This window comes from Chelonia mydas, chromosome 13 (genome assembly GCF_015237465.2).
Source record: "Chelonia mydas isolate rCheMyd1 chromosome 13, rCheMyd1.pri.v2, whole genome shotgun sequence".
In the NCBI taxonomy this organism is placed as follows: domain Eukaryota; kingdom Metazoa; phylum Chordata; order Testudines; family Cheloniidae; genus Chelonia; species Chelonia mydas.
The window spans coordinates 39821202-39881657 of NC_051253.2; the positions used below are offsets into that span (position 1 = coordinate 39821202).

The window sequence follows — 60456 nt, forward strand, 5'->3', positions numbered from 1 at the left end:
CTCTGTCGCCCCCAAAACCTCCAGCCCACCAAAGGTCTCCAGCTCAGCCTCTGTACCCCGCAAGTCCCCCAGCCTCACCCTGCCTCTGTGCCCCCCAAAATCTCCAGCCACCCAAACCTCCCCAGCCCTGCCTGCACCCCCCAAAAAATAACCCCAACCCCTGCCTCTGTGTCTCCCCAAATCTCCTGAACACACACCCCCAAAACGCCCCCAGCCCACTGTACCCCCAAATGCTGCCCCCATACTCTGTTGACTACAGAGCACCCTGGGTGAGCGGGCTGGAGGGAAAACGGGGTGTCGGGGAAAAGGGTGGATGGGCGTGGGGGCGGGTGGATGGAGGGGAGATGAGCCTGGGGGGTCGGGAGGGGTGGGGGATGGAGGATATGGGGGAGGGGGGTCAGGCACGGGAGGACGGGGGGAGGGGGTGGCACGGAGGGTGTCGGGCGGGGGCGGGGTCCGGTACCTGCCTCCCCTGGGCTGGGGGCTTCGCTGCAGGAGCAGCCGGGTCCCTGCGCCGCGTCCGCCGCGTCTCCCCCCGCCCGCTTCTATCCCGCCTCTATCTCGCCCCCGCCCCCCAGCCCCCTCCCCCTCCATCCCGCCCCCCCAGGCCCCTCCGCGCCTCCCTTCCCCCAGCCCTCGCTCCCCCCCCCCCAGGCCAGCGCTGCTTCCCCCGGTTCCCTCCTTCCCTCCCCTCCCCTTCCCCTTCCCCACCCTCCTACCCTCCTCCTTCCCCCCAGCTCCCTCCCTCTCCCCTCCCCTGCCCCCTTCCCTCCCTTCCCCTTCCCTACCCCCACCCCTCCTACCCTCCTCCTTCCCCCCAGCCCCCTCCCTCTCCCCTCCAACCCCCAGCCCCTCCCCTTCATCCCCCCCGCTCTCTCTCTCTCCACCCCTCGCTCTGGGTCCCCCTTCCCCTGGGTCTCTCGCTCTAGCCCAGCGCTGACACGTTCCCCCTCCCATGGTGGGAGAACGGGGCGGGGGGTGACACAACTCACCACAACTCACGGGGCAGGGCCCCTCCCCGCCAGCAGGGGGCGCAGGGAAACGGGGACACACACACACATACCCACACCCCCACTACCAGGCCAAAGCACATGTAATTTCCCCCTTTGCACAATTTAAATGCAAACAAACCCAGAGCCCAACTCGCCCCTTTGCCCCAAGGACTGGGGGTTTGCAGGGGGCCCAGGGCCGGGAGGAGGAGGGCTGCGGGTCAGGAGTGAGGGGCACCAGCAGGGCTGGGGCGGGGCAGGGCTGGGCTAGCAGGGGGCTGCGGGTAGGCAGTGAGGGGCACCGGCAGAGCTTGGGGGGGAGGGAGATCAGGGGGGTTATTTCTGTCCCCAGCCGGGGGCAATTTTCCTCTTACGCCAGGTTCCCGTTGCCATCTAGAAAAGAAAGTTAAAGTTTAGCGTCTCACGGGGCCCCCGGGCTGGGGAACCCAGGCATCCGGGCCACTGCTGAACCTGTCCCCAACTCACTGTCACTTCCCCCGGGCTGGGGAACCCTGGGGTCCAGGCCACTGCTGGGTCTGCCCCAACCCACTGTCACTGCCCCCTGGCTGGGGAACCCAGGCGTCCGGGCCAATGCTGAACCTCTCCCCAACTCACTGTCACTGCTCCTAGCTGGGGAACCCAAGAGTCTGGGCCACTGCTGGGTGTGACAAAGTGGGAATGTTCTTAAGGTTTTCTCTGAATCCTGTGTGGGTGCCTCAGTTTCCCCTAAAGTATCTCGGTGGTGGGATGAGCTGTGTGATTGCTGCAGAGTCCTAGTGAGCCAGCGTGATGCTGTCTGCACAGAGAATGGCCGACACCCCATCTCCTGGCCACTGATGGCCTGGAGCCTCCCCTGCAAGGAGCCAACTGAAGGGTTTGCAGAACACAGAGATCAGGTGGCCTCCTAGCCCGGAAAAGAGACAAAGGCCAGAGGAGGGGCTGGAGAAATGGAGTTTGGAGCTGGCTGGGGAAATGGAGGGGGGCCCAGACGGGGCTCTGGCCTCCTTGGCCCCAAGATGGACCTGACTTCGGGCTCCTGTTTCCTGTACCTTCAAGCTCTGTTTTGGCTCCTGTTCCTGTCGTCTAATAAACCTTCTGTTTTACTGGCTGGCTGAGAGTCACATCTGACTGCGGAGTTGGGGGGCAGGACCCTCTGGCTCCCCCAGGACCCCGCCTGTGCGGACTCGCTGGGGGAAGCGCACGGTGGGGCAGGGGAGGCTGAATGCCCTGAGGTCAGACCCAAGAAGGGGGAAGCTGGGGAAGCTTCTTGCCCTGGAGACAGGCTGCTCCGAGAGAGGAGGCTCCCCCAGAGTCCTGCCTGGCTTTGGATGGAGTAAATCCAGAGCATCGTCCGGTGACTCCGTGACAACTGGTGGCAGTGGTGGGATCTACTGCACCCCGTGGACAGAGCATCCAGCAGTAAGCAACTGGGGAGCAGTAAAACGAAGGGGGATTAACGAGGACCAGGTGTGCTGAAGGCTCAGAGAGGGGCGGTTTCAGGGGGCGAAGGAGCTACTCTTATCCCCTGGGAGAGTGTGACCAGCGAGAAGGACTGTTGCAGTAACGGGGTCCCCCTGGGGACTGCAGCAAGCAGTCCCAGGGGCAGAGGAGTCTGCAGCTCGACCCTGGCAAAGAGGTGGTGACCTGGAGAAGGGCTGACACGCTAGGGGTTCTCCCTGGAGACCGTGGGGAGCTGAGAGCCCACAGGCCTGTGAGTCCACAACAACTTGGGAAGAGCGGAGTGAGGGCCTGTCACCGTCTCCTTGAGAAGGACATTGTAACCCGGTGCAGAAAGAGAGGGTTGAGCCTTGGAAAGGTCACCAAAGCAGAGTTCATCGTGCAGCTGGAGGAGGATGACAGCTCTAAGGAACAGATTCCTGACCCCAATGGGGCTATAGCAGGATCTGGGAGCAGCTGGAGTGGGAGCCAGGCATCCCCAAGACTCCTGTCCCCGACCAGACGGGGGTCTTCACGATCGGGTTCCCCATCGGGGGATCGGAGACGGACGGGATTGGAGCTGAGTCCGAAGGAGCGAGAGGACTGTGAGAGACAGCGAGAGCCCGAGAAAGAGCTGCAGGAGACGCAGCAGCATGAACTGGCGGTGGGGGAGCGGAGAGGCCTAGGGGACCTCCCAGGGGTGAGTGGGGATAGACCCCGGGGGGCCAGCTCTGCAGGGAACCTCGAGACTAAATTGCTGCCCCTGGTTAAGGGGGCGGGGGGGGGATGTGGATGCCCACCTCACTGCCTTTGAGCAGGCTGGTGATTTGAACTAGGGGGACCCTGCGGAAAAGCCCCGGTGTCTAGCTTCATTGCTGGATCCCAAGGCCATAGACGCCATCAGCCCAATGGGTGGGGAGGTGGACAGGCTCCCACTCCTGACCCCGGCCTATGTGTCTGTGGGGACTCTCCTGGGGCCAGGCCCCTCAGACCCCAGTGGGAGCGGAAGGTGATGGTCAATGGGGAGACATTCCTGGGGTGGCCAGACCCTGGGACAGAGAGAACTGGTGTCAGGCCCCGGGTGGTGCAGCCCCCCAGATGCTGAGGGCCTGGGTGAGCTGGGTGAAGGTCCTAGGTAGGAAGCCCCTCGCCCTGCCTATGGCCCAGGTCCCTGTGCAGACCCAGGAGGGGTGGGGCTGGCTGGTCGTTGGGGTTCTCCAGGATATCGGCTGTGAGGTCCTGTTGGGGGACGACTGTGTCTCTTTGGGACAGGATCCAGGCCCGGCTCCTGTAATGGCCGAGGGTTTGAATTTGAATCCAGGGAACCAACAGGCGGAGAGGGAAATGGTCAGTGAAAATGCAGATGCCCCGGCTGGCCGGGGAGAGGAGCTGCGAGGCTCGGGATACCTGCCTGCCTGTAACCAGGCCCCTGGGGCTGATGCTCCCCGCCCCCCTGCACACCGCAGAGGGGGCTCCGGCTGGCTCTGATGCCGTAAGGAGAGCAGAGAGCTCGCTGCCTGCCCCCACTGGGACAGCAAGGGCAGCGCTGAGCACGGGGGGAGCTGAGACCCCAGCTGAGTGGGGGGACACAGGCAGGGCAGGTCGGCTGCCAACCAGGTTCGCTTTGTCCAGAGGCGCGGCTGGGAAGTGATCCCACAGCAGGGAGGGAGCGACCCGGGACAGGGCTCTGCGCGGCTGTGACCCCAGGCCCAGCCCACGAGAGGGAACAGGTCCCGCTCCCTTCCCCAGCAGCTGAATTCCAGACCGAGCCGCGGGAGGATCCCTCCTTGAGGAGCTGAGGGAGCGTGCTGGGCACAGGCTGCAAACTATCAGAAGCTTAATGCCATCACCGTGTCCGATGCCTACCCCATGCCCAGGCCTGGTGAGATTCTAGACGAGCTTTGGGGGGCTCATTACTTCTCTACTAGGGATCTCACCAAGGGCGACTGGCAGGTACCTTTGGACCCAGATGCCTGGTTGAAATCTGCCTTCTCCACCCCCTTGGGGCTCGAGTTCCTGGTCCTGCCTTTCGAGCTCAAGGGAGTGTCGGCCACCTCCCAGCGCTGGGTGGATCAGCTACAGAGGGGGATGGAGAACTTGGCCCTGGCGTCCATTGATGACATCTGGGTCTTTAGCCAGACCTGGGAGGAACACGTGTCCCAGGTGAAGAGGGTGCTGGGCTGCCCCAAGGAGGCAGGACTGACGGTAAAAGCTGGGAAGTGTAAGGTGGGGATGGCAGAGGTGTCGTACCTGGGCCACAAGGTGGAGCCTGTTCCCCAGACCAAGAAACAGGTCCAGGCCTTTATCGGGATGGCGGGGTACAACCGGGAGTTTGTACCCCACTCTAGCTCCCCAGCTGCCCCCATCATTGAGCTGTGTAAGAAGGGGAAGCCAGACGAGCTGGTCTGGACGAGCAGTGCCAGGGGGCTCTCTGTGCGCTGAAGGAGGCTCTAATCCAGGCCCCAGTAAATCTGGTAAACCCGGACTTTGCCAAGCCCTTCACAGTGTCACCGACGCCCCAGACACAGGGCTGGGTGCGGTGCTGATGCAGGCCGATGCTAAGGGGGAGAGACACCCCGTCGGGTACCTGAGCAGGAAGTTGCTGCCCCGGGAGCAGAACTATGCAGTCAGAGAGGAGAAATCCCTGGCCATGGGGCAGCCCTTAAAAAGCTGCGGCCGGATCTCTTTGGGCGGCGCTTTGCTGGGTATCCTGACCCCTCTGCCCCGACGCGGCTGCACCCAATGAAAGGGGCTGGTGCCGAGCTGCTGGGGACAGAGACACCTGGTCAGAGAGGGGCCCAGGTCAAGATGGGGGCTCTTAACCAAGAGAGCCCGAATCACAGCCCTCCAGACTGGAGCGCTGGGAGAAGACCTGATCCCAGTTTGAACTGCAGGGGTATTGGGGTGGCAAAAGGGCACGGGCCGCAGAAACCTTCCCACATGCGGCCTGCAAGTGCATCGAGCCCACCCGACCTAAGGGAGGGTGTGAAACTGGAAGGGCCTGGTGTAACTCCCACCAAGGAATGGGAGAGACGCTGGGGCATCCATGGGAACGTTAGTGGGTTTGAACTTCCCCAGGTCACCGGCTAAAGTGACCCCGCTCAGTTCGGTCTAGAAGGGGGGAGAGATGTGACGAAGCAGGACTGTTCTTAATGTTTCCTCTGAATAGTGTGGGGGTGCCTCAGTTTCCCTTAGGCAGTTCTTAATTATCTAGGTCAGGGATCTCAAAGTCAAATCACCACATGAGGACTAGTACATTGGCCCGAGGGCTGCATCGCTGACACCCGTCCCCCAGCCCCGCCCCTACCCCGCCTCTTCCCACCCCATTCCAACCCCTTCCCCAAAGTCCCCACCCCAACTCCGCCCCCTCCCTGCCCCTATTCCAACCCCTTCCCCAAATCTCCGCCTCTTCTCCGCCTCCTCCCCTGAGCGCGCGGGTCCCCGCTCCTCCCCCTCCCTCCTGGAAAGCGCAAAGCACCGCCAAACAGCTGTTTGGTGGCAGGAAGGGGCTGGAAGTAGGCAGAGGAGCAGGGATGCGGCGTGCTGGGGGGAGGCGGCGGGGGAGGGGAGCTTGGCACCCGCAGGAAATAACGTGGGGTGGGGGGCGTGGGGAGCTTGGAGGGCTGCAACAAATCAGCCCACGGGCCGCGTGTTTCAAACCCCTGATCTAGGTGTTGGGATAAGGGGGTGTGATTGCTGCAGAGCCCTAGTGGGCCAGCGTGATGCTGTCTGCACAGAGAATGGCCGACACCCCATCTCCTGGCCACTGATGGCCTGGAGCCTCCCCTGCAAGGAGCCAACTGAAGGGTTTGGAGAACACAGAGATCAGGTGGCCTCCTAGCCCGGAAAAGAGACAAAGGCCAGAGGAGGGGCTGGAGAAATGGAGTTTGGAGCTGGCTGGGGAAAGGGAGGGGGGCCCAGACGGGGCTCTGGCCTCCTTGGCCCCAAGATGGACCTGACTTCGGGCTCCTGTTTCCTGTACCTTCAAGCTCTGTTTTGGACCCTGTTCCTGTCGTCTAATAAACCTTCTGTTTTACTGGCTGGCTGAGAGTCCCCTCTGACTGCGGAGTCGGGGGGCAGGACCCTCTGCCCCCCAGGACCCTGCCTGGGCGGACTGGCTGTGGGAAGCGCCCGGAGGGGCAGGGGAGGCTGAATGCTCTGGGGTCAGACCCAGGAAGGGGGAAGCCGGGTGAGCCTCTTGCCCTGCAGACAGGCTGCTCCCAGAGAGGAGGCTCCTGCCTGGCTTCGTCGGGAGCAGTCCCAGAGCATCGCCCGGGGACCCCGTGACACTGGGCCTGTCCCCAGCCCACTGTCACTGTCACTGCCCCCGGCTGGGGAACCCAGGCGTCCGGGCCGCACTCACCCTGGGCTGGCTCCGGCCTGATCTCGGCCCAGTAGGTGCTGAAGGCGTCGTAGGCAAACACGGCGATGAGGATGAGGCCGAAGGTCTGGGGGAGAGAGGTGGGCGTGAGCCGGGGGGGGGCGGGGGGGGAGACCTCAGTGGAGTGAAGGAGCCGTGGGGAGCCTCTGTGGGGAGGGGCTAGCAGGGGCGTGGAGGGGCTGGGGATACGAAGGGGTCTATGGGCGTGGAGGTTGGGGGGGGTTCTGCTGGTGGGGGAAAGGAGCAGTGGGGGGACTGTCACTGGGGGAGGGGCAGTGCAGGGTGGAGGGGTGGGGGGGGTCGCTCAAGAAGGCACTGGTGGCCGGCCCCTCCCGGTTGTCGGCAATGGGGGGTTGTCGGGGGACGGGGGGGAGAGGCGGGAGGGGCAGGGGAGCGGTGGGGGGGGGATCAATCACGAAGGCGCTGACGGACGGCCCCTCCTGGCTGGCAGTGATGGGGGTTGTGGGGGGACGGGCTGTCAGGGGGCAAGAGGCGGGGGGGGAGGGGCAGGGGAGCGGTGGGGGGGTCACTCACAAAGGCGCTGATGGCCGGCCCCTCCTGGCTGGCGGCGATGGGGGGTTGTCGGGGGACGGGCTGTCAGGAGGCAAGGGGCCGGGGGGCTGTAGGGGGGCGAGGGGCGGGGGGGGCTGTCGGGGGGGAGCAGTGGGGGGGTCATCATGAAGGCGCTGACAGCCAGCCCCTCCTGGCTGGCGGCGATGGGGGTTGTGGGGGGACGGGCTGTCGGAGGGCGAGGGGCGAGGGGGCTGTCGGGGGGGAGCAGTGGGGGGTCACTCACGAAGGCGCTGACGGCCGGCCCCTCCTGGCTAGCGGCGATGGGGGTTGTGGGGGGACGGGCTGTCGGGGGGCGAGGGGCGGGGGGGCTGTCGGGGGGAGCAGTGGGGGGGTCACTCACGAAGGCGCTGACGGACGGCCCCTCCTGGCTGGCGGCGATGGGGGGTTGTGAGGGGACGGGCTGTCAGGGGGCAAGGGGCGGGGGGGCTGTCGGAGGGAGCAGTGGGGGGGTCACTCACGAAGGCGCTGACGGCTGGCCCCTCCTGGCTGGCGGCGATGGCAGCCGGCGACACCACCAGGAAGACCAGGGTGGCGCTGGCAGAGCGCAGGAAATCCTGGGGGGCAGTTGGGAGGGTCAGGCTGGAGGGTCCCCATCAGGGGAACCTGCCAGCACCCACAGGCAGGGCGAGCGGAGATGGGGCAGCGCGTGGGGGGGCTGTGGGGAGTCCCACGCTCCAGGCAGGGGCGGTGGATCAGGGGCCGGGGGGGCTGTGGGGGGGTCCCACACGCCAGGCAGGCCGGTGGATCGGGGCCGGGGGGGCTGTGGGGGAGTCCCACGCTCCAGACAGGGCCGGTGGATCCGGGGCAGGGGCCGGGGGGGCTGTGGGGGGGGTCCCATGCGCCAGGCAGGGCCGGTGGATCCGGGGCCGGGGGGGGCTGTGGGGGGGTCCCACGCGCCAGGCAGGGCCGGTGGATCCGGGGCAGGGGCCGGGAGGGGCTGTGGGGGGGTCCCACGCGCCAGGCAGGGCCAGTGGATCCGGGGCAGGGGCCGGGGGGGGCTGTGGGGGGGTCCCACGCGCCAGGCAGGGGTGGTGGATCCGGGGCAGGGGCCGGGGGGGTTATGGGGGGGTCCCACGCACCAGGCAGGGCCAGTGGATCCGGGGCAGGGGCTGGGGGGCCTGTGGGGGGGTCCCACGCACCAGGCAGGGCCAGTGGATCCGGGGCAGGGGCCGGGGGGGGCTGTGGGGGGGTCCCACGCGCCAGGCAGGGGCGGTGGCTCCGGGGCAGGGGCCGGGGGGGGCTGTGGGGGGTCCCACGCACCAGGCAGGGCCAGTGGATCCGGGGCAGGGGCTGGGGGGCCTGTGGGGGGGTCCCACGCACCAGGCAGGGCCAGTGGATCCGGGGCAGGGGCTGGGGGGCCTGTGGGGGGGTCCCACGCACCAGGCAGGGCCAGTGGATCCGGGGCAGGGGCCGGGGGGGGGCTGTGGGGGGGTCCCACGCACCAGGTTGGGCCAGTGGATCCCGGGCAGGGGCCGGGGGGGGGGCTGGGGGGGGGTCCCAAGCACCAGGCAGGGCCAGTGGATCCGGGGCAGGGGCCGGGGGGGGCTGTGGGGGGGTCCCACGCACCAGGCAGGGCCAGTGGATCCGGGGCAGGGGCCGGGGGGGGCTGTGGGGGGGTCCCACGCGCCAGGCAGGGGTGGTGGATCCGGGGCAGGGGCCGGGGGGGTTATGGGGGGGTCCCACGCACCAGGCAGGGCCAGTGGATCCGGGGCAGGGGCTGGGGGGCCTGTGGGGGGGTCCCACGCACCAGGCAGGGCCAGTGGATCCGGGGCAGGGGCCGGGGCGGGCTGTGGGGGGGTCCCACGCGCCAGGCAGGGGCGGTGGCTCCGGGGCAGGGGCCGGGGGGGGCTGTGGGGGGTCCCACGCACCAGGCAGGGCCAGTGGATCCGGGGCAGGGGCTGGGGGGCCTGTGGGGGGGTCCCACGCACCAGGCAGGGCCAGTGGATCCGGGGCAGGGGCCGGGGGGGGCTGTGGGGGGGTCCCACGCACCAGGCAGGGCCAGTGGATCCGGGGCAGGGGCTGGGGGGCCTGTGGGGGGGTCCCACGCACCAGGCAGGGCCAGTGGATCCGGGGCAGGGGCCGGGGGGCCTGTGGGGGGGTCCCACGCACCAGGCAGGGCCAGTGGATCCGTGGCGCCCTCTCCTGGCAGCGGGTGAGACGCAGGCCCAGGGCACCGGCCGTCAGCAGCGTCTCCAGCAGGGCGGGCGCCATGTAGGCCGAGGCCGAGGCTGTCAGCAGCAGGAAGATCAGAAAACACAGGGCCTGGGGGTGGATAGAGGGTGAGTCTGACCCCCACCAACCCACAGCACAGGGCTTCCCCTCCCCCTGCCTCTCCAGAGTTCCCAGCCCAGATGTCCCCCCCACACACACACGCTCCCCTGGGGCTTCTCGCCGCACCCCCCCACCGGCACCCCCACTCCTGTCCCCCACCATGTCCACTGCTCCCCTGTTCCCACCCTCAGCATTCCCCCCAACCCCCCTGAGTCTGGTTCCAGTTGAACCTCCCCCCGGGTGTCCGCCCCTCTCCCATTAAATTCAGGGGGTCGAGGGGTTGGGGGTAAGGGGTTTTGGCAGGTTTGAGGGGGGCTGAAAGGTGGGGGAGTTCTCAGAGCTGGGAGGTGGAGGTATGGAAGTTGGGGGGCAGGGGGTCTCAGGGCTGGGGGGGATGGCAGGGTCAGGGGGGACCAGGGGGTGGGGGGGGGTCTCAGAGCCAGGGGGTCTCAGAGGTGGGGGTGGCAGGTTCTGGGGGGGTCTTAGGGCCAGGGCATCTCAGAGTTAGGGGTGGTAGGTTCTGGGGATCTCAGAGCCAGGGGGTCTCAGAGGTGGGGGTATGGAAGTTGTGGGGCTGGAGGTCTCAGGGCTGGGGGGGATGGCAGGGTCGGGGGGGACCAGGGGGTGGGGAATCTCAGAGCCAGGGGGTGTCAGAGGTCAGGGTGGCAGGTTCTGGGGGTCTCAGGGCCAAGGAGTCTCTGAGGTGGGGTGGCAGGTTCTGGGGGTCTCAGGGCCAGGGAGTCTCAGGGTATGGAAGTTGGGGGGCTGGGGGTCTCAGAGCTGGGGGGGATGGCAGGGTCGGGGAGGGACCAGGGGGTGGGGATCTCAGAGCCAGGGGGTGTCAGAGATCGGGGTGGCAGGTTCTGGGGGTCTCAGGGCGAGGGGGTCTCAGGGCTGGGGGGTGGCAGCGTCTGTGGGGCAGGAGGTTGGGAGGGTCCGTCCCGGGGGTCCATTTACCAGCTCGGTGCCCAGCAGCACCCCCTTGGTGGAGCGCAGGAACTGCCAGTCCAGTGCCAGGTCCCGCAGCCCCCCAGGCTCCCCCGGCTCCCCCATCCCGGAGCCTGCGCTGCCTCTCACTGGGGCTGGGAAGGAGGGAACGGGGTGGGATGAAGACAGGGTGTGTTCCCAGCCTGGCCTGCCCCACCTCCCCGGCCTCCACTGCGGGGGGGGGGAAATCAGGGAGAGGAGAAGAAAGAAAGAAAGGAAGAAAGAAAGAAAGAAAGAAAGAGGCCAGCAGGTGTGACAAGGGAAGGGAGGAGTGAAACGCCAGGCGAATGAAAGGGGGAGTGTGGAAGGGTTGAAAAGGAGAAAGAAGACCCAGAAAGTGAAGGCTGAGCCCTGGGGACCGTCTGTGCCCAGCCATCCTCCAGCTCCCCCCATATCCTCCCCCCGACTGCAGGACGGGTCTGCCCAGCTGCCCTTTGGCACTGGACAAAGGCGGCTTGTCCCATGGGGCTGGGAGCAGCTGGTACGTGGGGAACAAGGGGGCTGATTGTTGGGGGCTCTGAATTGAGTCCATTCTCCAGCTCCGGGATATGCCAGCCCCGGCCTTTGCCAGCAGGGGGCGCCGTGGGGAGCAGGGTGGGGACACTGGCTGGGGTGGGAGCTCCTGGCTACTCCAGCCTCTACCAGCAGGGGGCACTGTGTTCGGGGACCTCAATAATCATCCCCCCCCCCCCCCCAATTTCACACCAATTACGATCAATGTAAAACTTTTATTGCCCATAAAAACCAAGGTCTTTAGCTTCTCAACACCGTCAAGAGATTAAACGGGGACCAATGTAACAGCAGGTTTTTTGGGGGGGGCCGAGACGACCCCCCAAAATGAAGGGGGGGCTGGCAGGAATTCTAATTGCCTCCACACAAAATTCAGCCGGAGGTAAACCCTAAATTACAGCCAGGTTCACCCCACCTCCGCTCACATTCACCCCAAACCAGCCCCCCAGTTCAGCTCTAAAACGCAGGCTGCCCAGCCTCCCGACTGAACTCTGGGGTCAACCCATAGACACCCCAAAAATGGGCGTTAGATTTGCCCCCCCAACTGCCCCATGGGTGCTCCCAAACTAGACCCAGACAGCCTCCAAAATCAGACTGAAATTCATCCCCAAACACCGCTCTCTTCTGAGCCCCCTAAAATGAGAGCCAGGGACCCACCGACACTGTACCCAGGCGCACCCCAAAACTCAGCCCTGAGGGTGCCTCTTCCCCATGGCTGCTGGGTCCATTCCCAGGGTCGCCCCCTCCTCCACTGGCCCCCCGGGCCTTCTCTGCCACCTGCCCCCAGGCCCCCTGGGGTTCCCCCACCTCAGTAGGGTCCACTGTGCCCCCAAGCCCCCTGGATTTTCCCAATGGGTTTCTCCCTTTTCCCCAGGGTCCCTCATCCCCCTGAGTGACCCCCACCCCATTACGGCCCCATGGGTCTCCGCATCCCTCTGCCCCCCAGGGCCCCGCAGCGTGTCCCACACCCCACCGGGGTCCCGCTGTGGCTCAGAACTGTGGCACGACACAGACGCAGGCCACGGCCACGGGGTACAGCTGGGGCTCCAGGAAGTAGGTGCCGGGCCGGCCGGGACAGGGGCGCCGGTAATAGACGGTGGTGCTGGCGTTGACCCGCACCGAGTTGCCCCGGCGGTCCCGGTGGTGCGGGGGGGTCAGTGACACGCAGTGCGGGCAGAGGCACTCGGCCTGGACCAGGCGCCGCGGGAAGCGGGTGCTGTCACAGTCCTCCCTGCGGAGAGAGAGGGAGAGAGGGCGCGCTGAGAGAGAGAGAGACTGGGACCGAGGGGGGAGAGACTGGGACCGAGGGGGGAGCGAGAGACTGGGACGGGGGGGGAGAGACTGGGACCGAGGTGGGGGAGAGAGACTGGGACCAACGGGGGGAGGAGACTGGGACCGAGGTGGGGGGACTGGGACCGAGGGGGGGAGAGACTAGGACCGAAGGGGGAGCGAGAGACTGGGACCGAGGGGGGAGCGAGAGACTGGGACCTAGGGGGGAGCGAGAGACTGGGACGGGGTGGGGAGAGACTGGGACCGACGGGGGGAGGAGACTGGGACCGAGGTGGGGAGAGACTGGGACCGAGGGGGGGAGAGACTAGGACCGAAGGGGGAGCGAGAGACTGGGACCGACGGCGGGGAGAGAGACTGGGACCGAGGGGGGGGAGACTGGGACCGACGGCGGGGAGAGAGACTGGGACTGAGTGGGGGGAGACTGGGACCGAAGGGTGGGAGAGAGACTGGGACCGAGAGGGGGGAGACTGGGACCGAGGGGGGGAGAGAGACTGGGACCGAGAGGGGGGAGACTGGGACCGAAGGGGGGAAGAGAGACTGGGACCGAGAGGGGGGAGACTGGGACCGAAGGGGGGAAGAGAGACGGGGACCGAAGGGTGGGAGAGAGATTGGGACCGAGGGGGGGAGAGACTGGGACCAAAGGGGGGAAGAGAGACTGGGACCGAAGGGTGGGAGAGAGACTGGGACCGAGGCGGTGGGGACTGGGACTGAGGGGGGGAGACTGGGACTGGGTCCGGGACCAAGCGAGATGGGGATGCAGAGAGATCCTAGGCCCAAGACAGGAAGCACGGGGGGTGGGGGTCAGAAGCAAGGTCAGTTGGTTCATGTCAGGGTGGGGGGCCAGGGTCAGGGCTGTGTATTAGGGTACAGAGCAGCAGGGGGCTGTGTATCGGGATGAGGGTTAAGGGTCAGGGCCGTGTATTGGGGTACAGAGGGTGGGGGCTGGGTATCAGGTGAGGGGTGGGGCAGGGCCGGGTATTGGGGTACAGAAGGGTGGGGGTTGGATATTGGGGTCACTCTTACCGGTATCTCCAGGGTGCGATGGAGCGGGTGTTGGGGGGCCCATGGGACCGCCCCTGGCACTGGGGCTCCTCCCCCTGGTGGGTGAGCTGGGACTTGAAGTGACAGCTCTGGGGCTCCTGGGAGCGCCCCTCGCTCAGCCACACCCCGGCCTTCTCCACCTCCCCCAGCTCACAGCACTCGGTGTCGCCCAGACATCGCTGGGCCCCGCCCAGGGACGCCACCCAGAGCACCACCAACAGCACGGCCTGCAGGGGGCGAGAGAGAGCGTCAGAGAGAGGGAGGGATGGAGGGATGGACGGAGGGATGGCAGGGGTATGTGGGGACGGAGGGATGGAGGGACAGGGATGGACGGAGGGATGGAGGGATGGAAGGGGTATGTGGGGACAGGGATGGAGGGATGGATGGAGGGATGGCAGGGGTACATGGGGACGGAGGGATGGAGGGACAGAGGGAGGGATGGAGGGATGGCAGGGGTACATGGGGCCGGAGGGATGGAGGGACAGAGGGAGGGATGGAGGGATGGAGGGATGGCAGGGGTACGTGGGGAGGGAGGGATGGAGGGACAGAGGGAGGGATGGAGGGATGGAGGGATGGCAGGGGTACATGGGGACGGAGGGATGGAGGGACAGAGGGAGGGATGGAGGGATGGCAGGGGTACATGGGGACGGAGGGATGGAGGGACAGAGGGAGGGATGGAGGGATGGCAGGGGTACATGGGGCCGGAGGGATGGAGGGACAGAGGGAGGGATGGAGGGATGGAGGGATGGCAGGGGTACGTGGGGACGGAGGGATGGAGGGACAGAGGGAGGGATGGAGGGATGGAGGGATGGCAGGGGTACATGGGGACGGAGGGATGGAGGGACAGAGGGAGGGATGGAGGGATGGCAGGGGTACATGGGGACGGAGGGATGGAGGGACAGAGGGAGGGATGGAGGGATGGATGGAGGGATGGCAGGGGTACATGGGGACGGAGGGATGGAGGGACAGAGGGAGGGATGGATGGAGGGATGGCAGGGGTACTTGGGGACGGAGGGATGGAGGGACAGAGGGAGGGATGGATGGAGGGATGGCAGGGGTACATAGGGACAGAGGGATGGAGGGAAGGGGTAAGTGGGGACGGGTGGCTGGCCCCTCCTAATGGGCACCCCCGGGAGCCAGCAAGCGAAGGTAACGGACCCAAGTCCGTGCGCGGCATTAGCCAGCGGAACTCCCTGCTACTTGTCAAGCCGTTGTCTTCCGCACACCCCAAGCCTGGCTTGTCCCTTCCATGGGCCGCAGAGCGTGAGGGTCTCCTGGGCGGGGCCCAGCCCCCCAGCCCAGGAAGGGCCCTTGGGGGCCATGCTCTGTCCTGGGCCACAGTGCCAGAGGGCCTGGCTGGAGGACAAGGCCTAGGTAGAAACCCAGCGTCCTGGCCCAGAACCACTCCCCGCTCAGACCCCTCGACCCCACTCCCCTGCCAGAGCTGGGGACGGAACCCAGGTGTCCGGGCTCTTACCAGCAGCGTCTCAGCCATGCCTGCTCTCCTCTGCCGCCTGCCACCTGCCCGTGCTGGGAGCCCCTCTTTTATAGCGGGCAAATTTCCATCGTATCAGCAATGCAAATTTTTTTTCCTGGATGTTCACTTCGGATCAGGGTAATTTCCAGCCCTCACAATCCCATGGCACCCCATGCGGGGCTTGGGAATGGGAGGCACAGGTGGGGCGGGGGGGCCGGGCTGGGCTGGCAGGGGCTGCGGGGTGGGAGCGAGGGGGCACCAGCAGAGCTGGGTGGGGGGCAGGGCTGGGCTGGCAGGGGGCTGCGGGTCGGGAGTGAGGGGCACCGGCAGAGCTGGGCAGGGGGCAGGGCTGGGCTAGCAGGGGGCTGCGGATCAGGAGTGAGGGGCACGGCCAGCGCCGTCACTAGGGGTTGCCCAGCCCAGAAAGCCTGGAATGAGCTGCACCTGTCTTCAATCACCAGCTGCTGGAGTCCTGGGCTGGCGTCAGCGTAGTTTGGCCAAGGGACTCAGGGCCCAGCTCTGCGGGGGAGGGGGAAGAGCCCGGCCCCTGATTCTCTCTGACTGGATTGCAGCAGAAATCAGTCAGGATGTTTAATGCTTGGGGGGGTCACAATAGTGAGACTCAGATGAAGAAACCTCAGCCACAGCTGGGAGAGAACCCAGGAGTCCTGGCAACCAGCCTGCCCGTACAGTGACATACCATAATAAGGACATTAATTCAGGTCTTTCCCTGGTATATTCCACCCCCAGAGACCCCCAGCCCCCTCCCCAAGTCTCCCAGCACTCCAAACCCCTCCCCGGGACCCCCAGCCCCCTCCCCAAGTCTCCCAGCCCCCCCCGGGACCTCTAGACCCCCCCAGCCCTCTCCCTGGGAGCCCCAGGCCACCCCTGGGACAGCTAGCCCCTCCTAAGGGCAGCCCACAGCTGGGGGGGGTGCTAGCCCCACGGGGGAGGGGGCGGGGTCCGGTCTCTGGGGAACACAGGGATTGTTTGGGAGCAGGTTTCTGTGGGCAGGCGGATTTGCATAGGATTCTGGGGAGTCACCCCGCGCGGGCGGCTCTGATCCCAAGCCACAACAAAGCAGTGCCCATAGCAACACAAACAGCCCAGCGCCCAGGGCGGGCTGGCAGGGCCTGCAGGTCGCGAGTGAGGGGCACCAGCGGGGCGGGGGGGCGGGGCTGGGCTACCAGGGGCTGCAGGACAGGAGTGAGGGGCACCAGCAGAGCTGTGGGGGGGGGGGGGCAGAGGTGGGCTAGCAGGGGCTGCGGGTCAGGAGTGAGGGGCTCCGGCAGGGCGGAGGGGGGCAGAGGTGGGCTAGCAGGGGCTGCGAGTCGGGGAGAGTGAGGGGCACCAGCAGGGCTATGGGCAGGGGGGCCAGGGCTCCAAGAAGTGGCTGGGAGTGAGGCAGTGTGATGAAGTGGGAATGTTCTTAATGTTTTCTCTGAATACGGTGTGTGTGCCTCAGTTTCCCTATGCAGTTCTGAAGTATCTCGGGGGTGGGATAAGGGGGTGTGATTGTTGCAGAGCCCTAGAGGGCCAGTGTGCTGCTGTCTGCACAGAGAATGGCCGACACCCCGTCTCCTGGCCACTGATGGCCTGGGCCCCCCCGCAAGGTGCCACTGAAGGGGTTGGAGAACACAGAGATCAGGTGGCCCAGACTAAAGGCCAGAGGAGGGGCTGGAGGGGGTTCAGTTTGGAGCTGGCTGGGGAGACAGAGGGAGGCCCAGAACCGGGGTCTGGGATCCCTACCCCCCAAGGTGTACCTGACTGAGGGGTCCTGTTGTCTGTACCGATAAGCTCGCTTTGGGCCTGTGTTCCTGTCGGCTAATAAACCCTCTGTGTTACTGGCTGGCTGAGAGTCACGGGGAATCACAGGAAGTGGGGGTGCAGGGCCCTGACTCCCCCACACTCCATGACAGGCAGTAAGGGGGCCTCCAGCTGTCAATCCCGCCCCACTCAGGCCCAGAGATAAAGGCATGGTTAATGTCCAAACCTGGGTGGGGAGCAGGGTCTAGTGGCTAGAGCAGGGTGGGGAGGGGGCTGGGAACCAGGACTCCTGGGTTTCATTCACATGCCCCTGTGTGCCTCAGTTTCCATGGGGCAGGCTGTGGGGGCTCCCTGTATAGGGGGCTGCTAATCATGAGGCCTGCCCCCCACCCAGGCATAGTTAATAGCCCTGGGCTGGGTTCACCCCCCTCCCCTCGGGTGTGGGGCTGAAGCCGCTCGCCCAACCCCTGGGGCTAACTCAGCAGCACTCCCCACAGGTTGCTTTGTGGCTTGGAGGGGAGACACCAGGGTGAATGAGGAGTAAAGATGAGGAGCCAGGACTCCTGGGTTCTCTCCCTGGCTCTGGGAAGGGAGTGGGGGCTAGTGGTTAGAGCAGGGGGACTGGGAGCCAGGACTCCTGGGTTCTATCCCCAGCTCTGGGAAGGGAGTGGGGGCTAGTGGTTAGAGCAGTGGGATTGGGAGCCAGGACTCCTGGGTTCTCTCCCTGGCTCTGGGAAGGGAGTGGGGGCTAGTGGTTAGAGCAGAGGGACTGGGAGCCAGGACTCCTGGGTTCTATCCCCAGCTCTGGGAAGGGAGTGGGGGCTAGTGGTTAGAGCAGGGGGACTGGGAGCCAGGACTCCTGGGTTCTATCCCCAGCTCTGGGAAGGGAGTGGGGGCTAGTGATTAGAGCAGTGGGACTGGGAGCCAGGACTCCTGGGTTCTCTCCCTGGCTCTGGGAAGGGAGTGGGGGCTAGTGGTTAGAGCAGGGGGACTGGGAGCCAGGACTCCTGGGTTCTATCCCCAGCTCTGGGAAGGGAGTGGGGGCTGCTGTCGGGTGACCAGACAGCAAGTGTGAAAAATCGGGACGGGGGTGGGGGGTAATAGGAGCCTGTATAAGAAAAAGCCCCAAATATCGGGACTGTCCCTATAAAATCGGGACATCTGGTAACCCTAGGCTGGTGGGTCCGAGCAGGCGGGCCTGGGAGCCAGGACGCCTGGGTTCTCTTTCCTGCCAGTCCCCATTAGGGTGACCAGATGTCCCAATTGTATAGGGACAGTCCCGATTTTGGGGTCTTTTTCTGATATAGGCGCCTATTACCCCCCTCGCCCGTCCCGATTTTTCACACTTGCTGTCTGGTCACCCTAGTCCCCATCTGGGCAGGGGGAGTCAGCTCCCGCGGAGGGCGCTGGGGGGCGGGGGTTGCCCCTCCCTAGTGGCCGGGCAGGCGGAGCCGCTGGGACCGGGAAGGAGGGAGGGCTGGGGATGGGGGGGATGGGTAGTAATTCAATCCCTGGCTCCCTCCCTCCTCCTCCCTCTGCCTCGGCGCCCGGCCAGCCCTGGGGGAGGGGACTCGGGTTTCCCAGCAGGGAAGAGAGAGAATGTGAAAGCGACAGAGGAGGAGAGAGAGGAGCGGGGCCAGCTTCCAGCGGGGCTGGAGGAGAAGGGGGAGGCAGCAGGAGGAAAGGAGGGAGGGAGGAGGGAAGGAAGGAAGGGGGAGGGAGGGAAGAAGGGAAGCAAGGAGGGAGGGAGGAGGGAAGGAAGGAAGGGGGAGGGAGGGAAGAAGGGAAGCAAGGAGGGAAGGAAGGAAGGGGGAGGGAGGGAAGAAGGGAAGCAAGGAGGGAGGGAGGAGGGAAGGAAGGAAGGGGGAGGGAGGGAAGAAGGGAAGCAAGGAGGGAAGGAAGGAAGGGGGAGGGAGGGAAGAAGGGAAGCAAGGAGGGAGGGAGGAGGGAAGGAAGGAAGGGGGAGGGAGGGAAGAAGGGAAGCAAGGAGGGAAGGAAGGAAGGGGGAGGGAGGGAAGAAGGGAAGCAAGGAGGGAGGGAGGAGGGAAGGAAGGAAGGGGGAGGGAGGGAAGAAGGGAAGCAAGGAGGGAGGGAGGAGGGAAGGGGCCGATCCCCCCGCCTGGGGCAGCAGCCCGTGGCCGAGCGAGCGAGCGGAGAGCTGCGGGAGAACGAGCGGGACTGGACGGGCTGCCCGGGCCGCGGCGGAAGGAGGATGAACCGGGGGAGGGAAAGTTTTCGGCCCGGCGGGGGAACAAGCGAGTGAGGGAGCAGCGCCCCGGGCTCTGGAGGGGGAAGGAGGCAACGACCGAGAAGAGCCGCTGAGCCTCTCACTGGGGCGTTTGTTTTCCTCTTTGTTTCGTTCTCTTCTTTTATCCTCCCTCCCTGCTTCATTCCCCCCTTCCCCTTTTCTTCTCTCCCTTCTTCCTCCCTGCTTCATTCCCCCCTTCCCCTTTTCTTCTCTCCCTCCTTCCTCCCTGCTTCATTCCCCTGTTCCCCTTTTCTTCTCTCCCTCCTTCCTCCCTGCTTCATTCCCCCTTCCCCTTTTCTTCTCTCCCTCCTTCCTCCCTGCTTCATTCCCCCTTCCCCTTTTCTTCTCTCCCTCCTTCCTCCCTGCTTCATTCCCCTGTTCCCCTTTTCTTCTCTCGCTCCTTCCTCCCTGCTTCATTCCCCCCTTCCCCTTTTCTTCTCTCCCTTCTTCCTCCCTGCTTCATTCCCCCTTCCCCTTTTCTTCTCTCCCTCCTTCCTCCCTGCTTCATTCCCCCCTTCCCCTTTTCTTCTCTCCCTCCTTCCTCCCTGCTTCATTCCCCCTTCCCCTTTTCTTCTCTCCCTCCTTCCTCCCTGCTTCATTCCCCCGTTCCCCTTTTCTTCTCTCCCTCCTTCCTCCCTGCTTCATTCCCCCCTTCCCCTTTTCTTCTCTCCCTCCTTCCTCCCTGCTTCATTCCCCCGTTCCCCTTTTCTTCTCTCCCTCCTTCCTCCCTGCTTCATTCCCCCCTTCCCCTTTTCTTCTCTCCCTCCTTCCTCCCTGCTTCATTCCCCCCTTCCCCTTTTCTCCTCTCCCTCCTTCCTCCCTGCTTCATTCCCCCTTCCCCTTTTCTTCTCTCCCTCCTTCCTCCCTGCTTCATTCCCCCTTCCCCTTTTCTTCTCTCCCTTCTTCCTCCCTGCTTCATTCCCCCTTCCCCTTTTCTTCTCTCCCTCCTTCCTCCCTGCTTCATTCCCCCTTCCCCTTTTCTTCTCTCCCTCCTTCCTCCCTGCTTCATTCCCCTGTTCCCCTTTTCTTCTCTCCCTCCTTCCTCCCTGCTTCATTCCCCCTTCCCCTTTTCTTCTCTCCATTCCTTGTTTTTCTCTCCCTCTTTCCCCCCCCTTCCCTCCCTCTCCCCAGCTCAGAGCCAGCTGCAGCCCCTCCCAGGCAAAGTACAGCCCAGGGGGCCAGCGGGCGCCCAGCCCAGAGCCCGGGTTTGGCTTCAGCTGCTGGGCAAAGCCCCTGATTATGGGGTTGGGGAAGAAGCAAACTCCCAAGAGAGCAGCTGGCTGCTGAGCTCAGAGATTTCTTGGGAACTCAAAGGGAGGAGTTTGGCTTTCTTTCTTTCTTTCTTTTTTTCTTTCTTTCTTTCTTTCTTTCTTTCTTCTACACATTCAGCAAAAGACGTTATCTATCTCATCCTCAAACCCCTTGCACACTATCTATCTATCTATCCCCATCCACCCCCTCTATCTATCTCTCTATCTCTTTCTGCAAAAAAAAACCCTAGTCTGGAAGGGGGCTATTTTGGGGCACACTATATTTTTCTGGATTTTGACCTTTGCCAATTGGCGTTTGGACGTTGTGCTCTTTTGGTTCCGGTGCGTTTGCCATCTGGCTGGCTTGGTGCCGGCATCATTCGTGGCATGGTGCAAAATCTGGGGTTGGAGGAGATGCCGAAGCAAATGACGGGGTTTGAATTTTGAGGTAGTGGAGGGATTATCTCAATTTTCTTGGAAGTTGCAAAAAAAATTAACTCTGTGTGTGAGAGAGAGATTGTTTTCCGCACTTTAAAGTTGCCACAGTTTTCCCTGTGGATTAAAAACATTCTGGATTTCTGCATTTGCCTAATTTCTGGAATTTTTGATACACTAATTAGCAGAATTTCTCAGCAATTTCCACCCCAAGATAATGATTTTTTTTCTAACTTTGGGTAGAAAGTTTGCAACATTTCTGGACTTGTGAATATGCACCACTTCTTCTGTGGAAGGAGATTCAGGATTTAAGGACGCGGTTTTGGTGAGGGTTCTGGATTTTTTTGAGAGTTAGATTTTTTTTTCTTTCATTGTGGGGAAAAAGACTTGTCTAGATTTGTAGGGAGTCTGTGATTTTTCTGGAGATTTGAACTTGTTAAAAAAAATCTGGATTTGCAAAACCAGTATATTTTGAGGGACATTTCATGGCATTTCTGGATATCCGAACTTGCAAAAAAGGGCGGAAATTTTGAGCTTTCCAAAAATCATCTTGATTTGGGAACGTTTGCAAAAGCAGGGGTGTTGATGCTTGCGAGAATTCTGGAGTTTGGAATGAGGCCACATTTCTGGCTCCTTTGGCTCAGGAAAATGGTCTAAATTTGGGGGAAAGGTCGCAAGATTTCTACACAGTTGCAAGATTGTTTTGCAAAAAATTGTCTGGATTTTTCGCTGGCAAGATTACGCAAAGGTTTGCAAGCTTTCCTGGATTGCCCAGGTCTGCAAAACCCCAATCTTGGATACTCTGAGCTTTGGGGAGGACCCTCTGGAAATGCCTGCCCTTTGCTTTCTGGTTGCAACTCAGTCCTGTTCTTGCAAAATAGGATTTTGTCCTAACTTGTTGAACCTCCTTGCGTGCCTCCCTCCACGCACCATGAAAGCAGCCAGGCCTCTCTGCATGTGTCTGTGCTCGCTGGATGTATTTTGCTGACCAAAGAAGCTGTTTGCAGAGCAGAAAAGACTCCTCGATCCTCTGGAAAATGACTGGGATTTTGCTCTTCCACGTCTGGACTTTTTGAAAAGAGTCGTGTTTGGATCCGAGGGGAAACCCAACGGATTTGCTGAGTTGGCTGGAAACTACTTAGGCTCAAAGTATTGGGCTTGTTTGTTTGGCCTCCAAAACTCATGGAAGAAAAACTGAGGGACCTATAAGGAACTGGGACACTTTGAAATGATACTTTGACAAAAGTTTACCAGAAAATTGTGATTCTCTCTCTATCTCTTTCTTTCTCTCTCTCTCCATCCCCATATGCCCCCCACCCCGCATTCCACAGCAGAAAGAACTAAACAAATCTATAAACTCCAACGTATAATCTAGGCCTTAATTTACAGTTTAGAGGAAAGCTGTGATTGTCTTTCTTTCATTTCACACTCTTTTCTTCATCATTCACACCTTTTCCCAAGTTCACTCCCTTTGCTTTCTCCTATCACCCCACCTTCCTTCGTTCTTTTCCCTTCTGTCTCTCCCAACACAAGACCCCTCCCTGGAAGCACCATGTCTGTAAGTAGATTGAAGCTTGGGGTTACAGCCTTCCCATTTTCACCCTGACCCGGAATGGGTTGGCTGGGAATTTGCGGGGGGTGGGGGGTTGTCCCTGCCACCCCGACTGGGGGAAATGAGCCCTGTACTGGGGGATACTGGTCTGCCACCAAGCAGCACTGGGAGTACTGGTCCCTCTGCACACAGGCCCAGCCAGCCCTGGGGGTCCCGAACTCTCTCCCGGCCAGCCCTCGGGGGTCCCCGGTCTCTCTCCTAGCCAGCCCTGGGGGTCCCCGGCCTCTCTCCCAGCCGTCCCTGGGGGTCCCTGGCCCCTCTCCCGGCTGTCCCTGGGGGTCCCCGGTCTCTCTCCCGGCCGTCCCTGTGGGTTCACTGCTCCCTCTGCCCCCAGGCCCAGCTGGCCCGAGCGCTGTTCGACAATGTGGCTGAGTGCCCAGAGGAGCTCTCCTTCCGCCGCGGGGACCTGATGCTGGTGCTGCAGCCCAAGGTGCCTGGCCTGGCCGGCTGGCACCTCTGCTCGCTGCACGGGCAGCAGGGCATCGTCCCGGCCAACCGCGTCCGCATCCTGCCCGAGCCGGGGCCCCCCGACCTCTCCCCGGCGCCCCACAAGGAGAGCGCACCATCCACCCTCTACAACCCACCCCGGGGCCAGAGGAGGAGCAGGGCAGGGCAGAAGGAGGAACAGCAGGAGGTGAGAACCCAGGCGTCCGGGATCTCCCACCGCCGCCTCCCTTCCCCCATCCAGCCAGGGAACCCAGGCTTTAGAGGTCCTCCAACACAATCACCCCTGGGGATCCCCCGTACCACTCCCCATCCCCATCACCCACAGCTCGGCCTGAGAACCCAGGTGTATGGGCCCTGACCCCTCTCTGGCCCCCCCAGGTGTACGTGGTGCCCCCACCCGCCCGGCCGTGCCCGACCACCTGTGATGATATCTACAAGGTGCCCCGTGCCATCCGGAGAGACAGGAACCCCAGTGAGGTGAGAATGGGGGCTGGTGGGGGGAGGGGAAGGGGGCGGGGAGATGGGGGGGACCAGTGTCTGAGCCTTGATTCACTTTCTTTTCCCCCCGACCCCTAGGTCTACGACGTCCCCTGCTCCCTCCCGCGGGACGCCGCCCTCTCTGATACTTATGACACCCCCACGCCCTTCCCCAAGCAGGCAGCGCCAGACACCGACCCCTACAACTTCCCCCCCCCAGCCGTGCCCCCCCTGGGCCAGGAGGAGGAGGAGGAGGAGGGATGGGAGGAAGAGCCGGCCCCCATCTACGCCACCCCATCCAACCTGCGCCGGGCGTCCGCCCTGCTCAACCTCTACGAGTCACCTGAGGAGCTGCTGGGGGGGGAGTACGACCTGCCAGGGCCCCCCCCGCCAGAGGCGGCCCTGGGGGGGCTGAGCCTGGGTGAGACGGGGGGCGTGGGCGGGCGCCCCCGGCTGCCCTCAGCCGAGAGCCTCTCGCGCCGCCCCCTGCCGGCTCTGCCCTCGCCTGGTGCCCCCCGGAAGGGCAGCATCCAGAACCGGCCCCTGCCTCCGCCCCCGCCCCGGCTGGGGGGACTGGCTGGGGGGCCGGATGAGGGGGCGGGGGATGGGCACAGCGACTACGAGGGGATCCGGCTGGCAGAGGAATACGACTACGTCCACCTCAAGGTGAGCCGGGGGTGCCCCCGCCCCCCGAGCCTGACTACCCGAGCCCTGACCTCTGAGCCCTAAAACCAACCCGAGCCTGACTACCCGAGCCCTGACCTCTGAGCCCTAAAACCAACCCGAGCCCTGACCTCTGAGCCCTAAAACCAAACCGAGCCCGGCTACCCGAGCCCTGACCTCTGACCCCTAACACCAACCCGAGCCCTGACCTCTGAGCCCTAAAACCAACCCGAGCCCGACTACCCGAGCCCTGACCTCTGAGCCCTAAAACCAACCGGAGCCCTGATCTCTGAGCCCTAAAACCAACCCGAGCCCGACTACCCGAGCCCTGACCTCTGAGCCCTAACACCAACCCGAGCCCGCTACCCGAGCCCTGACCTCTGAACCCTAACACCAACCCGAGCCCGCTACCCGAGGCCTGACCTCTGAGCCCTAAAACCAACCCGAGCCCGGCTACCCGAGCCCTGACCTCTGAGCCCTAAAACCAACCCAAGCCCGGCTACCCGAGCCCTGACCTCTGAGCCCTAAAATCAACCCGAGCCCTGACCTCTGAGCCCTAACGCCAACCCGAACCCGGCTACCTGAGCCCTGACCTCTGACCCCTAACACCAACCCGAGCCCTGACCTCTGAGCCCTAAAACCAACCCGAGCCCGACTACCCGAGCCCTGACCTCTGAGCCCTAACACCAACCCGAGCCCGCTACCCAGCCCTGACCTCTGAACCCTAACACCAACCCGAGCCCGCTACCCGAGGCCTGACCTCTGAGCCCTAAAACCAACCTGAGCCCGGCTACCCGAGGCCTGACCTCTGAGCCCTAAAACCAACCCGAGCCCGGCTACCCGAGCCCTGACCTCTGAGCCCTAAAACCAACCCGAGCCCGCTACCCGAGGCCTGACCTCTGAGCCCTAAAACCAACCCGAGCCCGGCTACCCGAGCCCTGACCTCTGACCCCTAACACCAACCCGAGCCCTGACCTCTGAGCCCTAAAACCAAACCGAGCCCGGCTACCCGAGCCCTGACCTCTGAGCCCTAACACCAACCCGAGCCCGCTACCCGAGGCCTGACCTCCGAGCCCTAAAACCAACCCGAGCCCGGCTACCCGAGCCCTGACCTCTGAGCCCTAAAACCAACCCGAACCCGGCTACCCGAGCCCTGACCTCTGACCCCTAACACCAACCCGAGCCCTGACCTCTGAGCCCTAAAACCAAACCGAGCCCGGCTACCCGAGCCCTGACCTCTGACCCCTAACACCAACCCGAGCCCTGACCTCTGAGCCCTAAAACCAACCCGAGCCCGACTACCCGAGCCCTGACCTCTGTGCCCTAAAACCAACCCGAGCCCTGACCTCTGACCCCTAACACCAACCCGAGCCCTGACCTCCGAGCCCTAAAACCAACCCGAACCCGGCTACCCGAGGCCTGACCTCTGAGCCCTAAAACCAACCCGAGCCCGCTACCCGAGCCCTGACCTCTGAGCCCTAAAACCAACCCGAGCCTGCTACCCGAGGCCTGACCTCCGAGCCCTAAAACCAACCCGAACCCGGCTACCCGAGCCCTGACCTCTGAGCCCTAAAACCAACCCAAACCCGGCTACCCGAGCCCTGACCTCTGACCCCTAACACCAACCCGAGCCCTGACCTCTGAGCCCTAAAACCAACCCGAGCCCGACTACCCGAGCGCTGACCTCTGAGCCCTAAAACCAACCCGAGCCCTGACCTCTGACCCCTAACACCAACCCGAGCCCTGACCTCCGAGCCCTAAAACCAACCCGAACCCGGCTACCCGAGCCCTGACCTCTGAGCCCTAAAACCAACCCGAGCCCGCTACCCGAGCCCTGACCTCTGAGCCCTAAAACCAACCCGAGCCCTGACCTCTGACCCCTAACACCAACCCGAGCCCTGACCTCCGAGCCCTAAAACCAACCCGAACCCGGCTACCCGAGCCCTGACCTCTGAGCCCTAAAACCAACCCGAGCCCGCTACCCGAGCCCTGACCTCTGAGCCCTAAAACCAACCCGAGCCCGCTACCCGAGCCCTGACCTCTGAGCCCTAACACCAGCCAAACCCGGCTATCCGATCCCTGACCTCTGACCCTGGTCCTGACTTCAACCCAATCCTGGCTACCTGATCACTGGCCCCAATGCCAGCCTGCACCTAGCTATCCGATCCCTGACCTGTGACCTCTGCTTCACCCCAGCTTTCTGTCCAATAACCTCTTACCCTAATGCCACCCTGACCCCGACCCCCAACCTCTGGCTCCAGGTCACTGACCTCTGACCTTGACCCCAAAGCCAACAAAGCCCCAGGGTCCCTCACCTCTGACCTCAACCTCAGAGCCTGCCCCAAATGCCAATCGGACACTGCATTCCCTGACCCCTCATGTCAACCCTGTCCCACAATCACTGACCTCTGACCCCAGCATCGACCCCTGACCCCAAATCTGACCTCTACCCCCTCCAGGGTACAGACAGGCTACAGCCCCCGGCTACGGACCACGACCCCCCAGAGGAGGTGACCGGCCCCAGACTCCAACCAGAGACCCCCATTTTGCTGGAGGAGGAGGAGGTAGGAGTGGTCCCTTCCCGGATGCCTGGGTCCCTTTCCCTGGTGGTGGATGGGGATCAAGCTGTCCCGGGTGCCTGGGTCCCATTTTCAGAAGGGTGGAGTCCTTCCTGGATGGTGGGGGCGTCAAGATTTCCTGGATTCCTTGGTCTCATCTCCTGGAACAGGGGGTCCCTCCCGGACTCCTGGGTCCTTCCCGCCCCCTTCTCCCCAGCCTGGGGCAGGAATGACCCCTTCTAGCACTGACACCCTCCCTCCCCTGCCCCCCAGGTGCCTCCCAGCCCTGAGGACGCCCAGCTGTTGCAGTTCTACGCGGGCCAATGCCGGATGCACTACGCCACCCTCCTGGCGGCCACGGAGGCACTGCTGGCCAGCGCCGGGGCCAACCAGCCGCCGGGCGTCTTCGTGCCACACGGGCGCTTTGTGCTCGTCACGGCGCACAAGCTGGTCTTCGTAGGCGACACGCTGGCGCGTCAGGCAGCCTCGGCCCCCCTGCGGGCCCGGGTGGGGGCAGCTGCCGGCGCCCTGTGCCAGGCCCTCAAGGGGGCCGTGCTGTCGGTCAAGGGGGCGGCGCTGAGCTACCCCTCACCCCCCGCTGCCCGCCTGCTCCGGGAGCGCCTGGCCGAGCTCTCCCGGCGGGCCCAGGGCTTCACCAGCCTGCTCAGCACCCTGGCGCCCTCCTGACCCCCGGGACCTTTGACCTCTGACACCAATGATCCTTGGGTGACCTCTGACCCCCTCCCCAGGTCCTCTGTGCCAATGAAACCCGTGACCTCTGACCCCCTGCCAATTAGCCCTGTATGACCTCTGACCCCCCTCCCCAGGGTCCTCTGTTCCTCTGCCACTCGGTCCTACCTGACCTCTGACCCCTGTCCATTGACCTCTGACATAGTCCCAAAGCCTCCTAGCAAATTATCCCCATGTGACCTCTGACCCCAAAAGCCCTACCCAAACCAATTGTGACCTCTGACCCCAGCCCAAGGCCCTCCCAGATCCAATGGCCTACTGCAACCTCTGACCCCTGGCTAGTTTCCCCTAAGCCATGACACTGTGACCCTTGCCCTTTGACCTTTAGCCTCCCACAACTGATCTTCCTCTTTCCCCTTTGCCCTCCGCCCCTCTTTGACCTGGGTGCCCCGTTACCTTCACCCTTGACTCTACCCAAGGGCACCCCCTCCTGGCCTGGCCCCCCAACCAAAAAGCCCCTTGAGCCTTGCCCTGTGACCTCTGCCCCAGTCTAACTCTCACCCTGCAAAGCCCTGACCCACTTCATAGAGGGGAATCTTCGTATCATTGATAGTTCAGGTCTGGACTCATGGAGGGGGATGGACCTCACCCCCCCAGCCCCAGGGACCCCGGAGTTGCTCGGGGGGTCAGAGCAATGCCAAAGACTTGACTGCGGTTGGGCAGCACAAGAGGAACATCCCCCCACCCGGAGATGGGACAGCAGCGAGGGGGGTCAGCCAACACCAGCGGGGAGCGGAGGATCATGGGAGAACGGCCAATGCCAAGAAGCAGAGGATTACAGGAGACTGGCCAAGGCAAGAGGAAGCAGAGGAGTCTGAGTAAAGCTCAGCAAAGGGGATGGTCCCCGTCCGCTGATGACTCCCCAGCTCCTGTACCCCCACTTCACAGCCCTGCCGGTGCCCCTCACTCCCAACCCGCAGCCCCTCTCCAGGGAGCCCATGGGGTGACCTGTTCTCTCAGGAAAGATTTTTTCTATGTTTGTAAATAATAAATCAATGAAAAAAGCCAGTTGTCTCTGTTCCTTGGGGGTGGGGGGGGGCACGCGTGCACAACCTTCCCCCCACCCAGCAGTCAGCCTGCCCCTCCGGGGCCAGATCAGAACCAGCAACCCCCTCCCCCCATATTCTATTCCCTAAGAAAGGTAGGGAGGGGACAGAGGGGCTGTTGGGGGGATTAGTTGGGAAGGGGCTATGCTGGGCAGGGGGGGGGGGGGGGGGGAAGAGTCTGTGAAGAGGAGGGGAGTTGGAGGCCAGGCTGTGGGCTCCTGTGGTTAGAGCAGGGGCGGGTCTGGGAGCCACAGGGGAGGGGAGTGAGGTCTAGTGGTTAGAGCAGGAGGGGCTGGGAACCAGGACACTTGGGTTCTCTCCCACCTCTGGGACGGGAGTGGGGGCTAGTGGTTGGGAAGCGGAGGGGACCCAGGACTCCTGGGTTCTCAGCCCAGCTCGGGGAGGCACCACCACCCCAGGCCTCATAAATAAGTGCACACTGCTAGGCCCATCCATAGGTGTGGGCGTGCCAGGCCCAGGAACACGCCTCGCCAGGTGACCATGTGAACTCCACTCCAGTGCCACACCTGGACTTATGGCAGGCCTCTGCCAGGCAACAACACACCAGCAGGCCCGTGACAAGCGATGAACATGCCAACGACATGGCCAAGTGCCCAGCACACACACCAGCAACACACCAACTCCATGCTTGGCACATGCACCCACCCCATGCCCAGACATGCAAGCACACATGGGCACCATGCCAGCACCACACATGAGGCCCAGGCTGACAGGCCAGCTGGCAAGGGGCACCCTCCAGTGGTGGGCAGTGGGATAACAGTCTCCTACTGAGGATGGCAGGGACCTGGGTTCAAATCCCAGACACCCACTCCCACTACCTCTGCCCTGCCATCCCTCACCAGCCTGGCCCCCACCTCATCTCCCCTGACATCAGAGGAAGGGGGCCAAGACATCTGGGCTCCCTGGGAGGGTGGTGAGGTCTAATGGTAGAGGGGGGCAGCTGGCCCCTTCTCCCTGCTGTCTGCCCCCACCCCACCAGCTGAGACACCCCAGGGGGATGCCCCCATCCCCCTGCAACTCCCTAACCTTTGCTGGGGCCTGCTATGGCCTCAGGGCCCCTCCCCCAACCTTGCCAGACCCCCCCATGGCAACACCCCATCATTCTCTGGGGTACCCCCTAACTCCCCTTTGACCCCAAATGCTCCCAGGGATTCCCCATCCTTACCAGGACCCCACTGAGTCTCCCCAGAACCTCCAGAGGCCCCCAACCATGCTGGGACCCTCCCTCTTCCATGGCACCTCTCACAGGACCCTACCACCCCCATCAGCTGAGACCCCAGAGAACCCCACCCCCTACAAACCCCAACTGAGAGACCACCCCCCAGCCACTGTCAAGGGCCCTTTTCACAGCACCTGCCCCCCATGACCCTGGTCATATGACACCTGCTCCCCAAACACCCCCTCCAACCCAAGTCACGTGATCAAGAGATGACACCCAACAGACTGGACTCAAGGGACTAGATTTAGGACCCTCCAAACCCTGCTCCCACCAAGGGACAGCAGAGCAAGCCAGCAGCTCAGGTCCCCTCCCCCGCGCGGGGGGGGGGGGGGGGGGGGGGCTGGTTATCCAGGGACCTCTTGCCCCGGGCTAAGACGCACCCCCTAACAACCCAGGAGTCCTGGTTCCCCACCCCCACCACAAGAGAACCCAGGAGTCCTGTCCCTTCACAAATCACCCTTAACCCCCTTTTCTTTCTTCCAAAAACATCTTTTATTTTTTTCCACCCTCAAAACATTTTTTTTTTTAAGTTTTTTTTCTCCCCCCTGCCCTTGCCCCCCCGCCCCCCAGCCTGGAAATTAAAATAAAGGGGGGAGGGGAAAGGCCCCCCCAATCCCTGCTCCGCCCCCCTCCCCCCAAATAGTTAATCTGGTCGCAAGAGCTCCGTGCGGCTCGACAATTCCTTCAGGCTAAAGCCACCTGCAAAGATAAAGACACTGAAATACGGCAGGTAACAGCCCCGGCCCGGACGGAGGGAAGGGGGCAGGGGCAGCGGAGGAGAGGAGAGAGCCGGGCAGGGGGCAGCGCCAGGGCCAGGGCCCACCCGCAGGGGGGGAGCGGCGGGATGGGGACGACGGGGGAAGGGAGGAGTGAAGCGCCGCCTGCCCAAGGCGGAGAAGTGAGGGGCCGGGCACAGAAAGCGGGAAGGAAGCAGGCCGCCCTTGGACGGATGGCGGGAAAAGGGGGAGCGAAGAAGGACAGAGAAGAGGAGTGCCCTGTGCTCAGCGAGCCAGCCCCCGCCCCCCGCCGCGCCCCACGGGGCTGCTGCAACACTGTCACATTCTTCTCTTTTTTTTTTTTTTTTTTTTTTTCTTTTTCTTTCCCAAAAAACACTTTTTAGTAAGGGGAATACCATGAGGTTGCTCTCGCCCGGCCCCTGCAGAGGAGAGAAGAAGGGAACGAGTTAATAAACCAGGGGGAAGAGAGAGGAGAAGAGAAATACAACTGAAGAACCCAGGAGTCCTGGCTCCCAGCTCCTCCTGCTCTAACCATTACACTCCCCCCACCCCACCCCCCACCCGTGGAGAGAACCCAGGAGTCCTGGCTGCTAGCCCCCACTGCTCTAACCACTAGCCCCCCCCAAACTCCCAAGCTGTGCAGAAAATCCAGGAGTCCTGGCTCCCAGCCCTCCCCCTCGCCCCTGCTCTAACCACTAGCTCTCACTCCCCACCCAGAGCTGGGGATAGAACCCAAGAGTCCTGGTTCCCCAGCCCCTGCTGCTCTGACCTCTAGACCCCACACCCCGCCCAGAACCAGGAGAGAACCCAGGCATCCTGCCCGCAGCAGCCTGGCCCCCCAGACCTGTATGAGCGTCCGCGGGGTCGGCTGCTGAATCCACTGTAGAACCGGGCCCGGGAGCTGGTGTAGCCAGAACCGCGCCCTCGGTACCGGGCCCGGGGAAAGCCCCGGTCTGTGGTGCTGATGCCGGGCCGGTTGGTCCGCTTGGGGATCACCTGTGGGTGAAGAGGGGGGTCAGAGAGGCCCAAGCAGGGGGAGGGAAGCAGGGTGCAGCAAGGCTCAAGGAGGAACTTGGGGGCAGGAGAGAGAAGTGGGGTTCAGACCCAGGCTAGAGAAGGGAAGGTGGGGCTGGGGTTCAGGGACAGAACCTTGGGGTTCGGGGTGACGGGTGAAGCTCCTGTGAGCCAGGAGAGAGCCTAGAGTTCAGGGCAGAATAGGGGCCCAATCTCGGGATTCGGGGGCCTGGGTTTTAGGGTGCGGGGCTCACCTTGATCTGTCGCCCCCTGAACAGGGATTCATCTAGCGCCATGGAGGTGCGCACAGACTCCTTGTCGGAGAACTCGATGTAGGCGAACCTGGGGGGGGATCCCACATTAGACACCTGAAAAACATAGCCCCCACAAAAACCAGCCCACAGGGCCGCAGCTTCTCCTCCAGCCCCTCCCTTATGATCCACACTCCTCCTCGGGCCACCCCACGAGCCCCCCGAAATCTCACTCACCCTTTGGGGTGCCCACTGTATTTATCACACAGGATGGTGACGCGGTTGACGGACCCGCAGCCGTGGAAATGAGCCTCCAACTCTTCAGCCGTCGCCCCGTAATCCACCTGAAAAAGAGGGGGGGCAATGGGCTGAGAAACAGGGTCCCTTGAATCCCCCCAGCCCCTCCATGGCTCCCCCACTTACATTACCCACGTATATGGATCGAGCGTCTGCCTCCATCTTTTCCTCTAGGGACATTATGACTGGGCCAGCTGTGAAGAGAGAACAGGGGGCTTAGTAAGGGGGGGCTGTACCCCAAATCTCTTCCAGGGCACACCCCCTTTCCCAGAATAGAGAGGGGAAGACCCCCCTTTCTGCATTGGATTTATACCAGCATCTGGCATAACTAGTATGGACACATGTATAAACAAAGATGTTTATACAGGCCCTACACAAACAACCCAAGGGGTAGCGTTTATGTAGGACCTACCTACAAGGTTCAGAACAGCATGAGTGAGGTCGGTGTTTACATAGGTCCTATGCAAACCAGATGGAAACACTTATGTAGGTACTACACAAATAAAAATCAGAAGAGCACAATTCCCATGTGTCTCTAGGCTTTGCCATCCCCGCCAGGGTCTGAGAGTGAATGGGGGGGGGGAGGGGCAGCAGTATTGTTTACTTAGATCCTTACATATACAAAAAAGTAGTGTTTACACAGGCCCTACACAAATAAAATGCAGAGCAAAGTGAATCCCAAATGCCTCCTAGCTTCATTCCTCCCCCCTGCCCTGTAATCAACAGGGTCCAAGAGGGAAAGTGATGGTTACCATGTACATAGGTCTTACACAAATAAGATGGTGGCACTTATGTAGGTCCTACACAAACAAAATTCAGAGGGGCATAATTTGCATGTGTCTCTAGGCTTTACAATCGCCAAGGGAGTCTGAGTTTGAATGTGGGGGGCGGGGAGGCTACTGTTTACATAGGTCCTACACAAATATAATTCAGAACAGGGAGACTCCCAAATGTGTCTGGAAATCACCACCATTCACATGGTCCAAGGGCGATATTGCAGGGATGGTTCAGGGCAGTGCAGTTCAAAGATGCCCCTTAACTTCGCCACATACAGGGGGCCTGAGGTTTATGGGGGGCCAGACAGGGGGTGCGAGGGGGTCTCACCATTGCCAGGCGGGGGGCTCATGTTCATCTGCTTCTCCACCTCGTTCTGCAACTCCTTCAACTTCTCTGCCTCCTCCTCCATCTCCCGCACGCGGGCTTTGATGGCCTCCAGCTCCTGGGGCGCAAGGGGGGCAGATTGGGGGCCTGAGTCACCGCCCTCACTCCCCCGTTGACATCTGCCACCCCATGTCACCCTCCCCCACCAACTCCCCCCACAGCTCTGCCCTGGCCCCCCAACACACCTCCATCCTACCCAGGACCCCCAGCAAAGAGCCCCAAATCAGCACCCCCCTCCCTACAGCCCCCTCTCCTGTTTAGTCCCCTGAAGACTAGCCCCACCCAAGACCAGATCTGCCCCCTCATGGACAGCCCCCCCTCCTCGTGCCCCTCCCCCCCCCGGGCCCCTGATCTCCCCCCCCCCGGGCCCCTGATCTCCCCCCCCCCGGGCCCCTGATCTCCCCCCCCTCCTCGTGCCCCTGATCTCCCCCTCCGGGCCCCAGATCTCCCCCCCCCTCCTCGTGCCCCTGATCTCCCCCTCCGGGCCCCAGATCTCCCCCCCCCTCCTCGTGCCCCTGATCTCCCCCTCCGGGCCCCAGATCTCCCCCCCCCCCTCGTGCCCCTGATCTCCCCCTCCGGGCCCCAGATCTCCCCCCCCCTCCTCGTGCCCCTGATCTCCCCCTCCGGGCCCCAGATCTCCCCCCCCCCTCCTCGTGCCCCTCCCCCCCGTTCCCCCGCCCCGCTCACCGGGTCCTCGATGGCGGGGTCTCCGGGGTCCCCCTCTCCCAGCCCGGCCTCCTCCTCCAGCTCCTCGGGGGGGCGGTGGGCGCCGGGGCCCCCCCCAGGCCCGGCCCGGGGGGCAGAGGCGGAGGGGGGGGGGCGGGTGCGGGGGCCCCCCCCCGTGCGCCGCCCCCGGCCCGGCCCCCCCCGTCCAGCAGCAGCTCCCCCTCCTCCTCCTCTTCCTCCTCCGCGCCCCCCGCCCGCCGCGCGCGGGGCCCCGCCCCAAGGTCCGGCCCCCCACCCAGCCCGTTCCCGTACTGCGCGGGGGGGCCCCCGCCCGCCTCCGGCCCCTCCCCCGCCCCGCGCGTGCCCCCGCTGCCCCGCGCCGACGAGGCCATGGCGGCTGCTACTCTGCCCCGCGCTGGGCCGGCCGCTGCGCCGCGCGCCGCTCCTCATTGGCCGCCCGAGCGGGGCCCGCCCCCCTCGCCCTCAAGCCATTGGCTGGCCCGGCGGAAGGGCCTGGAGGGCGCGTCTGATTGGCCGACGGCCCACCATCGCTCTATTCCATTGGTGAAGGCGCCCGCTCGTCTACGGAGCTCTCCCGTGTGATTGGCCGTCCGCCGGAAGGGCCGTGCCCAAACCTCTGATTGGCCCAGTGTCCGCCATCGCTCGAATCCTATTCGGGCAGAGTCCCGCCAGTCAAAAGATCGCTGCCTTCTGATTGGCTGCCGGGGGCGAGGGGCGGGGCGGACGCTCTTGACCGGCTGAGCATCATGATTCGTCACGTCCCTCCCCGTGGCTGCGGCACTGATGGGATAAACCGGCCCAGCCTCATTGGCGGGGGGCGTTCCGGCGCCCTGAGCAAGCCCCGCCCACGTCGGACCTTTTGACCCCAATTTGACCCCTGACCCTTCCCTGCTTCACCCCTCACAGGGGCCTGGCCCTGGGACCCCGACCCCGACCCCACAGGGCGCTAAACCAACATGGCCGCCGCCGGGCCTGAATCAGTCCCCGCCCCACGCACCCCCCACCGGTCCGGGGCTGCCGGGGCCGCGGGGCTTCTTCAGGCTCCGTGATGGCACCTGCTCCCGCCCCGCCCCCACCCCCGCGTGCCCCTCGCTCCCGACCCGCAGCCCCCTCCTGGCCCCGCCCCGCCCCCCACCCCCGCGTGCCCCTCGCTCCCGACCCGCAGCCCCCTCCTGGCCCCGCCCCCCACCCCCCCGTGCCCCTCGCTCCCGACCCGCAGCCCCCTCCTGGCCCCGCCCCGCCCCCCCCCGTGCCCCTCGCTCCCGCCCCGCAGCCCCCTCCTGGCCCCGCCCCGCCCCCCGGTGCCCCTCGCTCCCGACCCGCAGCCCCCTCCTGGCCCCGCCCCGCCCCCCACCCCCCGTGCCCCTCGCTCCCGACCCGCAGCCCCCTCCTGGCCCCGCCCCGCCCCCCGGTGCCCCTCGCTCCCGACCCGCAGCCCCCTCCTGGCCCCGCCCCGCCCCCCCACCCCCCGTGCCCCTCGCTCCCGCCCCGCAGCCCCCTCCTGGCCCCGCCCCGCCCCCCGGTGCCCCTCGCTCCCGACCCGCAGCCCCCTCCTGGCCCCGCCCCGCCCCCCACCCCCCGGTGCCCCTTGCTCCCGACCCGCATCCCCCTCCTGGCCCCGCCCCCCCGTGCCCCTCACTCCCGACCCGCAGCCCCCTCCTGGCCCAGCCCTGCCCCCCACCCCCGCGTGCCCCTCGCTCCCGACCCGCAGCCCCCTCCTGGCCCAGCCCTGCCCCCCACCAGCTCTGCCTCCCCTCAGTCCACCCCACACCCATTCCCTGGCTGACTTCCCGGGATCCATTAGCTGCATCTTGTCTCATGAATTATTGATCCCAGATTGGAACATTTTAGACCCTTCACCTCTCAGGTACATGGTGTCCCCAGCTGGGCCTAGACTCCCGGACGCCTGGGTTCCTGCCAGGTTAACTCCGTATGGTCTGGAAGGAGCAACTACCCCACCCCCACCTCCTGGCCAGGGGCGGGGGGGAAGGGGGAGCCCTGAGCATTGGAAGGAGGGGAGAGTGCTTGGAGGGGATGTGCCGTTTCTGAGCATTACAGTAATTGCCAAGTCAGATTTTGTGTGCACCTGGACCAGGAGGGATGGAGGGATAGTGAAAGAAGGAGAGAGTGGGAGGAAGGAGGGGCGTCTGCTGGGGGAAAGAAAGTGACAGAGAGAGAGAGCCACGGTGAAGCCCCCTCGGAGCGACAGAACGAGACAGCTCCCAGCCAGAGCAATAGAAAGATGGATCGCAAGGAGACAGAATGAACCAGCGGAGCGATCAAAGGAGGCAGTGACCAAGCGAGACAGAGCCCGGCCGGAGCGAGAGAACGAGAGAGTCCGGAGGAAAGGAAAGTGGCAGGCAGAGTTACGGCAGGATAGGAGGAGAGAGGAGACAGCGCAGAAGCGACAGAACGAATCAGAGCCTGGACAGAGAGAGACACTCAGAATCTAAGGAAGGGAAGAACCTGGAAGACAGAGTGACGGAGAGAGAGAACAAACCAGCGCCTGGCTGCAGTGATAAATTGGGACTCTCCAGAAAAAAGGAACAAGAAAGCAACAACAGAAAGATAGAAGGAGGCAGAGTCCAGACGGAGATGTAGTCTCGGAAACTCTGGAAGGGAGGAACGTGGAAGGTAGCGAGGAAGGAGTAGAATAAGCCAGCGCCCTGCCAGAGCAATAGAACAGGACACGGCCCAGACGGAGAGAGAGAAGGAGAATTTCGGGAAGGGAAGAACGTGAAGATAGCGACAAAGCAACAGAACGAGTCAGGGTCCAGACAGAGAAATAGACTTGGACTCTCTAGAAGAGAACAATGTGGAAGGCAGAGATGAAGTGGTAGACTGAGCTGGCGCCGTAATGGAGCGATAGAATGAGACGCAGCCCAAATGGAGTGATAGAAAAAGGGAGCACTTTGTTGAAGCAGTAGAATGGACAGAGAGCTAGGAGGACTCAAAACCCAGATAAAGCGATAGAGCGAGCCAGAGCCCAGAAAGAGCGATAGGAGGAGGCCTGGACGGGTGACAGAAGGACACAGAGCCTGGACGGAGGGACAGAATGAGGCCTGGATGGAGCGACAGACGGATACAGCTCCCGGATGGAGCAACAGAATGAGCTGTTTCCCAGACAGAGTGATAGAACGAGCCAGCACCTTGACAGACCAATAGACTGACACGGTGCCCGGGGGGAGCGATAGAAGAACACAGCGCCCGGGGGGAGCGATAGAAGAACACAGCGCCCGGGGGGAGCGATAGAAGAACACAGCGCCCGGGGGGAGCGATAGAAGAACACAGCGCCCGGGGGGAGCGATAGAAGAACACAGCGCCCGGGGGGAGCGATAGAAGAACACAGCGCCCGGGGGGAGCGATAGAACGAGCCGGTGCCCAGACGGAGCGAGCTGGCCTCCACCCCAGGCCCCATGGCACGCGCTCCCCCGCCCCCCAGCGACATCCCGCGCAACCTGAGCTACATCGCGGGGCTGTACGAGCGGGCGTACTACCGCACAGTCCGGCCCAGCCTGGGCGATGACTCCGACTCCGAGGCCGAGGGGCGGGCCCGGGGGGCCCGGCCGCGGGGACGGCAGAGCCGCACGGGTGGCAGGGGGGGGCGCCAGCGCCGCAGGGCCCGCTCCGCCCCGGCTGGGGGCCCCGGTGGGGGATCCCGCAGCTGCAGCCCCGGCTCCCGCAAGCGGGTGCGCTTCGCCGACGCCCTGGGTCTGGAGCTGGCCAGCGTGAGGCACTACTGGCCGGCCGAGCTGCCCCAGGTCCCTGAGCGCGTCCACACCCAGCTCCGGCGCGACGCCCTGCGCCACTTCGCCCCCCTGCGCCCCTTCCAGGTAACGATTGGGGGCAGGAGTGAGCTAAGGGCTGGGGAGGGCAGGGGCAGGCAGGGTGGGGGCAGGGAAGGGGATGAGAGCTGGGGGGCAGGTGCCTAGCTCTGCCCCCCCCAGCAGGGGGCCACCGGGGTCCAGGGTGGGGAACAGCGTGACATTAATTTTCTTTCTTTCTCTCCATCCCTCCACCTCCACCCCCACCTCCCGTTTTCTCCAGGACCCCCAGGACCCGCTGGCGGGGCGCCTGCCGCTGGCACCATGTTTCTGGGACCCGCTGGGGCTGCCGGACTTCGGGGCGCGGCTGGGGGCACAGGGCGTGTGTCTGGAGGGGGTGCGGGCCGGGGGGATGGGGGTGGCAGGGACCCTGCAGGTTCTCAACCTGGCCTACGAGAAGCGGGTCAGCGTCCGCTACAGCTGGGACGGCTGGGCCAGCTACCGGGAGGCCCCCGCTGCCTACGCCGGCCCCTCCGCCGGCCCCCCCTCCGACCGCTTTGCCTTCCGCCTGCCCCTGCCCCCTGGGGGCACACTGGAGTTCGCCCTGCGCTGCCATGTGGGGGGCCAGGAGCTGTGGGACAACAATGCGGGACAGAACTACATCCTACGGGGCGGGGGGCGGGCCGAGGGGCCCCCCAGTCCCCTGCAGGACGGAGACGGGGGCTGGATCCACTTCCTGTAGGGGGCCCCACATCCTCTGCGGGGACTGAAACGCGGGACCCCAAAGCCATGGGATGGGGGGGGCAGGAATAGGGGGTGAGATACAGGGGGCGTGGGGGAGGGGCCTGATGGGTGGAGGGGGGAGACAGGACTTCTAGGATGGGGGTGTCCAGGGGAGGGTGGGGCTAGGATGGGGGCGGAACTCAAACCAAAGACGCCCCCCACATCAGGCACTACCCTCTGGGACCTGCACCCCCACCCAGGACGTTGGGGGAGCCATTGCCTTATAGGGGACACTAAATCCCATCTGACCCCTGCCCCCAGCTCGAGGGGAGGGTTTGGCTGTATCGGGGGGGGGGGCAAGGACATTGGGAGGCCATTAACCGGTGGAACTCCCTGCTGGTGGACAGTACTGCACTCAACCTGCTGCAAGCCAGGACCGGTCAAAGCCACCCGACAATCTGGGAGGGGGGTCCATACCGCACTGGTTGGGCCCCTGGGGTGATCCAGGGGGGCCGAACCAGGCTGGCTGTTGTGGGCAGGTTCCCCCCACGACAGCAGCCCAGAGGGGGCAGGGAAGGTGCCACGTTCTCCATGGCACATTTGCCCGGACACCAGGGCTGCCCACATCTTGGCACCCAACCTCCCCCCCTCGGACCAGACCCCTGCCCCCCAAGCCCTGCTGGTGCCCCTCACTTTCCACCCCCTACCCCCCCCCCCCGCCCTGCCGGTGCCCCTCACGCCCGACCTTCAGCCCCCCGCACCCTGCCGGTGCCCCCCGCAGCCCCGGGGGCCCCCCTGGCTCTATCGTGGGCCGGTTTCCCCAGGGCAGCAGCCGATTTCTCTTCCAGCCCAGAGGAGCGTCTGTGTCTGACAGAACCCAGGAGTCCTGGCTCCCAGCCCCCGCGGCAGGGAGGGAACCCAGGCGTCCGGCTAGTGGCCGGGTTTCCGGGCTGGGCTCTGTGGCAGCCAATGGCCGGGCCGGTCCCGCCCCCCGGGCCGCGGCCTCCAATCCTCGCCCGGAGGGGCCCAGGCCGAGCCGAGCCGGGCAGGGATCGGGATGGTGCCGGCCAGGCCCTGGCAGCACCGCAGGGAGGGTGAGTTCGGCCGCCCTTCGCCTCCCATCGGCGCTGGCCTGGGTTAACCCCTCCCCGTTGTTGTATCCGGGCTTCTTGCCCCCTCCCGGGAGAGAACCCAGGCGTCCGGGCTCCAAGCTCCTTCCCCTCCCAGGAGAGAACCCAGGTGTCCTGGGCGCCCTTAAAGGGCCAGTGCAGGGGAAGCCCCGCCCCCTGAGTCTCCATTACCCAGGATGCAAGTGGAGCAAAGTCCCAAAACTTGGGAGGAAACTAAAATCGGAGGAGGAGGGAACGTGTGAGTGGGGGGAGGGGCTGGGGGCTCTTGGGGGTAGAGGGGAGGCTTGGGGGGAACCCCGGAGAGAAAGAGGGGGATTGTGGGGGGTCCCTGGGGGTTGGGGAATCCCAGGCGGAGAGGCTGAGACAAGGGTCGGTGTCGCAGAGAACCCAGGAGACCTGGCTCCTAGTCCCCCCCACCCGCTCTAACCCACTGGACCCCGCCCTCTCAGAGCCAGGGAGAGAACCCAGGCGTCCTGGCTCCCAGCCCCCCACCCCAACCCACTGGACCCCCCGCCCCGCCCCGCCCTCTCAGAGTCAGAGAGAGAACCCAGGTGTCCTGGCTTCCAGCCCCTCCCCGCCGTAACCCACCAGACCCCGCACCTCTCACAGCAGGGTTAGAACTAGGTGGGGCTAGAAGGGGGTCGGAGGGAGCTGGGAATTGGTGAGGAAACTGTCTGTGGGGAGGTCGCTGGGGATGGCTGGGGGAGGGGATGGGGAGTCTCTGTGGGGTTGGGGGAGCTGGGGAGTCTTGGGGAGAAGCTGGTGTGGGGGTCTCTTGAGGAACTGGGGAGAAGCTGGGGTTTGGAGGAGCTGGGGTCAATGGGGAGTCTCTGGGGGAGGGACTGGGGAGAAGTTGAGGGTTTGGGGAGGTATCTGGGGTTTGGGGGCCTCTGGGGAACAGCTGGAGAGTGGGGGTCTCTGGGGGAGGAGTTGGGGTTGTGGGTGTCTGGGAGGTGGGGAAAAGGTAGGGTTGGAGTTGGGGGGGGTCTGGGGGAGGAGTTGGGGTTCGGTCTTTAGCATATTAGGAAGCTGTATTCACTTATTTTACACAATTCCCACATGGTGGAATTTCTGGGCAGTTCCCTACTAATTGGTCACTGCTGACGAGGCTGATTGGCAGATAATCACCAGGGACTTGCTGGATCTTGGGTGACAAATCAGGATGCTCTTTTCTGGAGGTGGAGGCGGGGCACCTATAAGACCAAGGCCCTGCGGGGATGGCTGGTCACCCCCGGATTGAATCTAATTCCTCATTCTTCAGGTTTGTTGGGCATTGTTTGGCCCATGACCTGGTAATTGCTAATCACTCATCCGTTATTTCCGTAACGAGGGGCCCGTCAATTAATAGTGGAGTGGTAACAAATAGGGGCTAATTTCAGGACTGGTGAGTTCTCGGTCCAGCTCAGTGAGCAACGGAAAGACCCGATTGGCCCCAGTGATCTTGTTAATGTAGGTCGGGCCATTGTTACATTTCAATCATATTGACAGGATCAGTGCTTAGTTACTTTAATTAGATTGATTGGTTTACTTTAATGAGCTCTGTTCTTTGGGGGACAAGAACTGTTGCTGTACGTCTGCTGCAGGTTAGGAGCCAGGACTCCTGGGTTCTATCACTGGCCCTGGGAGAGGAGTGGGGGTCTAGTGGTTAGAGTAGCAGAGCTGGGAGCCAGGACTCCTGGGTTCTAGCCTTGCCTCTGGGAGAGAAGTGGGGTCTAGTGTGCCAAGCATAGTCAGGCCCACCCCTCCAATCAGTGACATTCCTCCCTTTGTCTGTAACGCGATGACCTTTGAATGCTTCATCCAACTGAGTCCAAAACGTCCGGAAATATGACAGGTGTTGGTGGAGAGAACCCCATCTGTTGGAGTGAAACCCGGAGACACAACAAATGCCCTCACACTGACAACCTGCTCGGCCAACATCGGGTACAAAGTCTGAGACCCCAGAGCGAGCCAATGGTTTTAGGGAAAGTGGTTTATGACCGTTAGTATTGCTAAAAATTAGAAAACCAGCAATGGCTCCTCTACTTAGAGCTCTAAAGGTATGTAGGTTGATAGTTTGTGTGCTCCGATACCACTGGGTTGTACCTTACGTACATTCACGGGCCTAGTTCCTCTGGCTGCGTTGCTCTTCCGCTCATCCACAATAAGGATTGGTTGATAAACCTCAAAGACTGTGGGATGGAACCGAACTAATGAGGATTCGTAGAGGTGACAGCCAGTTGACACACTAGATCATCCAGTTTGGATCACAAGCTGTTCAATTTACCCATTGTCCCTTTATTTAGCCTTAATAACATGCATTGGACTAAAGCGTATTTTCCAGCTTGGATCTGAAGAGCTCAAGATATGGAGATGCCACTTCCCTTGGCTGTTTGGGCCAATGGTTTTCTTCCAGAATTGGGGCTGTCTTTCCAATCGGAATTTGGCTGCCTGCCGCATTCAGCTGTTGGTTTGGATTCTGCTTTTTTCCGCTAGATTACAAAGCCCTTCGGCACTGGGTATTGGTACATAGACACCATCGGAGAAGGTGGAAGAATGGACAATGTTCTTCTAAAAAATTGGGTTCTCCAGTGCTCCGTCCTCTGGGCATTGGCTGAGCTGAGGAAGCCCTTATGTAGGAGTGATAAGATCTGATTTTGAATTTTATAGTTCACTGTCTATCCTGCCCAGGACCAACAAGCGACCAGCAGCAACCAAAGCAAAGCGTCAAACCACGTGGCGTCAACAGTGTCTGCAGACCAAGGATGCGCTGCGTGCCATTACCCAGGTGGTGGAAGCCAGCACCTGGTGTCACAGGGAGAGCGCCAGAGGCTAGTTCATGCCATGGAGATGGCTCTCCAACAGTGGCTGCAGGGGGACCGTTGTTGCCATGTCACTACCTGTGCCTTGGAGATGCTGGTCAAATGCGCCAGTCAGTTGGTAGCGCAGAGAGCGCGCCAGCAGCAAGCTCGCACCATGGAGATGCCTCTCCAATGCCAGTGGCAGCTGCAGGGGGACCCCTGGCGCCAGGTTGTTGCCCACACAATGGAAATGATGCTACAAAGCTAGCGGCATCTCCTGGAAGAGCAAGAGCATCATGCCGTTGCCTGCATCACGGAAACGAAGCTCCACCATGAGCAACATCTTCTGGAAGACGAAGCTGGCTGCGCCGTGGACACTTCGGCTGAAGGTGCTGATGGATTGTTGCTTAAATGGCCCTTCCATGGGAACTTGGCCCATTAGTCACTTACGACGGCAAGCAGCCAGATGTGATCAGGAAGAGGTTACCAATGCGGATCCATCTCAACTTGATCGCACGGCTCTCGGGTGCAGCGAAGGCCAGGGGCATTGGGAGCGATTTCTAGGAGCGGTCGGAGCTGGGGGCTCTCGGAAGCAGCACACGCAGTAAGAAATTTGCACTGAACTCAAGGGGCCAGCCGAGCTCAGGGCTCGTTAGCCTACTTCGAAGTGCCAGCAGCCATGCCAGTTCTCGGTAGGGTGGTTACAGTCCCTGCTCCCTAGAGGCTCCCTGGCAGCGTCGGAGTGGGTCGGCCGCAGCGTTACAGAAAGATGAAGAAGCAACCAGCGTGGGCCGGGATAACGCCCAGCACCTGGCTTCCATAAGCGAAGAAATGCATGACCCTCCAGTTTCCAAATTACCGGTCAAATATTTTGTGGTATTAGTGACTAATTAGTAATTATTGGTCAATTATTTAATTAGCAGGTCAATAATCAAGCAATCCTTTCCATGAGCTAATTATTTTTATAACAGTTTGACTGTTTCTTTAATTGTTAACCAGTCAGTTCATCACTGAGCAATCCTTTCTTGAAGCTAATCACCAAGTAATGCAATCGGGGTTCGCTTATTTCTTAGCCAGTAATTACGCATTAAAACAAATTGCATTATTAGTAATTATTGTGTGTCTTGTCCTAGCATCTCGGCAGCCTTGTCACAGACACACAAGCACGATTGCTGCCCCAGAAAACTTATTTTAAGGACCGATCAGCTATGTCCCTAGCTAACGACTGACTCGAAGACGTAATTGGCCCTAATTAGCTAAAGAAGGTAGGAGCTGGTCCTTGAGTCCCCTGAAATATGATGGAAATGAATTCCTGGGTATGTATTTCATTTCATTATTTGAATGTTTCTGAGTTCTTTGAGGCAAGAACTGTGCTGTGTGTTTCCTGCCTGGTGGGGGGTGGCTGCCAGGACTCCTGGGTTCTATCCCCAGCTCTGCGAGGGTAGCAGAGTCTAGTAACTTAGGGAAGGGAGGGAGCTGGGAGTCAGAACTCCTGGGTTCTATCCCCATCCCTTTCACCTGCATGTGTCTCTCTTCTCAGGTCTCAGGCTCCCCGGGGGGACGTAGGGCTGACAATTTGGGGTTCAGACCCCCTTACGGCAGGTAAGAGCCTTCGCTCCCCATTGGTCTGGTCGGGGGGGCAGCAATCACCCCCAAACCACCCCCTGGGGGGAGGAGATTGCCTGGCTTCCCATAGAGCTCTGGGGCACCCCACACCGCCCTCCTTGGTGTCTCCTGCTCATTGTGTCTCGCACTCTCTCTCCCCACAGCTGTCCCCGTGGGCCGGCCGGCCCCGGAGCCCCAGGCCAAGGACCCCCCGGTGGCAGGGCCAGCCATGCCCCCCAACAAGGAGTCACCAGGCCGCCCCGGCTCGCCAGCGGCCCTCATCTGCCTGCCGCCCATCTCGGAGGACCTGCAGCTGGTGTGGACCCAGGCGTCCCAGACCAGCGAGCTGGACGGCCACCAGCCGCTGCGCCAGGCCTTCAGCTACTTCCCCTACCCCAGCCTGGCCGACCTGGCGCTGCTTTGCCTGCGCCACGGCCTGCAATTGGAGAAGGTCAAGGCCTGGTTCATGGCCCAGCGGCTGCGCTGCGGCATCAGCTGGAGCGCCGAGGAGATCGAGGAGACGCGGGCGCGGCTGGCCTGCCGCCAGGACCGCCCGGCCTTCGGGGCCCTGCTGGCCCCCAGCAACCCCCTGACGCAAACTGGCAAGGCCCCGGGAGGCAGGGAGGCCCCTGCAGCCGCTCACCACAAAGCCAAGCCCCAGGAATCCCCGGGGAGCTGTTCGGCTGCAGCCCGGGGGCCCCCAGAGCTGGGGAGAGCTTCCGCGGCCCCCCAACCCAAAGCCAAAGAAACGCTGACACCACCCCCCAGCCTTTTCCCCACGCCGCCCCCTCCGTGCCGGGCCTGGGCAGATCCTCCGGCCAGCGCCAGCCACCTGGACACCGCCTGGGACCTCAGCAAGCCCTGCCGGCTGGGGGTGGCTGACGTCGCGCCGCCCTCCTCTGGAGCTGCCGCCAACGGGGCCGAGGCGTGGGCCCGGCCCGGCCACCCCCACGGCACCCTGGAGGCCCAGCGGCAGCGCAAGAGCCGGCGGAAGAGCAAGGAACAGCTAGCGGTGCTGAAGTCATTCTTCCTGCGGTGCCAGTGGGCACGGCGGGAGGATTACCAGTGGCTGGAGCGGATCACCGGCCTGCCGCGGGCAGAGATCATCCAGTGGTTCGGGGACACCCGCTACGCCCTCAAGCACGGGCACCTGCGGTGGTTCTGGGATAACACCGTGCCCCCCGCCGCTGCCCTGGAGCCCGGGCCCCGCACGGACACGGGCCCGCTGGAGCGGTACTGGGCCGCCCGGCAGCAGCTGCGCCAGGACGACCTGCCAGCCCTGTGCCGCGAGTCGGGCATGGGGGCCCAGCAGGTGCTGAACTGGTTCTATTCCCGCTCGCCCGAGCCGGCCGAGGTGGTGGTGTGCCTAGGCGAGGAGCCCGAGGACGAGGACGAGGAGGCCGGGCTCATGGTGCAGGACGACGGGGAGGAGGAGGACGACGAGCCGGAGGAAGAGGACCTGGGCGCCCAGGAATGAGGAGTTTCAGAGACTCCCGGGAGGGCGGAGGTTCAGGGGAACCGACCCGTGCACTGGGGCCCTGCTCTGTCTAGTTCCTCCCTCTGCTCTAGAACCCAGATCTGGGTCTTGCATCTAGTTCCCCCTCCCTCTCCAGTCCTGGGCCCCACGTTCCCCCCCGCCTCTCCCCAGCTCTAGAACCCGGGTCCCAGGTTCTTTTCCCTTTCTGTTCTGGAACTTGGTGTCATGCGGTTCTCCTTCATAGATCACTGTTGTAATTTGCTCTCCGTGCCTCAGGTTCCAGATCTGGGTTCCTTCCCCCCTCGTCTTGGTACTCTAGAACAAAGTACTGGTTCCTCCCTGTTCTAGAATCTAGAACCCCGTCCCCCCCGTGTTCTAGAATCCCAATCACACCCTGGTCCTCTTCCTCTTCTAGAACAGAGGGCCACCCCCAAGCTCTGCCACAGACCCTAGAACCTGGAGCTCTTGACCTAGAACCCAAGTGTCCGATTCCCTCTACCATGCTCTAGAACCCAGGTACCATTTCACTCCTAGTCCCCAACTCTAGAATCTATGTTGTCCGGTTACTGGTTTGTGCTCTAGAACCCAGTACCTTCCGACCAGTTGTCTGGATTCAGGTATGCTTCCTTCTCCAGACTTCCCCCACCTCTTCCCCCTCCTTCAGGGGCCTCTGTTTCTAGAGTCTGCCCTGGTTCGTCCCTCCCCCCCTTCTAGATCATGTTACGGCCCTGTCCCCCAGAGACACTTGTGTGGAGGGAGCCGGGTGGGGGCGGGAGCTGGTCTGTCGGGGGCTTCCTGGGTTTGGTTTTACAAACTGGGCAGGAGCGAGGGCACAGAAAACGGGGCAGCGGAGAGCGGGCGCGGGACTGACTTTCCCTGGCGGCTGTCGGTCCTTCCTGGAGTTGTTAATTTATAACGCCCTGCCGACGGGAGTTAAAGCGAGGTTTGAAGTTGAACCCCACGCCTGTGGCCTGTGTCTGATTGGCGGGGGGGGGGGGGTCTGGATGGGGGGCACGGGGAGCAGGGCTTTGGTTCATTCATTCACTCACGTTCTCAGTTCTTGTTCCCTCGTTGGTAGCTGGCGCACGTCAGGGGGAGGGGTCCCTGACACTCAGTGGGGGTGGGTCTCCCGTCTCCCCTTCCTCTCTCCTCTGGATTCCTGGTCACTCGTTTCCTCTTCTCCTCCCTCATTTCCTCTTCCCCACGCCCTCCTTCTCCTTCCACGCCTGGCTCCTGCCATCCCTGTTGCCCCCTTGCCCCACTCCCTGGCCTCACCCACTCCCACTAGGGCTCTGGGAGGTTGGGGTTCACCCCTCCAAAACCCACCCTCAAACCATCCAACCCTTCCCCCAGCAGAGCCCCCAGGGCAGGGGAAGAGCGGCTGGGGGGGCAGGGAATTGGGTTACATCCCTCCAGGGTAAGGGGCAGGGGGGTTACAGCTGAGCCTCAGTTCTTTCCCCCCAAACACACAACACCCCAGTTGGAAAAGCCCAACATTTATTGTCAACCTGCGGGGGAGTCTGGGCTCCAGTGGGGTGCCCCCAAATGTCTCTGATCCCAGCTGGGGGGTGGGGATAACGGCGGGCTGGACTCGAGTCGTGTGACCCCCCCCCACCACCACCAACAGCTCTGATCCCAGCTGCGGGGTGGGGATAACAGGCCTGGCCCTGGGGCTGGCTGGGTGGAGAGGCAGATGATGGGGAGTTGGAGGAATGGGGGACCCTTGGGCCGGGCCAGCGAGGGCAGTATAGGGGGGGCTGTTAGGGAGTGTGACAGGGTGGGGAGGCTCCCCTAGCTGTACCTCCCACCGCACCCCAGCACAGTCACTCCGGTCCCTAGGGGGTTGCAGGGGCAGAGTCCGTTGGGTGCTGGGGAGCCTGGGCAGTTTCTGTGCCCCACATGCTACAGTTGGGGGGCCCGGCTGGCACTGGGGGGCCTGTGGGGAGAGAATCCTAGTGAAGAGACAGAACAGCCCCTGGGGGGGGTCACTCCCCTCTGACTCCCCTCCCCTCTGAGTATCCCCCCAGACCCCTCTTTTGGGGACTCACCCCCTTCTGAGGCCCCCTCCCCCAGACCCCTCTGTCTAGGGTCGTCGCCACCCTCTGAGCTCCCCTCTGTCAGACCCCTCTGTGTGGGGGGTGACCCCGTAATCCAGTCTCACTCACCTGCCATGCTGGGAGGGGGTGAGTTGGGGGGTGAACCTTAGCTGGGGGAGAGAAGAAATTACCCAGAATGCTGCAGATAGACATCCTAAGTCTGAGCCCCCCATCCCCAGCCCACTCTGCTCCCGAGCACCTTCCAGCTTAACCCCCCAGCCTATTCAGCCCCCCAGCTTGACCCCTACCCCGCCTCCGAATCCAGTCTCCCCTGCCCCCCTCACCTGTGTGGGTCTTGGTCTCTCTGCGCTTTGGCTCCCCCGAGGGGTGCCCCTCTCTCTCAGATCTGTTGGGCAGATGGGAGGGGTTAGTGGGGCAGATTGGGGATGCCCTGTGGACCCTGCTATGGGCTGGGAAGGGGATCCCCTGACCTCTCATTCCCATCCCTCCCCAGGTGTCCCAGGACTGGGTGTGGGGCTGGCTGAGTTGGGGGGCCTGGCTGCCATTGTGGGCCCTGTGTCTCATCCCCCTGGCTCACCTGCTAAGATGCCCAGTGCCAGCGTGGGGGGGCCCTGGCCTTGCCCAGCCTCACCTTCCACTGGCCCCTGCCCAGGGGGGCACAAGGGGAAGGTGCCCAGCCCAGGGGTCTGGTTGGAGGAGGAGGAGGCCCTGGGGGGAGAAGAGAGGAAGTTAGTGGAGGGGGGAAGAAACAGAGAGACCCCCCTGCGGGAATCCTAGGTCCCAGACCCCCACAACCAGAGAATCCCAGCCCCATAGACTACCCCCCCCCACTGGGTAATCTGAGTCCCAGAGACCCCCCCCACCTGGGGCAATCTCAGGCTCACAGCCCGTGCCCCCCAGGGGGATGCAGGGGCACCCCCCACACACACACACTCACCAGTAGGACAGGCTTTGGGTGGAGGCTGGAGACGGGGTGGCTGCGGAGCAGAAGGCAGACAGTTTAGGGGGAGTGTCATGGATTTGGGGGGGCCCAGCCCTGAGAAGGGAGAGTGAAATTGGGCAGGGAAAGGTGGGGAGCGATCCAGTCCCATGGTGGGGAGGTGGGTGGGGGGCAGCCATGGCTCTGAGGCCTCATCCCTGTGAACACAGCTGGGCCAAGCTGAGGTCAGTTCTCAGCCTGCTGTGGGGCTGCCCCCTGGGGCCCCTGAGCTAGCTGGCCCCCCAGTCCTCTCACCGATGCTGGAGCCAGAGGGGGTCTGGGCAGCTCCTGCAGCCTGCTGGGAAAAGGAGAGATGGAGTGAGTCAGAGTGGGGTGCCCGGGCAGCCCCCCCCATGCTCCCCCACAGCCCCTGTGGTCCCAGGCACCCACACACCCCACATGGCCCCCAGCTCCCGCACGGCCCTCATGACCCCCATACCCTGTGTAGTCCCCAGGCCCCCCCACAGGCCTCCCACTCCCCAAGGGGCATGCGGGTGACTCACCGGCCAGCTGGGGGTGCTGGAGAGGCGGTAGGGGATGGACTCCAGTGAGGAGGAGCGGCTGTGGGGGGAGAGACCTCATTACATGGGCCACGGGGGGCACCCCCTGCATGGGCACATACACAGCAGGGCTCAGCTCCGCCAGCAAGGGACACAGGGACACACACACACCCCGCAGGGCTCGGCCCCACCAGCAGGGGGCACAGACACACACACATGCACGCTCACCTGACCACTTGGCTGCAGAGCTGGGTGCGGGGCCGCGGGGCACCTGCGGGGAGGGACGGGCATTAGCTCCAGCGCCAAGTGAAGACAGGGAGTCCAACACCCCACCCCCATTCACACACCCACCATCCCCCACTGCCCTCGCACACCCATTGCCCCACGGGTACCCCTTGCAGGCCCACCACCCCACAGGCACCCCTGGCCCTGGTATGCCTGCTGCCTGTGGGCACTCCTGGCCCTCATATGCCCACCACTCTGTGGGCACACCCAAGACCCTGTGGGCACCCCCCAACCTTGCATGCCCACCACCCAGTGGACACCCCTGACTCTCACACACCCACTGCCCTGCAAGCATCCCGCCCTCACACACCCACTGCCCCACGAGACCCCTCAGCGCTTGCACACCCACTGTGCCACAACACCCACCTCACGTTCCCAGCATCCCCGGCACTCACATGCCCGTCACCTATGCGCACCCCCCCTTTGCACACTCACTGCCCCCACCATGCCTTCACACACTTGTCACATTTGTCCTATTTCAAGGAGGCTCCCTGGTGCCCCCCCCGGGTTCTCCTTACCACTCTGTGAGGGGGAGGTGATGCCAACCGGCCGGGGGGTGCTGCCCCTGCCCAAGGGAAAGGGACACAACTCAGGGCTGAGGGGATGGGGCACCTCCAGTGCCCCCAACTCCCCATACCCCTGCCCAGCACCCCACTCCCAGTGCCCCCAACTCCCCATCCCCACCCAGCACTCCACCCCCACCTCCCTGCCCAGCACCACACCCCAGTGCCCCCCAACTTCCTACCCAGCACCCCACTTCCAGTGCCTCTAACTCACCACCCTCCTCCAGCACCCCACCAGTGCCCCCAACTCCCCATCCCCCACCCAGCACCCCACCCACCCCACCTCTGCCCAGCACCCCACTCCCAGTGCCCCCAACTCCCCATCCCCACCCAGCACTCCACCCCCACCTCCCTGCCCAGCACCACACCCCAGTGCCCCCCAACTTCCTACCCAGCACCCCACTTCCAGTGCCCCAACTCACCACCCTCCTCTAGCACCCCACCAGTGCCCCCAACTCCCCACCCAGCACCCCACCCACCCCACCCCTGCCCAGCACCCCACTCCCAGTGCCCCCAACTCCCCATCCCCACCTAGCACTCCACCCCCACCTCCCTGCCCAGCACCACACCCCAGTGCCTCCCAACTTCCTACCCAGCACCCCACTTCCAGTGCCTCTAACTCACCACCCTCCTCCAGCACCCCACCAGTGCCCCCAACTCCCCAGCCCCCACCCAGCACCCCAGCCCCCATTGCCCCAACTCCCACCCCCCCCGCTCAGCACCCCAACCCCAGTGCCCCCAACTCCCTGCCCAGCAGCCCATGACCAGTGCCCCCAACTCCCCATCCCACCCCCAGTGCCCTCAACTCTCCACACACAGCACCCCACTGCCAGTGCCCCCAACTCCCCACACCCTCCCACCTGGCACCCCCACTCCCACCACTCCCCATCCACTGCCCAAGGCTCCCATGTCAGACCCCACTCCTGCCCCACAGACCCCCCAGGTCGCATCCCCTGGGCCCAGGAGGGGTTTGCTGACCTGCTGCCCTGGCATCGGCTGGGCGAGGCCTGCAGAGAGAGGGGCAGAAGGGGGGTTAGTGTGTCCCAGGGGGCAGCAGAGAGACGGGGGCACAGGCTGCCCATGGGGTGAGTGGCACCGACGGACAGACAGCAGGCGGGACAATGCACAGACAGACGGACAGTAGTCAGGCGACACACTGACAGATGGACAGATGGCGGGCAGGATGACACACTGACGGACGGACAGACAGTGGGCAGATGACACACTGATGGACAGACAGCGGGTAGGATGACACGCTGACGGTCGGACAAACAGCGGGCGGGATGAAACGCTGACGGTCGGAGGGCAGGATGACACATGAAGGATGGAGAGACAGCGGGTGGGATGACACACTGACGGATGGACAGACAGCAGGCAGGGAGGACACACAGACAGACGGACAGACAGCATGCGGGATGACACATGAAGGATGGACAGACAGTGGGCGGGAAGACAGACAGCGTGTGGGACGACACATGAAGGATGGACAGACAGCGGGCGGGACGACACACTGACAGATGGACAGACAGCGCGTGGGATGACACACTGACGGATGGACGGACAGCGGGTGGGAATGACACACAGATGGATTGACGGACAGCGGGTAGGGATGACTCACTCATGGATGGACAGACAGCGGGCAGGATGACACACTGACGGACACACAGGGGTGAGATGACACACAGACGGACAGACAGACAGAGGACGGGGATGACTGATGGACAGACGGACAGCGGGCGGGATGACACACTGACAGACCGACAGACAGTGGGCAGGATGACACACTGACGACCGACAGACAGCGGATGGGGATGACTGACGGACAGACAGCGGACGGGTATGACTGACGGATGGACAGACAGCGGGCGAGATGACACACTGATGGACTGACAGCAGGCGGGGAGGACGCACAGAAAGACGGACAGACGGGTGGGATGACACACTGACGGGTGGACAAACAGCGGGTGGGATGAGACACAGGCAGACGGACAGACAGCAGGTGGGATGACACACCAATGGTCGGAAAGACTGCGGATGGGATGACACACTGATGGATGGACAGACAGCAGGTGAGATGACACACCAGCGGATAGAGAGACAGTGGGCGGGGAGGACACACTGATGGACACAAAGCAGATGGGATGACAAACGGACGGACGGACAGACACTGGGTGGGGACACACAGATGGATGGACACACAGACGGTCAGACACACAGACAGCCCTCGCCTTGAGGATGCTCAGATATTTCTTCAGCTCGCCGTTCTCCCGCCTCAGCGCCTCCAGCTCCCTGGGGAGGGTAAGGATACATGGGGTCAGAGGGGCTGGGCACTGCCCCTATCTGCCCACCCCTGGGTCCCCCCACATGCTGGGATGCATGCACAAGTGCCAGGCTCCATGCGTGCTGTGCCGAGCAGGCCAGGCGCCGTATGCCAGCCATGCCCCAGGGATGGCGGGTGCTGTGCCCAGGGGCGTGTCACACATGACGGGGACATGGGGGTGAGTCGTATGTCCCTGGTGACCCCCAGTGGCTGGGCTCTGACCTGTCGCGGGTGGAGAGTTTCTGGCATGCGTCCTGCAGGGACCCCTCAGCCTGGGATGCCCTGTCCTTGTAGAACGAGAGCAGTCGCTCGCTCTGCGCCTGCTGGAAACTCCACACCTGGGAGACAGATACAGGGAATGGGGCACAGGCTGGACCCTCTAGGGGGTACTGGCTCCCATCCAGCCCCAGGGCGGGGACTGGCTGGCTTGCGGGGTGGGCAGGGAATGGAATATGGGGCCTGTCCCCTCTGGCCCGAGAGCAGGGACTGGCTGGTTTTGGGGGAGGCAGGGAATGGGGCATGGGGCTTGTCTCCTCTAGTGGGCACCAGCTCCATCCAGATCCACAGGGGGGACTGGCTGGCTCAGGAGGTGAGATCCAGAAGCGAACAGTCTCTGGGACTATCAGAAGTGTTGCTGACAGCTCTAAAATCCCCTGCGATGATTAACTTTCCATCTCCATTCATCTCCATTCATCTCCCTCCTTATCTGGCTTCGTTAGGGTAAATAATTAGCGGGGGCGTGGGGGAGGAGTTCCAGCAAAGCCCTTGCACTGATTATTAACCAGTCCCCAGCTTGGTTATTAACCCAGGCATCTTTGCCTGACCTCGAATTCCCCCGGCTGCCTCACCCCTTCGAAGATGGGGGACCCTGCCCAGAGTCTGGGCCCCACTCAATCCTCTCTGATAACTCAGCAGAGCGCGCTCGCTGGCGGCTTCTCCTCCATCTTTGTTGTTCCCCTGGCTCAGCTCTGCCCCTTTCCTGTCACAGGCGCCCACCAGAGCTGCATGCGGCCTGCCTTGATCGGTCTCCACTCCACCTCCAGAGTCTTCGGTGTAGCCCCCTGAGCTCGCTTTCAGCTGCATGTCCACCCTGACCGCTGGGTCCGTTTTAGAGTCCCTGCTGGCCTGGCCTGCGCGCCTCCGTCCTGGCTGGAGAACTTGACATTTGTCTGGGTTGAAATGCCGTTGGGTGGAATGGGCCCAGCTCACCCAGTGATCCAGGTCACCATGGGCTCGTCACCACTTCCCACTCTACCAACCCTTGGTGCATTAGCAGACCTGACCCCAGTGATCTTATATTGACTTCCCATCAGTGAGGAGCATCCCAGTGTCCTAGAAACGTTGCCAAGGCAGGACCAAGTAAACCTAGACCAGCCCTGATGCAGGTTTGTCCAACCAGATCTTTAAAATCTCCAACAGGAATCCTCAGTCTCCCTTGCTGTGAGCTAAGCCCCTTAAGTCTTCTCCTACAGTCAGTGAACATAGAGAACAATTGATCCCCGTCCTCTTTATAGCAGCCCTCATCAGATTTGAAGACTGTTCTCACTCCCCTCTCAGTCTTCTTTTCTCATGCCTAAACATGCCCTGTTTTCTTAACTTTTCCTTGCAGGTTAGGTTTTCTCACCCTTTGATCATTTTTGGTGCTTTCCTCTAGACTCTCTCCAGTTTGTCCCCCTCTTTCCTAAAGTCGGGCGTCCAGAATTGGACACAGTACTCCAGCTGAGGCCTCACCAGTGCTGTGCAGAACGAGATAATGACCTCCCATATCTTATAGACAACGTACCTGTTAATATGCCCCAGAATATTTGACTTTTTCTCAACTGCATCACTGTGATTCACTTAAGCCCCCAGTGCCTTTGCAGCCGTGCTATTCCATACCTAGTCCTTCCCTATTTTGTAGCTGTGCATTAGATTTTTTCCTTCCTAAGTGAAGTCCTTTGAATTTTCTTTGCTGAATTTCATCTGGCTGAAGTCAGACCAATTCTCCAATCTATCAAGGTCATTTTGAATTGTAATCCTGTCCTCCAAAGCCCTTACAACCCCTCCCATCTTGGTGACAGACGCAAATTTTAGAAGCATGCTCTCCGCTCCATTATCCAAGTGATTAATGAGAATATGACCCTGTCATAAATATAAAGGGAAGGCTAACCACCTTTAAATCCCTCCTGGCCAGAGGAAAAATCCTTTCACCTGTAAAAGGTTAAGAAGCTAGGATAACCTCACTGGCACCTGACCAAAAGGACCAATGAGGAGACAAGATACTTTCAAAGCTGGAGGGGGGGGAAAAAAAGGTTCTTTCTGTGTGTGTTGTCTTTTACCAGGACCAGAGCAGGAATGCAGGAATACAGAACTCCTGTAAAGGGTTAATAAGCAATCTAGTTGGGTATGCGTTAGATTCTGTTTTGTTTAAATGGCTGATCAAATAAGTTGTGCTGAATGGAATGTATATTCCTGTTTTTGTGTCTTTTTGTAGCTTAAGGTTTTGCCTAGAGGGATTCTCTATGTTTTGAATCTGATTACCCTGTAAGGTATTTACCATCCTGATTTTACAGAGGTGATTCTTTTACTTTTTCTTCAATTAAAATTCTTCTTTTAAGAACCTGATTGCTTTTTCATTGTTCTTAAGATCCAAGGGTTTGGGTCTGTGTTCACCTATGCAAATTGGTGAGGATTTTTATCAAGCCTTCCTCAGGAAAGGGGGTGTAAGGCTTGGGGGGATTTTGGGGGAAAAGACATTTCCAAATAGGCTCTTTCCCGATTACATTTGTTAGACACTTGGTGGTGGCGGCAATAAAGTCCAGGGACAAAAGGAAAAATATTTTTTACCTTGGGGAAGTTTTAACCTAATCTGGTAAAAATAAGCTTAGTGGGTTTTTCATGCAGATCCCCACATCTGTACCCTAGAGTTCAGAGTGGGGAAGGAACCTTGATAGACCCATCCCAGGACTGACCCCTGTGGGATACCACTTAATACACCCTCCCAGTTTGCTAGTGAACCATAGATAGCTACTATTTGAGGATGGTCTTTCAACCAGTTGTGCACCCATCTTGCAGTATCATCAAGATCAGATTTCCCAAGTTTGCTGTGTCAAAGCCTTACTAACATCAAGCCATATCACCTTTACGGCTGCCTCCCACCTGTTAAGCCAGTAACCCTGTCAAAGGAGGCTGGTTTGGCATGATTGTTCTTGACAAATCCACGGTAGCTATTCCTTATTCAGTGTTGAAGATTGCCAGGCCTAGAACTGACCTCTCTCAGTGCGACCCCACTAGAGACGTCCCCATTGGATGGTGATTCATTTGTTGAGATCTATTTGTTGAGATCTGTCCCTTAGCCAGTTCTTAACATGTGCACTGTTGACATTGGATCCCTGCCCATTCTTTAATCAGGGTGTCAGGCGGTGCTGTGTCAAACACCTTACAAAATCCGGTCACATCTACAGTTACCTTTACCAACAAAACTTGTGATCTCCTCAGAAAAGAAGGTCAGGTGTGTTTGGCTGAGCAGTTTTCCATATAACCATGCTGACTGGTGTTGATTATACCTCTGTCCTTTAATTCTTCATCAACTGAGTCCCATATAGCATGTTCATACTTTAGCCCGGGATTGTTTCCTGGCCTATAGTTACCTTGGATGGAGGCTTTCCCCTCTAGGGGGTGCCGGCTCTGATCTGCCCCCTCCAATGGGGACCTGTCTGCCCCTTACCTGGGAGATGTGGGCCAGATATTTGAGGGCCATTTCCACCGGGCTCTTGAAAAAGATCTTTTCTCGGGGTTTCATCTGTGAGCAAGAAAGAAATAGGCAAAGCAAGTACGGAGCAGCTCCCACCCGGCTTGGATCATGACACCCCCAGTGATGCAATCCAGGCAAAAGGAACTGGCATCTGAGGGGCACATCTGAATGAAGATCGAGAGAGACATATCTACAAACATATGTGCCTCAGTTTAATAAAACCTAAGGCTAGAAAGCTCTGATGATTTTATCCCGAGCCACAAAGTCTTCTGTGATTTTTTGCTAGTTGTCAGCACCCACAGCACCGTGATTATAGGAGAATTTCAGCTTTCATTTATGCCAAAAAATCCCTTTGTTTCTAGCCTTCATGACTCGGGTGGAAGGCTTGACAATGTGAATACAACTGAAGCAAAGGAAAAGAACCCCCAATTTATGATCTCATACAAGCTCATGCTTTGAAAGGTAATCATGGTTATTCTAGGGGCTGATGCGTGGTATGTTTGATTACTTGGGTCACCGGCTCTGAAAGCTGGGACTTGAAACAAATCAACACAAGACTTGGGATTAAGATGGTGAGGCTGGCACAAATTTGCACATCTCCAATTTTGGGTTGAAGTCTTTCAATTAAGAATGGAAGAGCTTTCAAAGCTCAACTGTCAGATATGGGCTATTTTGGTAGGGCACTTTCAAGCCACATATGCTGCACCGTGGACCTGCATCCCAGAGTCCTTTGCACTGCTTTCAGGCTTCCTGGGGGATTTTCAGGGAGGACCGTGGGACACCTGAAGTGGTCAGAGGCCCATACACCAGGATACTCCTGGAGCTTTTGAGCCAACATGAACAGATCATTCTGGGGACCTGAAACAACCAAAGCAAAATTGTTCAGAGCTAAAACTCCGAAAGAGCCTTATGCTAAATTGTAATCACAACTGGGTTAAGACCATATCTCTGGTTAAACCAGCATCACCCTGCATATGTAGATGAGAGAAGGAAGGGAGAATGGTGGAAAAGGAGGAGAGCAACTCACATTATTGGCAAGACACAGATATTTGCAGGTCACTCCACAAATGGGGCATTTCTCTGCAAGGGTTGAAACAAGTGATTATTATTATTATTATTTTATTTTATTGTGGTTGCAAGTTCTGTACAGAATGATTTAATTAAGCCAGGGAGCTGAAGTGGTACAGTTTGTGTGTGCAGGCAAGGCACTCTGTTACTATTCCCCTCCCTTGTTTTCTAGTGAAACAGAGAGTGTGAAAGTGAGAGAAAATGCAGGAAAAAAACATTTTTGCTTCCTGTTTACTTTATTTTTTCCACTGGAAAAAGCTGATTTTTTAAAAAAGGTACTTTCTCTCGCTTTTTAACATTTTTAAAGCTATTTTTGCACTTTTCCTGTGGGAGAAAAATGTGTGAAATGTGGGGAAGAATTCGCTTTTTACTTTCCCCCCCGGAAAAGAGGGTGGAAAAGAGATTTTCTATCATCCCCCCCACCCCATTCCCCCATATTTTTTGAGTTGGGGGAAATAGTGCCACTCTCACCAACTATTTTCCCTATTTTCTATTATTTTCACAATTTTTCCAGTCAGAAAAAGTTAGTGAGGTGCAAATATGGGTTTCCCCCCTCACTTTCTTTAACTTTATAGTTTGAACATTGCCCCTCCTTTTTCCAATGGGCCAAGGGTGGACAAAGTTAAAAAACCACAGAAAACAGGAATTTTCTTGTGTCGCTAAATGACAAATGTCAGTTTCTTCTTGAACGTCATCAAAATGATTTTTTAAAAGAAAAAATTAATCTTCAAGGCGGAAAATTTTGAGAAAAATGTAATGGTTGAAAATCTCTTCTCAAAACGAATCAACAATGATTTTTGGGGGGAGGGAAAATTTTTCAGAGAAATTTTGTTTTTGAAGGAAACATTTTTGAAGCATTTTTCAGGGGGCTCCAATGATGGCCCACTATGTGCATGGTCCCAGAGGCTTCTGGAGGGGGCCGGACCCCATTCCCTGCCCCTCAGAACCCAGGGGGCAAAGCACGGAGCATGCCCTGAACCTCACCTGCAGCAAAGCATTTCCTGCAGAAGAGGTGTCCACAGCTGGTGATGCAGAAGTCAGCACCATCTTGGCGGAAGCACTGGTTGCAATGGAACCAATCCATGCTGTGCGGGACATGGACAAGGAGGAGTTAGCTCTGGCCGGCCTGCACTGGAAGGGAGGGATAAATGGGAGTAGGTGGATAGATCCAGGGACAGATGGATGGAGAAGGATGGAGACATGGATGGATAATGGGATGGGTGAGTGCATGTGAGGATGGACGGAGGGATGAGGGAGGGTTGTGCGGATGATTGGGTGTGTATGGGGATGGATTGATCGATGGCAGAGTGCGGGGGAAGCTAGAGGGATGGATGGTGTGCGGGGGATGGATGGGTGGAAGGGTGTGTATGGTGATGGCTGGATAAAAGTGATCAAGTTCCTTATTAATGAAACAAATATGTATGATTAATTAACTTTTTAATATTGATTTTTATTTCTTAACACTTTAATGATGGTAGTCTATTGACTGAAATGTTATTTACTTTATTAGCTATTAAATATTTATTATGAATTATGTATAACCACTTAACTATAAAATATTGTTAACAAATAGTGTTAATTATTTGCTAATTGACCATTGATTTTTATCAATAACTGATGTAAAATATTTAGGGCAGTTCTCTGGCCTCTGTCATCCAGGAGCTCAGACGGAATGGTCCCTTCTGGCTTTATAATCTATGAATCTCTATTCTGATATGGTTTCTTTAGTTATCATCAGTCATTAGTGGCCATTCATCCTTTGTGGATTATTTTGCGGCTTGGAAGGATCAGATTTTTATCGCCAACATTAGTAAACATTGATTTCGCTGCAGACACACAAAACTTTTCCATCAATAATAATTGAAAGTTACAGCCACTACTTCAGAAATGATTGGAGTTTGATTTCTGACTATTGACTTTGTATGTTTTGTCATGTGACCGTTTGTATTTATCAGTTATAAAGCTTTAACTTTTTGAATTTCAATGTCTACCATCATTTAATAATTACTGTCTGACACCCACCCATTATCGATCCCGCTCTAATTTCCCACAATGGTGAAAATTTAAATAAGTAAAACTAGAAAAAAAAATGCTTTTAACTCTTTTTTCTGCACAATTTAAATCAAGAAAAAATGGCTAAACACTGATGTGATCCATCAAAATTATAACAAAATAAAATTCGAATTCTGCCAATAATCATTAATAATCTGTGAATCTGTATTCTGGGCAGTGGCTCTTTTGTTATAAGTGGCCGTTTTTCTTTTGTGTATTATTTTATTATGTCTCGTGGGTTATTTATGAATAGCATCATGTATTTAATTAGGCCTGTTTTATGGGTTATTTCTTTACAACAAAATATTGTGGATATTTACTAGTTATTTCAGATTGTTCACTAATTGTCTGGCTCTTGGTTGCCTTATGATTGGTTATTTATCTGTTACCATGGGCCTTTGAAGCAGTATTTAATATTTATGAGTCCTTTAATCATGGCCTGTCATCAATTTGCTAATTATTCAGAACAAGCTAATTATGGGCTCCATGTTAATTATGGGTTTTTCCGGCATGTTGGCTTTTGAATGACTGTTTCCTGAGTATCGTGTATTGATTATATTAGAGGTTATTAATTGTAGCCCCTTTATTAATGAGGGATTATTGGTTATTTAATTAACTCTGGGCTATGTATGATGTTAATTAGGGGTGATTGGCTCTCGTTATTGATGTTAATTAGGGGGGATGTTAATTAATACTTTTTTGATAGTAATGCCAGTGATATTAATGATCGTTATTGATATGAATGACATTCCCGCAGGGTGGTTGGCTACCGTGAGGCTATCGTTAACATATTAATTACCCTGCGGGGATCAGTTGGGCGTTAGGCGCCATGGGCGACTGGGGGGGGTGTCAATATTAGTCTTTATTAATGCATTAATTACCTGTGTTAATTAGCTATGCCCAGGCTATTATTGGCAAAGGCGTTAATGACTGGGGTTTCTAATTAGATGCTGGGGGAAGGGGGCTGCTGGGACATGGCCAAGAGGTTAATTAGCTCGGGGAGGGGTTAATTGGGGTGGTGGCCATGGCCAGGTTATTGCCATGAGTTATCGCCCCCCGGGGGGAAGGGTTTAATTCATTAGCTGGGCGTGGCTACTTAGGGGGAGCTAATTAGCAGGCTGTGACGTAGGGAGGAAGCACTGAGGGGGGGTTACTATCCCCTCCCCCCCGGAGTCAAACAGAACTGCCCCTCCCCCCAGCCGCCCAACGGTCACCTCAGGGCACGAGGCGGGGAGCGGCTGTTGGAACGGGCGGGAAAGCGGAGGGAGTCGCAACGGCCGCGGCGCGAGGCCAGGGGGCGGGGCTAGGGAGGGAGGAGGGAGTAGAGAGGGAGTGGCGGGGTTGGGGGGGGCTGGAGGAGGGAGGGAGTAGAGAGGGAGTGGCGTGGGTTGGGGAGGGCTGGAGGAGGGAAGGAGGGAGTAGAGAGGGAGTGGGGTGGGTTGGGGAGGGCTGGAGGAAGGAGGGAGTAGAGAGGGAGTGGGATGGGTTGGGGGAGGGCTGGAGGAGGGAGGGAGGAGGGAGTAGAGAGAGAGTGGGTTGAGGAGGGCTGGAGGAGGGAGGGAGTAGGGAGGAGTGGGGGTTAGGGAGGACTGGAGGAGGGAGGGAGGATGGAGTAGAGAGGGAGTGGGGAGGGCTGGAGGAGGGAGGGAGTAGGGGGGGGAGGGGGAGTAGGGAGGAGTGGGGGGTTGGGAGGACTGGAGGAGGGAGGGAGTAGAGAGGGAGTGGGGAGGGCTGGAGGAGGGAGGGAGGAGGGAGTAGAGTGGGATGGGTTGGGGAGGGCTGGAGGAGGGAGGGAGGAGGGAGTAGAGAGAGAGTGGGGTGGGT

The 60456-nt window shown here is 60.9% G+C and overlaps 5 protein-coding genes and 1 long non-coding RNA gene across 13 annotated transcripts; 3 read left to right on the forward strand and 3 right to left on the reverse strand.

Moving 5' to 3' along the window:
- Nucleotides 1-1075: 1075 nt before the first annotated feature.
- On the reverse strand, nucleotides 1076-11046 carry CMTM5 (CKLF like MARVEL transmembrane domain containing 5). The gene is made up of 5 exons (XM_037877099.2): nucleotides 10609-11046; nucleotides 9490-9642; nucleotides 7839-7934; nucleotides 6790-6874; nucleotides 1076-1382 (listed from the first exon to the last, which is right to left on the reverse strand). The coding sequence occupies exons 1-5, from the start codon at nucleotides 11029-11031 to the stop codon at nucleotides 1360-1362; spliced, it is 780 nt and encodes a 259-aa protein (XP_037733027.2). The 5' UTR covers nucleotides 11032-11046; the 3' UTR covers nucleotides 1076-1359.
- An 8977-nt stretch (nucleotides 11047-20023) lies between these two features.
- Nucleotides 20024-27805, forward strand: EFS (embryonal Fyn-associated substrate). Its single transcript, XM_037915922.2, has 6 exons — nucleotides 20024-22214; nucleotides 22603-22902; nucleotides 23094-23192; nucleotides 23292-23858; nucleotides 26315-26419; nucleotides 26687-27805. The coding sequence occupies exons 1-6, from the start codon at nucleotides 22209-22211 to the stop codon at nucleotides 27098-27100; spliced, it is 1491 nt and encodes a 496-aa protein (XP_037771850.1). The 5' UTR covers nucleotides 20024-22208; the 3' UTR covers nucleotides 27101-27805.
- On the reverse strand, nucleotides 25049-25595 carry LOC122462723. The gene is made up of 3 exons (XR_006285445.1): nucleotides 25540-25595; nucleotides 25280-25369; nucleotides 25049-25169 (listed from the first exon to the last, which is right to left on the reverse strand). It is a non-coding gene; the product is annotated as an uncharacterized LOC122462723 (long non-coding RNA).
- A 2128-nt stretch (nucleotides 27806-29933) lies between the features above and the next one.
- Nucleotides 29934-33750, reverse strand: PABPN1 (poly(A) binding protein nuclear 1). Of its 2 annotated transcripts, XM_037877102.2 has the most exons (8): nucleotides 33597-33727; nucleotides 32853-32967; nucleotides 31875-31942; nucleotides 31689-31795; nucleotides 31455-31542; nucleotides 31031-31182; nucleotides 30582-30605; nucleotides 30035-30148 (listed from the first exon to the last, which is right to left on the reverse strand). In XM_037877102.2, the coding sequence occupies exons 2-8, from the start codon at nucleotides 32932-32934 to the stop codon at nucleotides 30139-30141; spliced, it is 531 nt and encodes a 176-aa protein (XP_037733030.1). In that variant the 5' UTR covers nucleotides 32935-32967; nucleotides 33597-33727; the 3' UTR covers nucleotides 30035-30138. The 2 variants fall into 2 exon arrangements, with proteins under 2 accessions (XP_037733029.1, XP_037733030.1); XM_037877101.2 differs by having other exon boundaries at nucleotides 29934-30605; nucleotides 33597-33750.
- A 1565-nt stretch (nucleotides 33751-35315) lies between these two features.
- Nucleotides 35316-38822, forward strand: PPP1R3E (protein phosphatase 1 regulatory subunit 3E). The gene is made up of 2 exons (XM_037877210.2): nucleotides 35316-37429; nucleotides 37644-38822. Exons 1-2 carry the CDS (start codon nucleotides 37013-37015, stop codon nucleotides 38100-38102), a joined length of 876 nt encoding a protein of 291 aa, XP_037733138.1. The 5' UTR covers nucleotides 35316-37012; the 3' UTR covers nucleotides 38103-38822.
- Nucleotides 38823-38938: 116 nt separating this feature from the next.
- On the forward strand, nucleotides 38939-46401 carry HOMEZ (homeobox and leucine zipper encoding). 7 transcript variants are annotated; one of them, XM_037915793.2, is made up of 3 exons: nucleotides 38939-39177; nucleotides 43534-43595; nucleotides 43763-46401. In XM_037915793.2, exons 1-3 carry the CDS (start codon nucleotides 39053-39055, stop codon nucleotides 45073-45075), a joined length of 1500 nt encoding a protein of 499 aa, XP_037771721.1. In that variant the 5' UTR covers nucleotides 38939-39052; the 3' UTR covers nucleotides 45076-46401. The 7 variants fall into 7 exon arrangements, with proteins under 7 accessions (XP_037771721.1, XP_037771725.1, XP_037771722.1 ...); XM_037915797.2 differs by having other exon boundaries at nucleotides 39107-39177; nucleotides 43127-43595; XM_037915794.2 differs by lacking the exon at nucleotides 38939-39177 and adding an exon at nucleotides 39191-39451.
- The last annotated feature ends 14055 nt before the right edge of the window (nucleotides 46402-60456 follow it).

Excerpts from the sequence above, each read along its gene's own strand:
- CMTM5 (XM_037877099.2), bottom strand. The coding sequence starts at position 11,031 with ATGGGGGGAGCTGGAGGATGGCTGGGCACAGACGGTCCCCAGGGCTCA. Across the intron at positions 9,643-10,608 it reads TGCTGCTGGGCACCGAGCTG|GCCCTGTGTTTTCTGATCTT; the intron begins GTAAATGGACCC and ends ATCCACCCCCAG. Across the intron at positions 6,875-7,838 it reads GGCCAGCCGTCAGCGCCTTC|ACCTTCGGCCTCATCCTCAT; the intron begins GTGAGTGACCCC and ends TCTCTCCCCCAG.
- EFS (XM_037915922.2), top strand. Across the intron at positions 22,903-23,093 it reads AGAAGGAGGAACAGCAGGAG|GTGTACGTGGTGCCCCCACC; the intron begins GTGAGAACCCAG and ends TGGCCCCCCCAG. Across the intron at positions 26,420-26,686 it reads TTTTGCTGGAGGAGGAGGAG|GTGCCTCCCAGCCCTGAGGA; the intron begins GTAGGAGTGGTC and ends CCTGCCCCCCAG.
- PABPN1 (XM_037877101.2), bottom strand. The coding sequence starts at position 32,934 with ATGGAGGAGGAGGCAGAGAAGTTGAAGGAGTTGCAGAACGAGGTGGAG. Across the intron at positions 31,943-32,852 it reads GAGCCCCCCGCCTGGCAATG|CTGGCCCAGTCATAATGTCC; the intron begins GTGAGACCCCCT and ends CTCTCTTCACAG. Across the intron at positions 30,606-31,030 it reads CCCCGCGGACGCTCATACAG|GGGCCGGGCGAGAGCAACCT; the intron begins GTCTGGGGGGCC and ends TCTCCTCTGCAG.
- PPP1R3E (XM_037877210.2), top strand. The coding sequence starts at position 37,013 with ATGGCACGCGCTCCCCCGCCCCCCAGCGACATCCCGCGCAACCTGAGC. Across the intron at positions 37,430-37,643 it reads CCCCCCTGCGCCCCTTCCAG|GACCCCCAGGACCCGCTGGC; the intron begins GTAACGATTGGG and ends CGTTTTCTCCAG.
- HOMEZ (XM_037915793.2), top strand. The coding sequence starts at position 39,053 with ATGGCCGGGCCGGTCCCGCCCCCCGGGCCGCGGCCTCCAATCCTCGCC. Across the intron at positions 39,178-43,533 it reads CTGGCAGCACCGCAGGGAGG|GTCTCAGGCTCCCCGGGGGG; the intron begins GTGAGTTCGGCC and ends CTCTCTTCTCAG. Across the intron at positions 43,596-43,762 it reads TTCAGACCCCCTTACGGCAG|CTGTCCCCGTGGGCCGGCCG; the intron begins GTAAGAGCCTTC and ends CTCTCCCCACAG.